Below are 72,089 nucleotides of genomic sequence, written 5' to 3' on the forward strand. Positions count from 1 at the left end.
ATTTTTTAATTGAGTTCTAGAGAAGTGTAGAGGTGTACGAGTCAGTGTAGATGCAAAATGGTGTTTATTTAAATAAATAAATATAAGGAGGGGAGGGTCAAGTTAGGTGTTCGTTAAGTGTAACGTTTGCAACAACACCTGTCTGACTTCGCTAAACAGGTTTGTCAAAGCTAATAATAACAGCCATCTGACACACTGACGGTATGGGGCGATGTATGGTCACGTGATTAAATAGTGCCTCGCCATTTGCTGAATTTCTGAGCCTCTAAACGACTACACAGGCTGCAGAAGTACATGTAAATACTATAGCCCACTTATATAGGGAGTGTTCTACTTTTTGGAACGCACCCAAAGCCATTAGGATCGTCAAACTAGCTCTTAATGAATGTATTTAGTAAACAAGAGTTTACATCGGTTACGTGTTAATCAACGTTTCCCAGTTGTTTAAATACACTTTAAAATGGCGCCACAAGCTGTGACGAGCAGACGTAATTAAAAACACGATGCACCTACCCTGGTCTTCACCTTCCAGGTGACTTATGTCCACTTCGACAGCGTCTTGATTCGGCACAGCGCTAAACCCTCGAACAAAGCATTTATTCCTGTGAAGTACACCCATGTTGTCAGGTAGTGAGCACTGACGAGCAGAAAGCACCCCGTTTAGTTTAGTGAGACTTTGGCTAAACGAGGAAACTCCTGCAGCAAGCCTCCGAAACACGGTCATGTTCTGTCTGTTAGTCTGTGGTCTTAATCTGTGACTGAAATCTGTTTCTCAGAAATTTATAAATCACATTTCGAGTTTGCAAAACTCTGAAACTCTGTGTATGAGTTGGCTGCCTAACCCACATGTACAGCACACTTCCTTACATCACCATGGACACGTCCCACGTCATTCAAACAGTGACCAAGCAGAAAGTTTTTCACACGTGCACATATGTGTTGTATTTTTCACATTATTTTCACTGAAATGATAAGTTATTTCGATAGTTCGTGTTTTACTCACGCTTAACGTTTAAAAAAAAACATAAAAGGTTTATTCTGGTACAGTGGTGTGCACTACCAGCAGAGGGCGATAGTGTTGTAGTGGGAACAGCAGAGCTAAATCATTCAGTACTGCACAGTAAAGCATCATTATACTGTACACATGTTCAGCTTTGGTACAGGAAAGGTGTACATTAAAGGACTTGTGTCTGACAGAGGACAAATATAATGATAGGGTTATGTTTGTTTATATATATATATATATATATATATATGTGTGTGTGTGTGTGTGTGTGTGTGTATATACAAAATACATTTGGGTTTGAGATCAAAAGATGGATATGGGACAAGACTATGTTTTTGGCAAACTCAGATCTGGCCTTCCTGTTTTTGAGGCGTACCAATGGTTTACATCATATGGTAAACCCTCTGTGTTTACTCTGGCAAAGTTTGAGGTAAACGTATACTGTACATAGCTCATGCCAGAGCATAAATATAATGTATGCTCCCCAAAACCCACAAAAATATTGTCAATAGACTATAATATGTTGAACTGAAAATGTAGGTCATGTTGCAATACCAGTTGCATACATAAGTTACAGAGTTTACAAAAGGCTTTAAATTGACCTAACCCAATAGTGTAGTCCATTATATGAATGATGTTAAAATTTAAATAATGCATTTACTAGAGCATGTTTAGGAATACATGACTGTTTTGACCTTGGGGGACATTTGGCTGGTCTCCATAAGGAAAATTTATTTATTTTCTTTCTTTCAAAAATGCACCTTGTATAGATTAAAAGTGTGTTTGTGTGCTCACAGGTCTCAACATAAGTATGTTTGAGTGTGAAGCAGACTAGCAGATACTACTGTGTTAGTGAGTGTTATTTGTGTCTTTGGAGTTGCTTGAGAATATTTCTCTGATGCTCAGCTCTCTCTCACACAAAGGATGTCCTCTGTATCGTATGTATCGGGCTTTGCGTGCCTCTGCCAGTGCTTGCACAAAATTAGGCAGTGTGTGAACCATCCTCAACTGGCCATCAGAAGCGTGGGTGTCAGAGAGGGGAGAAAGAGGAGTAGAGTAGGGTATTGTTACTGTCATCTCCTCTTCTTTTTCTGTATAACTTGCTACTATTTGATCATTTTCTCTTTGACTGTCTTTTGAACTAAATCCACGTGTTTCCAGTGCTGACCTCAATCCCTCCCTCCCTCTAGCCCTGTGTTTCTTATTCTGTCCATCCCTATCTCCAGCCTTGTTCTCTCTCTCTGGGTTGGCTGGAGGAAGCATGCTGCTTGGGGGCCGTGGTTTGAGGTCTGGCAGACATACAGGCATTGTAGCGTTATCAGCCCTGTTTTCACCACTGCTGAGAAAGTCCTGAACGCGAGCCTGCAGGGAGCAGATGGACTGTGGCTTCCCAGACCTACAGAGATAAAGGAATAAAAGCAGGATTGGAGCTAGTTCTTTGTCATTACTGAAACAGTAACTACTCAACTGTACAGAAAAACTTTCTGAAGTAAAGCCAGTAGAAACATTAAATAATTGCCTCTAGGAAGTGAGTTCTTGAATTGCATCATCCTGTATGCAAAACTGTAAAAGGAGAACTTCTGTAATAAACTGATGAAATCCATGATTGACACTTATAATCGCTGCAAGTACGTGTATTTGTCCTTGGTGCTTTTCAAGCATCTGGAGCTGCTGATCCTCTTTCACTGTTACACTCATTCCTTTCAGCCTCAACGCCACTTTTCGTTGCCATTTTGAGAACATGATGGTTAGGTTTTGGGAGTCGTCTAGCTAAAGATTTCTAAACCATTCATCTGTCGGCCTACTTATAATTGAGTGCCAATCAAACTTGGCATCATGTATGAGTAGAATCTGAAATGAAGAAATATTAGATAACAGGTGCTTCCAAAAGACTTACAGGGTTCTTTCAGAAGTCTGCCTCAGCTGTCTTTAGCTAACTCGAACCCAACCACAAGAGTCTCTACAGCTGGCAATCTACCGCCTCAAACACTGTTACTCATGAACCTTGAGTAGAAATATTCTCTAGCTCTGGAGGCGATTTGGCAAAGATAGCATGTTCCAGAAATGTTGATGTTCGAGTAGCATCCTTGGAGTTCTGAGTATTGGCAGGCAGATTTCAGAGCTTGTAGAGCTTATTTTATTTCATTTCTGTTGATCCATTGGCCATGAAATATTTGCGCAATGTAAAGGCCAAACGGTGTTTTCAGATAGCAGAAAAAGGGTGCAATTTGTGGGTACAACAACACACACAAAAGTCAAACTTTCTATTATTAAAGATTTGCAGAGAGGAATGAACAGAAAAACATGAAAATATGTACTGTATTTTTTCAAGCATCGTGAATTTAGGTCCAGGATATCGTGAAACTGAAGTATCTAGAAGAAAAAAAAAAACTAATTTGAAAAAACATGCTGAAATTTGCAGCATGGTTTATAACAAACACTGAAAGGAAATGGTCTGCATTGGTACTGTACATGTTCCTGATAGGAAGGTTGTGCACCAGTGCTGCGCCTACAGTATAATACAACTGAAAAATGAAAATATTCCACTTAAAATGTAGCAGCCTGATTCTGTGCTACCTGATTCGATCGCAATGACTCCAGGCTGCACTTCTGCTCCCTCTGCAGCATCCACAGGCCTGCAGTCATCAGATCAATGAGCCTGACACAGTTAGCAGATCAGGATCATTGTTGGAACAAGTCCTCAATGTCATCATCATTAGCTACAGCAAGTCAAGTACCAAACGAGTGAGTTAACAACATGCTCATTATGCTGCCACTAAACTGGTTTCACTCTGACCCTGTTTGCATCTTACATTTACATTTATTCATTTAGCAGACCCTTTTATCCAAAGCGACTTACAAATGAGGAAATACAAGCAAAGCGATATGTCAAGCGGAAAACAATACAAGTAGTGCTATCAAACAAGATTTATACTTGAGTTCTAGTGAAGCAAAGTGCACAGAGTAGAGGTGTAAGAGCCAGAGTAAGGGGTTTTTTGTTTGTTTGTTTGTTTGTTTTTTAAATAATGTGGGGTTGGCATTTTAGGGGTTAGTTACATGCTCATGGAAGAGGTGGGTCTTTAGCTGTTTTTTGAAGATAGTGACAGATTCTGCGGTCCGGCTTGAGGTTGGAAGTTCATTCCACCACTGAGGGACAGTTAGTGTGAAGGTTCTGGAAAGCGACCTTGAGCCACGCTGAGTAGGTAGTACTAAGCGTCGGTCGTTAACTGATCGCAGATTGCATGAGGGAACGTAAGCCTTTAGGAGAGGAATATCTTGATTTCCAACCACAAAAATAAATCGTGTGCAAGTTACTGAAACAGTACAAGATGAATGGAAATATCTTTTCGCTTCTGCTTTTTTTAAACTGATCATTTAACTGACACAGCATGGAATAAACATTAGGACTAATCATTTAGTCAGCCTGGTTCTTTTTTGCATCCTGCTTAAAGCCTGCAACACGCTATACTGTACTATAGCTGGCTGTAATTCCGCAGGAGTTTGCTTATGACTGCGTAGTCATGAAAGAACGCTTGTTTGGATTAAGGGGTGCGCATGATTATTGGAATACCTGGTTAGCCTTTTGAGGCACCGTTATTTGAATACTGAAATCACTATACATGTACACATTGTGCCCTACATCCACATGAGAAAATACGAAAAAGAAAAGGGACGTCTCCGTCAGTGAACAGTTGATCATTTCAACAACATAAACATTTTGTTAAGTATAATGAATTTCCTGGTTATGCAATCAGCACTTTTTGACTATGTAGTACAAAGTTATAGAAGAGAAATGATTTATAATCTCACTCTTCGGTGTCACCCAGATGAATATGGGTTCCGGTTTGAGTCTGGTTCCTCTCAAGGTTTCTTCTTCATATCGTCTCAGGGAGTTTTAACTTTTCACCATCGCCTCTGGCTTGCTCATTAGGGATAACGAGTCTTTATTTATCACATATACATATGCACAGTGAAATTATTTTCTTCGTATACCCCAGCATGTCAGGAAGTTGGGGTCAGAGTGCAGGGTCAGCCATGATACATTGCCCCTGGAGCAGAGAGGGTTAAGGGTCTTGTTCAAAGGCCCAACAGTGGCAGCTTGGCAGTGCTGGGGGTTGAACCCCCGACCTTCTGATCAGTAACCCAGATCCTTAACCGCCAAGCCACCACTGCCCCAGGATAATTTTTAAATAAAAAATTATTTTTTAAAATAAATTGAATAGTCTGAATTTATATAGCTCTGTAAAGCTGCTGTGTGACAATGTCCATTGTTAAAAGCGCTATACAAATCAAATCAAATTGAATTTTAAAACACTATCAAAGTGTGTATCAGGACTAAAAAAAAAGTCTGCATGTCCCACATTAAAGATTTACATTTACATTTATGGCATTTAGCAGATGCTTTTATTCAGAGCACCTTTCCCACTCTAAGCAGTTAAACGAATATCCGTTCATTTACTCTTACGTAAGGCACATATCTATGTGGAATAAGTGTGTAAAAGAGGACGAGTGAATTGCGGATGAAAAGATGTGAGAGAATATGAAGGAAAGGACAGACCAAGGAAAATAAAGGGGGAGGAAATGATGAGAGAATGATGAATGATAAGAGCTAAAGAGGAGTAGAGTTGACAGATAGAGAACCTGATGTGTTTTGTGTTTTGCTAGCAAAGGAGGGCAGGGAAGGGAGGGAGGAAGCTGAAATGATGTGAGATGCAGAAACATAACTTGGGAAGAGGTGCTGAGATGGTCCCATAAGCCCTCTGATTAATTGGCATAGAGAGGAGAAACTGCCAGGATGGCCTCAAGTCCACAAAGAGAGAGAGAGAGAGAGAGAGAGAGAGAGAGAGAGAGAGTGAGTGAAAGTAAGTTAGAGATAGAGAAATAAGTAGAAAAAGGAGGTAATTTAGGTTGTATTACAATTACAAGAAGGTGCAGAATGATCTGGTGTGCAAAGGTGAACGTATTCTGAAATTCCTTGACCTTTCTTTTCTTTTTGTTTGTCTCTCCATGGCTTTGCATGCGTTCACCTTGTAATGTTTTCCTCTCAGTGATTGTTTCCTTCTGTGTGTGTGTGTGTGTGTGTGTGTGTGTGTGTGCGTGGTGTCTCATTATTAAATTCAGCAGTGCAAATATCCAAGGAAATCCCAGCAATTGCAATGAACACATTTGTACGTTTATACTCCCACACACTCAGACACACACACACAACTCTCATCTTAATAACTAGAGCAGGAGATATAATTTAACCACGACACACAGCCACATAGCACAAAGCAAATCACACACACCTTACACACAAAGGTGCTTGCATCCTCCCACTCATAACACAGCACACCATCACCTGCCTGTACTGCCTGCAATTGCCTAAAAGTGGCATTATACTGTAGCTATTAGGGTCTTCTTATTCCCCACACACACACACACACACACACACACACACACACACACATACACACACACAAAGCCAGCAACCTTTCAAACCACTTCAAACCAACTGTATTTTTATATAACAGTACGCCAAATAGTGCTTCTATCTGCGGGTGCTCTTAGTACTCCACAATAAGCACGTTGTAGCTGTGAACTATCAGTGGAATAAATGCATGTGCATCGTATCTACTTATTTTTACTAAACAGTTTAGTCTTTTTAGCTTATCTGTTGCTTGACCTCGTTTGTTCTTAATAAGATTTGTGGTTATGTTACAGGATAAATCTGTAATATGTAGTCATGAATATGTTACACATCCATCTTCCATAACGCTTATCCTACACAGGGTCACGGGGTAGTCTGGAGCCTATCCCAGGGAACTCGGGGCACAAGGTGGGGGACGCCCTGAACGAGGTGCTAACCCATTGCAGGGCACAATCACACACACATTACGAACAATTTGGAAATACCACTCAGCCTACAACACATGTGTTTAGACTGGGGAAGGAAACCAGAGTACCTGGAGAAAACCCCTGAAGCACAGAAGAACATGCAAGCTCCGGACACACAGGGTGGAGGCAGGATTCGAACCCCAACCCCAGAGGTGTGAGACAAATGCGCTACTCACTAAGCCACTGAATAATTAATTAATTGAGTGGGAGAAAACCCACTCAAATGTGAGGAGAGCATGTGAAACTCTACACAGACAGCAACCTGAGCTCAGGATTGAACTGGGGACTCTGAAGGCCGCAACACTCCCTGCTGCACCACTGTTATATGTAAATGTGTGTTTTAATATATAAAGATAGTTTTACCTAATCATACATGAAGCGTATGCTTTATGATTTGATGGATTCTTGAATTCTTTCTAGTACTTAGGGTGTATAAGTAATGGATATACTGATGATGAAATGTCCTGTTTCTCTGGAAAGTTTGTGTACTGCACATAACTTTCACTACATCCACTATCTGTACTAAAGTACACTGCAGTATCCTATATTATATTATACATCCATCCATCCATTTTCTGTACCGCTTATCCTACACAGGGTTGCGGGGGAGACTGGAGCCTATCCCAGGGTATTGGGATACATACACGAGGCATGGGAAACCCTGGACATGGTGCCGACTCATCGCAGGGCACAATCACACACATTCACACACTACAGACAATTTGGAAATGCCAATCATTATATTGAGTCATTTTTAGACTGGAGAAATCCTTATAAGTTGCATTTTCAGTTGAATTTGAGGACACACCAAGCATTCGTTGTGTCAAACTATTTCAATAGCTTTTGTCTGATTTGTTCATTGCAAACAGCTGAAAGTGTGTCAATTTTGACAATAAACCTGATTTGCAATGGGGGTTAAATCATTCTGATTGCAACTGTATATTATATCTGAAACATGTAGAATTTTATGATGTCTGTAGCAAAGCAATGAATTTTTTCTTAAATGTGAGATACAGCTGAATTTAACGGAATAGATCTCTCCATAGATTTGTATTAGCCTACAACTGAATCCTGGCCCCACAGTAACTAAATATATCTAGTTTGTGGTTTGTATTATTCTATGTGCATGGTGTTAACCATATGTACCGACCATACAATCACACAAATACAGCTTTCCAGCTATATCTACAATCTACATAACCTAAATTTCTCTGTAGTTTTACAGAGTAAAAATAATTTTACCTATACCATTTTACTTAATGTTCTGATCAGGCTTTGATCATTTTTTCATTAGTTTGTTATATAACCAGCTGGAGTTTGATGAATACAAAGTGGGCAGCCAACATCACACCAAGCACAGGATACATCTCATTTTGATTTTGAAGTTGTAGTCAAAACTGCTACTGCTTCATTTTCAACATTCCCTTTGAAGAAGTTTTGCATCAAGAGTGACCGTAGGAGTTAACATTCTTCCCTACCTCTCTGGAAATGAACACTTCTAAACCATGGTAACCTCAGCTCTTCCTGACATTATGTACCCTGACTTCATTATGGGCACAAATTACAACTGACCTTACAAACATGTCAAGCACAGCTTGCAAAAATGAATGTTCAAACAGCTTTTTGGGAACTTGTTTAATTTAAACGATCTATAAGAACTTTTACTTTTTTACATCATACTAAATCAATCTTCAATATTTCTGGAGAGGTAGGAGACCATGAGAGGGAACACAAGGAATGTCATAAGGATTTGAGGACAAATGACACTTTTTGTCACCTTTCACCTATTTGAAATGCAATAAATCTGACAGCGTTGCTCACTTAGGTCTGAATGTTATCCTAAAAGTGAGATATTCTGATCTTTTTTAAGGACAATATACAAGTCTCAATGAAGATGAAGACAAATTCTATTTTGGATTACAGAAAATGTAACATATGTCATATTTTTAAGTATTATTAGGTGACCAATAGGTAAAACTTTATTTCACTACATGTTTTATATTTGAAAATATATTTTCAATCATACCATATACACTATATTGCCAAAAGTATGGACACCTGTCCATCACATCCATATGAGGTTCTTCCCCAAACAGTTGCCACAAAGTTGGACGCAAATAGTTGTATATGATGTCTTTGTATAGTACTGTAGTATTACAATTTCACTTCACTGGAACTAAGAGGCCCAAACCTGTTCCAGCATGACAATGCCCCTGTGCACAAAGCGAGGTTCATGAAGACATGGTTTGAAGACAAGGTTGGACTGGAAGAACTCGGGTGTCCTCCACAGAGCCCTTGACCTCAACCCCACTGAACACCTTTGGGATGAACTGTACCCCAGACCTCCTCACCCCAGACCCCAGACCAACATCAGTGCCTGATTTCACTAACGCTCTTGTAGCTGAATGATCAAAAATCCCCACAGCCACGTCCCAAAATCTAGTGGAAAGCCTTCCCAGAAGAGTGGAGGATATTATAACAGCAAAGGGGAATAAATCTGGAATCTTATATTCAAAAAGCACATATGGGCATGTTGGTCAGGCGTCCACAAACTTTTAGCCACTTCGTGTATATTTTATATGTGCTATTAAATAGATGCCATTCCTATGGCATTGCTAATCTTAAAGGTTTCAAAGCAGCAATGTGTTACCATGTGTGCACACATTTAAAGTCTTACAGGGGAAAAATAGGAAATTAAAACTGCTGTCCTCACCTATGCCTGTTTGTCTCCCTGTCTGCAGGTGGGATTATGGGTAAACGAGTCTTGCTATAGGACACAGCAGGGTGGGTGAGATCATGATTGGAGGGTCGTGATCCCACAGAGTTTAAGCCTCTCCACCGGTTACCTGAATCCAAGTTAAAAAATGGACATGTGAGATTTAGAGAATTGCTGCCCTCAAAACACAATATAGAAAACACTCTAAACATTCACTTACACACCTGTGTTAAGGGCGATGAGATGGCGGTGTAGTCCGTGTTGCTCTCGGGTCAGCGTGTTCAGGTGGTAGCGTTTGGCCTCATCGAGCCGTTGTATCCCATGAGCCAGCCTGGCTTCAGCCCTCCTCTCCTCTCTCTTCAGGGCCTCGCTTGGCCACACTAACCAGTCTGTACGACGCATGCTTTACCAACACAGACACACACACACATACACACACACACACACACACACACACACACACACACACACACTTATCATAGCTACAAGAATATGACTATAAAGTGAACCTGAACCAGAGTGACCTATTCAACAATAATTGTCTTTATTGTTTAACCTTTTGATCTTTTGTTCAAAAAATTAACTATAATATTTGTAGGTGGTAAAGTATGTGTGCTCACAGCTTTGTTAATATTTGTTGATAGAAACATGACGAGAAGGACTGGCATGTTTCAGCTTGTAGTGTTTCCAAGCTCTCGAACCTTTGTCTTGTCTATGACCAGGGCTATGAACTCAGCTGTTGCACTAAGACCTGCTTCTTTCTCTACACATCAGTTCATCTTGTTCTCATGTGTGGTTCTTCTGAGTTCTTCTCCTGAGAGCTAATGGTTTGGCTACCTAGTATTTGTGTGTAATAAGTGCTTCAGACCCCAATAGCCATTATGGTTTTTTCTTTATTCTCAGATTTATGCTACATTATGAAAATGTCCATGAAATGCTCATTCTCTTTCACTACTAATGGTTTTTTATATCAGCAACATCCATTCATCTATTCATCAACCCATTCAGTCAATCCAATCAATTTATCCCTACAACTCAATGGGCTTTCTCTTGTTATGATGAAGTCAGTTCACTATATTACATTAGATTACATTAGATTACATTAAAAACCATCATGATTTCTTTGTCTAGCTCTCTACATTTGGCCTACGATAAAAGTCGCATTTGCATTAAAAGTCTTGATGGTTATAACGCAGTCCATGTTTTGTCAACAACGCAAAATCCCTAATTAACATAACGAAAAGATTAGCACCTTAAATTATGCCTGAGATATCCATTATGACAAGCAATTAATCTGAAACATAAATGAGGATCAGCAGGAGAGAAGGCCACCTTAATTTCCCTGCCTTAACTGGTGACAATTATCTGATATCAAATTATCACAAGTCATTAAGTCGTAATAATAATATGGCACATGATGTGTCTCATGTGCATTTGTATCAGAGAGACTCTTCTTCCCCAAAATGAAGAAATGACACTTGAATCTTTCACACAGCATCAAAATACAGCCGTAAAACACTGCAAACAGGAACATTTTGAACATACTCTGTTTAAACTATACTCTATAATGTTACGTTTTATTTGAGACATTTAGCTCTTTTTGATCTCCAACATCACATATATTTATTATGCTATGTAGGTAATAACTCACGGCATGGAGTGCTGTTATATGGGGGGGGGGGGGGGGGATCCTTGACAGGGTGATACGATGTCACCCCAAAGTGAATTAATTTCCTGTAGCAGAACATCCCGAAGAGTTTTATCCCTCTTATATCACAGCGTTGTGCCAGTCATAGAATATTTCAATTTATTAATAAATCATGCTTTTTAACATGCATTTACAGTTACATTTAATGTCGTGGAACGTCCACCAGACAAGTTATGTCCTGTTCTCACTTAACTTATAGAAGCTATAAACAGTTGTTTCCTCAACAGCTTCTTTTTTTTCTCTCTTGAGGCTAATAAGACAAAAATGCAGCTTGTTATATTATATAGCAAGAAACCAGAAAGCACAAAATCCTCTGTCCTGGAGATTTTCCTGTGGCAGAAAACTTACTGACCGTTACAAAGTCTTGTCACCCTGGACTCCTTCCATAAATGTTAAATAAATAAATGTCGACTGACAGAAAACTTATCAGATCAATGATTATGTATTATTCTTTGTTAAATAACAACACGTTTATTAACATGTCTATTATTAGCTTTATATTATGTGGAACATCCACTATACAAGTCCCTGAAACAATAACTTATTAGAAAAAGCTCAGCTGGAACTACTGTGAGAGACACTCTTGTAGATATACATCATGTTATAGTTATAGATATAATTATATCTATAATAATATAATCATATATAATATTTATTTTCTAACTTGGGAATACTGTTTTGTTGTAGCATGCATGGCTATAGAACCATAAGGTACTAGAACATTGCATGTGTTCAAAACCATTAACTTTATTAGTATGAACCTAATATTCTGTACCTAATTCTGTCTGCATTATAACATGTCGATATTTACAGTGTTAAGTATCTGTGGCTCTATCTTTCAATTCCACTGTTTAAATTGTTGCATTTAATTGTTCCCCCATGTTTAAGAAGACCGTAGTTTAGTGAGCTTTCATTAAAGATGGTAATTTTGAATTTTAAAAAATCCATAATTAGAGCTTCTGAAATATTACCATGTTTGGAACTTACCGTCAAGTGGGATATGATCCTGAAATACTGGTTTACGCAAGACATATATTTGTCCGAGAAAAAAATTTAATAAGTTTGCTTGCCTCTGTAGCCATCTGTATAGAAAGATGGAAATAACTTTAAATCTCTGAAATTTTCAAATGTCCATTGCTATGTAGGCTGTGAGATAAGGAGTCCTATCCATCAGAATGTCCATAAAATCTGGAGAACGGCACAGAATTTGAACAACGCAGATGAAAATTGGTTCATTCCTGGTCAGTTGTACAAGTGGCATACTTTACGATGATTGAATGTTTGCTCTTGTAGTCCCCTATGTCCCCTACCACCCAGTGGGTTACCAAGGGCAACTATGGCACTGGGCAAAGAAATGTGACCAGTCCCACTGGCAGGATCTCCATAGCTACCAAAAAACTTTCCTAGTGATTATGTGTTTCGTTGGTTAAAGCAAGCTTCTATGCTTTTTAAAAAATCTTTTTAATATTTTTATTGGCTAAAATGCTTCAACCAGGATAAGCTTGCAGATAATGGATGTATTATGTTAACTTTAAAAGGCCTTTCACATAATTACACCCTTTTGTTTGGCAAAGTTACAGTGTGACCTTAACAAGGCAAACACATGCAGGAGCTGATTGTGGGCATGAGACATAGCTACCTCTTAAGTGATAAAGACAGTAATCACAGGACTCACTTGGACCTGCTGGTATATCAGATATTCAGAAAGCTGTTTTATTATAATTATTATAACAATAATAATAATAATAATGATGATTATTATTATTATTATTATTATTATTATTATTTGCATGCTGAGCATTGATGATAATCAATGAAGTGGGACAAGGGTAACATGTTTTCAAGCTCCATCTGAAACATGTACATCTATAGTTTATGTCTTTCCTAACTTACTGTTCAGAGCAATAATAATTTTATGCTATGGCACACTCAGTCTCACCAACTCTGTGTACTGTATAGCTTAACCGCTGCACACACTTATATGCAATATGATGTGATCTTCTATGGTGGAAAATGGTGTCATCCTATGGGCCTAAGCAAATAGTTACTGGTTTTAATTTAGATTCATTATGATCATAGTGTAGTGAAGTATTATATATTACAATGCCTAATAAGACAGGACTTCCTTTGTATTGAAAGTTTATCACAATCCCTAACAACTCACTGAGGAAAACACACAGAAATGCCACAGGCTCGTTTATAATAACATCTGAACGATTTAGGTCAGCTTTGTAAATGGAAAATTTCCAGTCCCAGCTGACTTTATGGAGAAACAGACCCAAAGACATTTATCTCTGAGCCGCAGTGTTCAGCTGTCATGCCAAGCTTGGATTAAGAATTAACCTGAGAATCATGGAGCACAGAGACAGGCCTGAACAGGGAAAACAATGAAAATCAACTTTGTGTCTGTTGATGCAGAACGTAGAAGCAAGAACTTTGTACTGAAATGTGAACAAGACCCTATTTTATAATTTTTTTATTATTTATTTTTACATATCACGAAGGGGATTTTGTTGTGTTGTTTATTTGTTTTATTAGTACTGTTCCAACATTTGTAGCGGTACCGTGAGATAGTACTACGTTACGATCCAGTCACATTTTCTTAATGTGCTGTTTTGTGGTACGAAAAATACAGAACATATTTCATGATGATCCAGCTTTTGGATTGCTTCTCTCTCCCTCATGCATATGAACACTGGCCAATTTAAAACACTGTTTTAATCTCAGACTGGAAAGAGAGTAGTTCATCTGCATCTCCAAGAGGAAGTGTGCACTTGCATTTAAATTTCTGTGTGTAGTGTCTCAGTGTACGTCTCTCTTTTTTTTCTTTTCTTTTTTTTTATCGATTTGAAGAGCAGAAACTGTTTTTAGCACATGCCTACAGCAAAAGATTCGTAACCTCTTTCTATCCCTTTTCTCTCTCACTTTCTCTAACTCAATCTTTTCCTCTTTTTTCAGTCTTTTCCCCCCTGCTCTTTCCCTCTCTCATTCCCTCCCCCAGTAAGCCTCGGTTGCTTTCATTTAGATGCGAACACTTACTCAGCTCTGCATGGCCTTTCTGTGCTTACAGCTGAAAACAAACTCTGAGGGGTTGCATATTTGAAATCAGAGGGTCTGAAGTGAACCTTTGCTAATGTGTGTACACTATAGAATGATTTTAAACTTGGTAGTTTTCTACACATTTTGATACCTAATGGAGCAGCCAGTTTTTTGGGGTTTTTTTTTTGTTGTTGTTGTTGTTGGTGAAAGGCATTAAACTCACACAATCACACACCGGTGGCCTCAACATCAAACATGGACCCTGAGAGAATACAAGAGAAATTGGGCCAGATGGGTCTGCATATTGCTTATGGTTCTTCTTACACTAAATCAGCTAAATCAGCTTTTAGAGAAATGTGAAGACGAGATGGAAAAAAATAATAGTACACAATTTTTTAATGTACGTATACTTACACTCAATGTTCCCTCTAGGATTTTTTTCTAGTTAGGTCCTAGCTGACTAGTATGGGAAGGCAATTCTCAGTACCACCACTATGCTACTGGGATTTAACAAGTGATTGTCAATGCTGTTTTAACAGTTTCCTTCTGTTATTTGTGGCTGGGACTGAATTTGGGTCTCAGTAGGACAGTCTCTGTTTTGGGACTGGCTTTCAGAAAATAAGAAAATGCAAAGCTCCTATGAGATTCAAGTGTACCTGTCAGTACTCCAATTGACAATGAACTTTTTATACATATTTTTCTGTCAGTATTCTGCATGGTATTTTATTTTCTTCTGCATGGGAGCATCATCAGAAGTGCGTGACTGTGTACACGCTCTGTAATGCACTGCTGGAAAGGCACAGCAACATCTCATTGGCCACTGCACCTTTTCTGTGTATCGACCTCCATGCACTTATTTTTCAGAAGTTCAAGAAAGAGACAAACCCTTGAACAGTGACAACAACAAATTTTTGGGAGAAAAATATAGTCACTGAATCAAAAAAAAAAAATAGTAAAAAATTGCGAGGTTTGTTGCATTCTACTATGGTTTACCAAATCACTCTGTTTCCAAGTTATTCCACATGGGTATGTTTTTGTTGTGTTACTATTTTCACAATTTTGTCCCACTACATGTAATGAAAACACAACAGTCTGTAGTTTGACATTTGCACTGTCAGTCAAATGGACTCTTCTTAAAAAAAAGTATTAAGTCCGCTAGGCCACTTTGATTGACATTGTAAGACTAGTCCAGAGAAGCTACACTGTTCCATCCAACTCACATTTTAAGATTTATTGTATGAGTTAATTTCAGTTCACTTTAGTGTTTTTACGCATTACTTCTATATTAGTCTAGCAATAAATAGCTATTACAGTTCAGTAGACACAGGTTGTAAAAGAAATAAATAAAGAAGCTGCACCGCTAACTTTTTTTTGCTGTTAGAAATACAACTTATGACCTGAACAATAACAATAAATGGACAAGTAAAAAAAAAAAAAAAAAACAGGTTAAAACTCATGATAGACATCTAAAGACAGTTCTGGAGCGCAGGCCTATCAGTGCTACTATTTGAGTCCACTATTTGAATTCCCTTTCAAATTGAAAATGATCTTCCACTGTCAGAAAAATAACATGTATTTAAAACGTTAATTTTTTGGATTTAAAACGTCTACACACATCGATTAACTCTGTTAACCAATCACATTCAACCTCATGTTCAAATGTTATTTTACACCTGTCAGCAGTGAACTGATTCTGATTAAGTGCAAATAAAGATGGGGGATTTTCTTGACGTATTCTTGGTTTCATCCACGTGACGTCCATGTGACACGTTTTAAAGGTACACCAAATGCATTTTATCATCTAAATGAGGGTAAACATGACAGTACAAATGGTATAAATGACATACCATTGAGGGTCCTACTCTACTGATTGTACCTTTATAAATACAGGTTGATATTTGATATATGATATTTGATATTATTTTGAGTTCATAAAAACCCAACTACCAGTACATATGCAATGTATTTGACCTTGTTTGTGGATAGAGACAAGCAACCTACAAAGAACTACGCATAAGAATCGCACCTACGTGTATTTATCAGAACATGTGTGTCTCAGGACATGTCTAATATTTAACTCTTTTCCATATTTTACAAATTTAGCCCCAAGCCTCAGTTAATGAAAAGATAAATAATTAATCAAGTGCGTGTGTGTGTGTGTGTGTGTGTGTGTGTGTGTGCTTGTCTTTTGGAGCAGGCATGAGTGACAGGCATGAGTAAAGCCCATTAAGTTCTAATTTTAGGCCATCAGTTTAAATCTCTCATTGAAGGCAAAGACTGCCCCTCCCTCCATCTGCTCTCTGTACATCCCAGTAACTAATTTAAGCTACTGTGAAGCTCTACGCCATTCTCATAAAGCTTTATAGACATTTCTGTGTTTATTTAGAATAAAAGTAACAACTGAGAACATATCATATATGTCCTCTCGCCAGTTATACACAGAATCACCCGTACACTGACATACACACACACACATACACACACACACACACACACACACACACACAAATACACAGTGTACTGTAGACAGTTGCAAAAAGGCTAAATCAGTTCTCTGTTTGTTAAAGATGTCAGGACAACAGTACTGAATCTGTGCCAATTCTCCAGTTAGTTATTCCCAGCTGCACTGCATCTGAGGCCCTCACTCACAGCTCAAACAGCATAAAGTTTATCTCTGTAGCAAGAAGCACCAGTGCATGAACAGGACTCTCAGTATGTGTCTAAAGTATTTATATAAACTTCCATTCAAAATCAATAATTTACTATGCTAGTCCTTATGAAGTCAATTTAGAAAGTTTAGCAGACATTACCTAGTTTTGCTGTAGCTGGAAGAAGTCAACGAAAACTTGCTTGGAGTTTGCTTGTTCTCCCCATGTTTCGAGGGTTTCCTTCAGGTTTCCTCCCCCAGTCCAAAGACATTTCCAAATTGTCTGTAGTGTGTAAATGAATGTGTATACGATGGGTTGGCACCCCATCCAGGGTGTCCCCCACCTTGTGCCCTGAGTCCCTGGGGAAAGGTTTCAGGTTCCCCTGTGACTCTGTGTAGGATAAGAGGTACAGATAATAGATGGATGGATATTCCTAATGAATAAAATCTCTTTCTGAAGTTTCTATTTTATTTCACCTCTCAGATAAATCATTTGAATTAGGCAGGCATTTACTTCCCTATCCCATATTTATTTTTACTCCTAGCTTCTTTCAGGTCTTGGGTAAATTCTCTCTGATGGTCTCCGTGCTCATGATTTTGTTTAAAAACATATCCTAAGTGGTTTTACAAATCCATGCAAAAACAAGAAATCCGTCAGTGACGTTCACTTGGCAATGCTGGCTATAATGAGAACGATATCACTTAGGGATAGTGTGTGAGAGAGACTCATTATCAAACCTCATTACACTCCAGTGATGCACAAAGCATCATTCTCTCTCCCTCTGTCCTGGGGGTGGTTAAGTTTGGAAAGAGATGAGATTGAGGTGAAGAATTCTTTTGCCGAAGACGTCCAAATCAGGAAAAGGTGTCAGCAGAGTCTGACCTGCAGAGCAAGAATCCCAAATGAAGCCATCAGCACCCAGATGAGCTGCAGCTCTATAATGAGCTTCATGCTCTCCAGAGAGGCCTTTCCCTATTAATGAATACAGCCCACTATAAAAAAAGATCCAGGTACACAGGGGAGAAGGCTGGGAGGCCAAATCAAGCAGAATGACGCTCATTTAGGATGAGAGAATGGTGGCATCAGACTGTGCTACATGGAGGAAAGGTTGAAGGAAAGGGACATACCAAGTTTAGGGTCATGGGAAAATGGAAAAAAGGAAAGTCACAGTCACATTTTGGTCTTACAGAAACCCTAAAATGCCACTGTTTCACACAGTTTATTGACATAAGTTATTCAGATAATGAGTTCGTTTTATTTGATATTGTCACAGTTTGAGGCAGAGACGGATGCAAGTGTAGATAATAAGTTTAATAAAGACCAAAACAAAACACAAAAAGACACTATGACCTTGTGGCAAAACAGTAAGGCAAAGACTAAACATAAACCAAAGACCTAAACACAGCAACAAAGACAATGCCAAAGAAAAACAAATGTAAGACAAGGAGTACAGTGCAAACTGTGGCTATATATACGTTAACAAGGGTGCAGGTGGTCATGTGACTGTGATGCAGTGAGGTGCAGTGGCTGCTGGGAACTGTAGATCAGAGTTCCTTCTCCAAAATACATGACATAAATTTGTCCGTTGAATATTATAGGTGGTAAACTGAATATTTTTAAACAAACTTTGGAAGGTGAATATTGATTATTGAATTTTTGATAATGAATTTGTGTGTGCAATGTTTCCAATTGAAATATTCAGAACTGTTAATACAATGCTTTTTTTTTTTTTTACTAGTGCAATTCAACATGATTTTTTTATTTAAAAAAATCATGATTACTTTGTCATTATTTTACTTCCATACTCATATAAAACATTCCACTATCTCAACAGCTTGAGCGAATGATCTGGATATCTCTCTGGCCTGTGATCTTCGCAAGATTAGAAATGGGGGAAAATAATAATAAATCCATTCATTCTGGTAAAAAACATTTTAAAGTTGAGATGTCAAAGTATATTATTCATCGAAAATGTTGATTAAACCTTGAGTTATTCATCAATTTTGGTTGTTGTCCAGAATTCAGCCACAACAAACATCTGACAAGTTTTCTCAGACTGTTCCACATTATGCAATAACTACATACAGTAAATAATGTAAATCCGTGGATTTTTAGAGCTTCCACAAGACCTCTCTCCCTTTCCCTCTCTCAGATCTTACAGCTTTTTATTTTTTGTCCTCTCAGTTCAGGTCCTTCTCCTGAGCAATAGTGTAGAGATAAAAGTCTGCAGGTTTATATGACTATGTTGTTTGTCTTTTTTTCCTGATGAGCCACATAATAGCATGCAACAATTCTTTCCAAAGATCTGGCACATAGAGACCATAAGACACACACACTACAGGACCCTGTGTGTATTCTCCCATTAACCTCTTCATGATATTATGACATGTTGTGATCCCATTACACACTCATCAGCCTATAATATTTACTAGTATATTCTCTGTATAATCCATAATACCAAACCACTGAATCCAAATCACAGCAATCTACCTTAATTATTTAGGAAATATGTAAAAGTAATGTTTTCTTCAGTAAATGTTTAAATATATTTGGGATTTGTTAGCCCTTTTACTGCATAGTGTTGCCATATGGCATCAATTAATTTATCTCCTTTTTTTTAATAGGAAAATAGTAGTTTTGTATTATTGCCTATGTAACTGGAAAAGGGGGGCTTTAACGTTGACATAACAAACAAAAATGAGTTACTATCCATCCACATATTTTTTAAAACCTTTCTAGAAGATATAACTTGCACATGCTTACTAGATGGCAAAAAAACTCTGCAATTTATAGTCTGGAAAATGCAGTAATTGGAATTGTAATCTCATACATTTTGTATAATTTTTGACTATATGATACTTTCCACCATTGCACATTGTTGCCAGATGGCAACAATTTACCAACTACCCCCTGAAAATAAAAATAAAAAACACATATATATATATATATATATATATATATATATATATATATATATATATATATATATATATATATATAATTCAAGTAATAAAAATCCATAAAAAATATTCTTTGGTGTAAATGTAATAATTCATGCAGTTAATAGTTAGTCCAAGATAGTAACTAATCCAGGTATACATTATGTCTAGCATCATAACTTTATTAGTATCTCAGTACCTATGTTTTCTTTAGACAGACAGACAGACAGACACACAGACTTCCTGTATAAATTAAGCTTTGTAGATTTAGAAGCTGGGAAGTTGAGAAGCTTCTCACTTGTCTTGGTTGTCAGAATTCTGGTATTTGGGTCACAGACACGTCTTCTTTCATCGTCCACGCCACAGGAGAGTGCTGGTGAGAAACGTTGGTCTTATACGCAACAGAAACACAAGACACAGGACACTTTACTCTGATGAGTTTTATTATAGGGAATGAGAACAAAGTTGGCACTTTGCTGTGCTGGATGTGTGGACAAGTGAGCACCACACGCAGCCACAAACACACTCAAATTTGCTGAGATGACACAATTCAAACTTGTTCATTTGCCCGTTCCCTCGGATGGCGCAGCCTGGAGAGAACATTCAGCTTTTCCTCACCTCACAGTCGTTTAGTGCTGCCATGGTTGAGCTTCCATATCAGAGTAATTCAAATTAAATTCAAAATGAACCCCCCTCAATTAATCCATAAATATTATACAGTACTTCTATCATAGTAAAATATATATATATATGGTACTTAATATAAGTTACTAGGTTTTCTTTAGATACACAGAGCTCCCTGTATAAAAGAAGCATTGAAGATTGATCAGTTGACGAGTGTCCTGCTTGTCAGAATCCTGGCATTTGGGTCACAGGCATCCTCTCTTTACTCGCTCATACAGAAAGAAAGGATTTTGTGTGAGAGACAGAGTACAGTGCACATGGGTCTACTTTTGTACTAATTCAGAATGAGAGCTATCGTTTTGTATTTGTGTGTCCAACAGGTGCATTTAAGATGACTAAAATGTGCAAGGCCTTATCAGAGGCTGGTGCGTGACTGTACAACCATCTTAAGGATATTATTTGGAGAGAAACGGTACTACAGTTAAGTTTAAACACACCTACTCCAAGCTTTTTTCATTACTAGCACTATTTCACACATCGATAATAGTCCTAACCATGTCCCCTCCAGGATTTCGCGATTTTGCGATCACAGAAATGAACACAAAATGAAGCAAACTCCGCAATGTTCGTAGGAGTTTGAAATTTTTCTAAATTACCACAGATTTTCCACAGATTCGGGCTGAGACGCGTCACGTGACATCATCACGACGCGCGTTTAGCCAAAGCCGAACTCTTCGATTCACATGCGTCGAACACGAGTACAGCTAAAATGTCTCATTTACCAACAAACAACACATCGAAAGAGCATGCGAAACAATTTTGTGCGATTGCGATTTCGCCAATTCAAGTAGTTTGAAAAATCTGCAAGATCAAACATTTTTGGCCGCAACAATCAACAAAAATGACCCTCAGCGAAATCCTGTACGGATGTTTGGAATTATGCAGTGCCAAAAATGTGTTAACGAAGCCAAATATCGTTCATATTTTATGGACTTCAAAGTAGCTTTAAAGAGAGATTTACACACTCGTGGTATTTTGGCAACACAGCTTCATGAGAGAGCTACCTGCGATGCTTTTCCAGTAGCCCTCATGAAGTACCTATGCACTTGCAACTGAAAAAACAAACAAACAAAAACAAAAACCAAACACCATCTACATTTGGGGGCAGATTAAATAGTCCAAATATTTTAAAAGAATTGTTAGATTTGTAGATTCATTCAAGTAAATTCAAACATAGGCAACTTCTCATTAATATTTACCTCAGAAACAGATAAAACCTCTGGATTAAAATGGCTATAAAATGATGAAAAGCCCTATTTGGACAATATTAGTTTCCCTGTGATAAATACCCTTGTATCCATATGACTATTAACATTAGCTAACATTGGACAAGTGGGTTTCTAGCAGGTTTATTTTCCAGTGAACCCTGATGTTTGTGTCACATATATGATTTGGTTACACTACTCGACCATGAATTTGTTTGCAATCTACAATCATTATATTGTGACATGAATATGAAGTAAGGCTTTAAACCGTGACTGAAAGCTGCAGCTTTTATTATATCAATTATTGTATTAATCAGTCCCTCCAGGATTTCACGAGTTTGCGATCGCAGAAAATAATGCAAAATCGAGCAAATGCCGCAATATTCAGAAGAGCTTGCAATTTTTCAATTTTCTGCAGATTTGGGCCACAACTCGGAATGTAACATCATCCAAACGCACATTCAGCCGAAGACCTCTTCGATTCACGTGCGTCGAACGTGAGTACAGCTGAAAGATCTCATTTACCAATAATCATCATTGTCAAAGACCGTGCAAAACAATTTCATGCAATTGTAATTTCACCAATTCAAGAACTTTTCTGCAAAAAAAAGAAAAAGCACAAAAAGCCACAGCAAAATCAAGCGTTTTTGGCCGCAACAATGACCAAAAAACTCAGCGAAAAATCCTGTACAAACTGGTTAATATTTTAGTGACTTTTCCCTTTTAATTAGCTCTCAGTCAAAACAATATGGAGCTGAAGTCCAACGTACCCAGTTAACAACTGCCTGAAGTAATTAAATGATGATGATCAAAAAACATTTTCCAATGGAAACCCCAAAATCTGAAAGGTCTCCAAGTTGTGGAAGCTATCCAACTAACCTTTAAAGGATGTGCAAATAAAATAAAATAAAATAAAATAAAATACCACAGTAGCATCTCTAATAGATCGAATTAGCTGATGTCTGTGAATAAACTTAAAAACATACATTCAGTCAAGTGTGTCCAAACTTAAGACTGGTACTATATATGTGTCGGTCCAGTGATTCTACACAAATTGTTGTGTAGTAAAACACAAACGCACATCTGACCCTTACCAAACGCTCTCATACAAATCTCCTAATCAAACAGAGGTGATACACATCATCACATATCCCTTTCAAAAAAAAAAAAAAAGCTCAGGCTAATGAACACTGCAATTACTGCTATCATTTATTGTATAGCCATAGTCAATACCAAGCTGGTGTACATATGCATTTGTGTGTTCGTGTGCGTGTGTGAGCAGCATTGCTACAGGGTTGGGGCCCATAAATAGGTCAGGGCCCCTGTGTGATTGTGTGTGTCACCTCTTACGTAATGAGCATACAGCTGTCTTAGAGACACACACGAAATTCCTACAGAGCAGCGGCACACAGCCAGATCCATGCGAACGCACACTGGAGCAGAAAGTGCTGTCGATTCCGGAGGACTGATTTCATCCTGTACCCCAGTAAAGAGGAAACTAACTACCCCTTGATTTGTATTATTCTATGCTGACTGTCTCTCTCTCTCTCTCTCTCTCTCTCTCTCTCTCTGATTTTCTGTGTGTGGAGATAACAATTCTATCAGCATGTCTGAAAAAAATTCCCACTTAACTATATAGTGCACTAGTTAAAGAGGCTTACTACTACGTATATGATATTTTTTTGTCCAGCTGAAACCCCACAATGCACTGCAATGCACCTCCGGGATTGGGGGTTCAAATCGCACCTCTGCCCTGCGTGCGTGGCGTTTATATTCTCCCCACGCTTCAAGGGTTTCCTCCGGGCACTCCGGTATCCTCCCCCAGTCCAAAGACATGTGTTGTAGGCTGACTGGCATTTCCAAATTGTCGTAGTGTGTGAATGTGTGTGTGATTGTGCCCCATATTGTACATTGCAGTTTATAGGGAATAAGGAGGGGGAGTGTGTGTGTGTGTGTGTGTGTGTGTGTGTACTACAGACTACTGTAAGGTGCATTGCAGTCATGGACCATGTTATAGATCTGTGCACGTTAGCCTCCTGCTCTATTTTGGTCATCAGTAAGTAGAAACACGGCTCATAAAGACACACACACACATGCTCTCATATATACACAGTACTTCCTGCATACACACACTCTTCATGTCATGTCCAGGTCAACCCAAGGTCAATTCCACTTTTTCACAGCTGGACAGTTTTCCTTTATTTTTTCAAATGAAATTCTAATTGTATATTGCTTATTCTATGTTGAAAGTATATTATGTTGGTTAAAAGCCTGAAGTGTGGAGAGGCTCTCAGTTATTCTCAGTGAGCAGCAAGCTGAATCTGTAGCTTTGGCATGTCAAAGTCTTTCGATTTTTTTTTTTAGATTCAGACTCAAGACTCCATCCTACTGCAGCATTCTGAACGGATGCGAGAGAGTAACAGAGAGCGAGCGGAAGGTATGAGGGAAACCAGTAATCGATAATTAAAGTATGAGAAGAACGTGCCATTATGTAGCTTTGTGTGTGTGTGTGTGTGTGTGTGTGTGTGTGTGTGTGTATGCACATGTGTGTGTGTGTGTGTGTGTGTGTGTGTGTGTGTGTGTTGGTCTAAATGTCTACATCTGTCGGATTTCTTTCTGAGCTTTGTGCTTTCTCTCTGCAGCACCCCTCTCCTCTCCTCGCAGCCCCATCAGCTGCTGACAGGCAGAGCAAAGAGACTCTTACACAAGTGTGTGTGTGTGTGTGTGTGTGTGTGTGTGTGTGTGCATTTGCAGGCACTTGTGTTTGTGTGAAAGGGAGGCAACTAACTTTTCGAAATGTCCCTCCAATCCTCAGGTCTTGGGTTACAGAGACTCAAACCTAACCCGTCCTGTCTCTGTAGCCGTTGGTTTTCTGTGCAGGAATGACAGAACAGTAAGAGTGTCTTGAATGAGTTCTCACATCCAAGCGTGTGAAAGATTTGGGATCTAAATCATTCAAAAGCTTTTGCACTTGGCCTGTATTCATGCACAATAACAATACAGTGTATTGCAATGTAATGCATCATGCCAGTGCCTTATCCTTCCTCGCAAACAATGCAGAAAGAAAGAAGCAAAAAGAGGAAATAGCAAGAAAGGGAGGGTTACAGAGAACAGCATAATAGTATGAGAATGAGTGTGAGAGAAAGGGAGGGATGGGGGAGGGGCTGAGAGAAGGTAGACAGCAAACATCCCTGTACACTCTTACTTTGTTTATTTGTAACCAGCTGTAGATGTCAATTTAATACTTTCACTGTTAATTCAGTACCATAGACTGGGAAATTTGCAATGCAGCGAGAAGAGAGGAAAGGAGAGGAGAGGAGAGGAGAGGAGAGGAGAAGAGGAGAGAAGAAGAAAGCAGAAGAGAAGAGAAGAAGAAAGGAGAAGAGAAGAGAAGAGAAAAGCAGAAGAGAAGAAGAAAGGAGGACAGGAGAGAAGAAGAGAAGAGAAGAGAAAAGAAGAGAAGAAGAAAGGGGAAGAGAAGAGAAAAAGAGGAGAAGAAGAGAAATGGAGAGATGATGAGTAGAAAAGAAGAAAGGAGAAGAGATGAGATGAGATGAGAGGAGTAGAGAAGAGAGGAAAGTAGAAGATAAGAGAAGAAGAAAGGTGGAGAGAAGAGAAGAGAGGAAGAAAGGGGAAGAGAAGAGAGGAAGAAAGGGGAAAAGAAGAGATGAAGAAAGGGGAAGAGAAGAGAGGAAGAAAGGGGAAAGAAGAGATTAAGAAAGGGGAAAAGAAGAGATTAAGAAAGGGGAAGAGAAGAGATTAAGAAAGGGGAAGAGAAGAGAAGAAGAAAGTGGAAGAGAAGAGGAGAAGAAAGTGGAAGAGAAGAGAAGAACAAAGGGGAAGAGAAGAGAAGAAGAAAGGGGAAGAGAAGAGATGAAGAAAATAGAAGAGAAGAGGAGAGGAAATCCTCAGTACTGAAGTTTAATGCCGCACTACTGCATGAATGGTATAATGGGCAGTGATGAACACCACGCCACAGACAGATCCTGTCAGCGTACTAACTCCGAGTTATCTCCATCCTGTCCTTGAGCAACCCCCATCTAGACCACATGTTCATTCAGTTTCAGCTCCAAACACACTCACACCAGATAATGAAGTCTGCACAATGTCAGTTATGTGGCTCAGGATGTGGGACACCAAAAATTATGGACTGGCTGGAGCTCCCTGAGGAGTAAACTGAAAGACCGTGTTTAGTTATCTCCTGCTCGCTGCAGAGTGTGTGTGTGTGTGTGTGTGAGAGAGAGAGAGAGAGAGAGAGAGAGTGAGAGAGAGAGAGAGAGAGAGAGAGAGAGATTTCTCTGACACAGGCCACCCTTTCTGCATTATCAGTCATGGTTTAAGTCTTCCAACTGCATTCACAATCATACTCTCTTTCTCTCACACACACCTGTGCAGTTGGCAAGCATTTGGCATCTTGTTGTTGCCGTTGGCATTAGATGCCGTCTAGTCTATAGCCTAGACAACTACACATTCATATTCATAGAAGAGTAGAACTGTCCTAACTCCCTCCCTCTGTGTGCGTTTGAAAGAGCAATTAGATGGACATGGATGCTGAATTTTAGAGGTCAAAGTAGAGAGCTGGATGATATGATGACAAGTCTGCATCAGTGACAAAAAGAGATATGTCTGTGCTTCACAAAGCACTCAATCATGTACACGTTCACTGTTTGACCCCACCCACGCTAAGATTTGCAAAGAAAAGAGGCTGGATATGAGGTAACAGGTGGGAACTAGGGGGTGGAGGACAGTCGGGATAAAAGGTCTAAGAGGTATGTTATGGAAAGAAGGGATCATGAAAGTATGCCTAATCAGATACATGTTAAAGAGAAGCTCAGGGCCTAAAATGGCACATGGAGCTAAGCTCTTAAAACCGACGGACAGATTTAGCAGCTCGCAAACAAACAGGGCCTCACAATGACAACCCAGCTCTCATACTTTCTTTCCAAGCAGGAAGGAGAGAGGATCAAAGGACAGAAAGAGGTGGACATAGAGTACATGGTTGAGCTCTGTGTTCAAATGACATGCGTTTTACCCTCAACCACTAGTATGTATTCTACATTTAAACGTGTCTTTGCGTTCACACAAGCAAGAAACAAGCTCTCACGTTGCTCCCAGTGTGCATAGTGACCACAAGTGTTCATTTCTGATCTGAGATGGTACTAGCCACATGTCTTAACTAGTCTGATGTATAACTTCTATGCATAATAACTATATTACTCGTGTTTAATAAGTATTTTAATGTTGTAGGAAAACCCAGGAAAGTAGGTTTTCCTTCCATTTCTGCGTACCAAACACCACTGAGTGAGACATAAATTCAGTTTGGAATTGAAGTTGAGAGAAAAAAGACATTAGAGACATTGGGGACATTGGGGACATTGGAGACATTGGGGACATTGGGAACATTGGGGTCATTGGGGACACTGGAGACATTGGGGACACTGGGGTCATTGGGGTCATTGGGGACATCTGAGACATTGGGGACATTGGGGACATGGTACAGATGAGAACACCCATGGATTTTGAATGTGAATATGAAAAATGTACATCTATTTTACAATTGGTCTATAAGTTAACAGAATTCCAAAATGTTAACAAAATGAAACTCATCCATCCATCCATTCATTCCTGTATAATGCAGCAGTCTAACACAGGGCAAAATGCACACACACACACACACACACACACACACACACACACACACACACACTAATACATTCATTCATACCTGGATAATTTATGCTGCATGAAACATACCTCAGAAGTGGGAAGTAGGAACTTGTAATTATTTTTGACCTCATGTGCTTTCGAGTTACAAAGACCACATGGATGCCTCCATGTTTGGCTTCTCTCTCTCTCTGTCTCTCTCTCTCTCTTGCTCTCTTTTAGCAACAAGCTAGTCAGCTAACTATGAGGAATTATGTATATTTTCCTCCTCAAAACAGCAAATTGGACAGATTTAAGAAGCAAATATGTCTGGATGCTGATCTAAAGCAATTAATTGTATATACAGAATATGTCATTTAAATATGAGGTGCTACTCTATTTTTACTGTTCAGGCTGTTCTTGTTCATGTCGATTTGCTCAGGATTGAGGAAACTGTCCAGAGTTCCTGAGTTGAGCGGGGAATTTTTCTTTGGTTTTTCCTAGTCGGAGATCGGAAACAACTTGTTACAACCTTGGTCCCAGAATGAGAAACTCCGCACAGACCGTAACCTGAGCTGAGGATCGAACTAGGAGCTGTGAGGCAGCAACTCTACCCACTGCTGTGCCACCGGGAACATTCATGAAGATTGAGTTTCTTTTTTCTTGTTTATTTTCTTATTTATTAACATAGCTTAAGGCTGAGTCTTGCTAAAGCCACAGCATGCTGATTTAGTTTCGCAATTCCCTCATTTTACACACACGCAAACGCACACATACACCCACACACACACACACACACACACACACACACACACACACTATTGCCATCAGGGTCACCTATGCAGGTATGTTCATGCTGCACTGGTTTCACTGTGTGTAAGGCCTAGGGGTATAGTGCATACAAACTTACTGGCTTAGTGTGTCCTGACTGATCCAGTCAATCAAACAATCAACTGAATGATCAAACCACCCCCTGGGTAAACTCTAGCCCCCCCCCCCCCCCTCCCCCTTCACTAGCAGGTTAGTTTTACAGATTATCTAGTGCACTACTCCTTTTTTGTCCCTTTCTGGATGAATCATTCATATCAGCCCTCATTCCCTCCCTCATCTCATTGACCTGACACAGGGACAGTCTGCCTGCCCTGTGATTCACTCCATCCCATCTCATTAAATCACTCCCTAAGCAAGAAGTGTGGAGGAGAGAGTGAATGTATATGAGCATTATTAACGTGTCATTAACTCAGTCCAGTCTTTCTCAGGCCTAGTTCACACGAACACTGCTAAATTTGACAATGCATCTTTTCTTATTCATTTTTGCCTTTCCTGCCAGACTAAAAACCAAAGCATTTTTGACCACCGGGAATGCACTGATGTGTGATTGCAACATGATGTCTACAACTCCAAGGTGGTGGATGCTGGGTTTTTTTTGTGCTTGTGTGTTAGGTAATTTAATTTCATGTTTGACTGCTTTGTATCGTATACAAGCGATGCTGGGGCGTTCATGTCAAAACAAATGAAAATCTTGGAAATGATGTAAAGGTCATTGGGCAGAAATCCAGTGTGCATGCCCATCATGTCATTTTCATTATCATTTTCACATTTCATTCTGGAATGATAAGCTTTTTGGAAATGAAAAAAAATAAACAAACAAACAAAAATCAATATTAGTGGGGACTAGGTTTCATTCTCTGTCTCACTCTGCCTGAGTTTTTCCCTATTCAGCCAGGTTGGGACATGTTCAAGCCCCTTACCGCTCTGTGATCATGTTTATATGCACACAGTGTCCGGGTTTAGGTCTATTATTACTAGTTATAAGCCCCAAAATACTCTTTAAAACTATTTGGAATGGGTAATGAACCCCAAGCAAAATACACTCTTTGTCACTTTTTCCCTTTCTTTATCATTAAAGACGCCATACTCCATCTGGTAAATATGTGGTCAGTATCCTTTACACCATCTCACTTATTAATCCTCCTGTTATGTGTCATCAGGGGTTACGGTAATCACTGTCGTCCTCGTCCAACACCCCCCCATCACACCTGCATGCTGGGCTTGCTCAGGTCCCCGTTACCATGGCTACTCCCAGCGTTGCGGATGGGCACGTTCTCATCATCCCCGCTGTCCAGCTCCTCGCTCTTCCTCTTGCTGTAGCGTTCATAGAGCACCATGAGCACACCCATCACCCAGGCTGAAACGGTGCCTGCTGAGAAGATGACGAAGCCAATGGCAATGAAGAACAGGTAGTCCCAGTAGCCTAGGCCCTGGTGGCATTCAGAGCGCAGCTGCATGCCCACCTCAGCCAGGCGACGGCCGCGCATCTCCGCCGGACTCTGGCACACCGTTTGACCTTCATCTACAGGAGAGGTCATAAACAAAGGATCAATATTTTGAGCTTGCAAAAAGATACATGTACTAAAATGTGCACTTAAATAAATTAAATAGGTGCAAATGTAACACATGTGCGAATTAACTTGTGACAATATATTAAATACATTGAAATAATTTTTTGAAAATGAAATTGTAGAACTTTGCACAAATGATTTTCAATGATTTTCAATTTAAAACATAATTTTACAACATTTTTATAAAAAAAATAATAATATAACAATTTTATAACATTCGCTAAGTGCTTTTCAGTTCAGGTGTGAACATTCTTTTTTTTACAAGGTAAATTGCTTGACCTTCCCAGGAAGAATGATGGGAAAGCAGGTCTGAAGGCAGGGATTTCTGTCTTGGTGTGACTAATTTCTTAATATCTGCTTTTTAGACTGAAATCTCTTAAGTGCTTTCCACTTAACAGATAAGAGACAAGAGAGACAACTTGCACAACTGTGTTTTTCTTCATCCTGCCAGACATTGCTTATATTGCTACTAAACAGATTACTGCATGTATTTGCCTCTTAATGCATTTCTGCCTTCTTTTTCTCCTTTTTTCTTTCCTACACCCACCCACACATGTACACACACACACACACACACACACATGCACACACACACACACGCACACACAAACACAAACGCATATACACACACTAAAGCCCTGTGCCCCTGCCCCAGAGGAGTATACAGGTCAGTAACCATCATCCCTATCTCAGAGCCAGAGTGCAGCCCAGCAGTAGCCTGTCAACTCTACATTGCGCTTTGACAGAGAGATCCAGCGTGCACACACACACACACACACACACACACATTAATATGCACTTTTCTTTTTTTCTATTTTTCACATAGACGTTAATGGATGATCTGCTCTGGTGATGACAGGGCCATCTCCTTGATGCATTACTATAATAAATTGTGCTAATCAAATGACGCTCACTTTGCAATAAAGCATAAAGAAATGAGAAAAAAAGAGAGAGGGACATTGCCAGTGTGACAGAGAGATATGGCTGATGAATAATCTATGGGTCACACTGTCTGGCCAGCCTTGAGGCTGAGGTAAGACTGTTATGTTATATGGGAATCATGTCTGAGGCTTTCTGCACCCTGCCACTGCAGCAGAATGAAACACAGTTTCTAAATACTGTTCTGATATTGAATTTTAATGTAATCTAAAAATAGATTAGACAACGCCTCAGCACTGAGGGCTAGTCAAGCCCCGTGAATGCTCAGGTTGCATTACAGAATAAAGTGGATGTATACTTTGAGTATATTTATTACACTTAAAATGTTTTATATAGCAGAGTAAAATGTGTGAAGATGTCATTTTAATTTGGCTCCAGTTTAATGTGGGATTCACGATGAAGTGCATGATAGTGTGTTAGTTAAGAGCAAATGCCAGGGTCTTTATTTACAGAACACTCTGAAAGTATTGGAAGAGCAAGGCCAGTTCTGTTTTTTGTGCTATACACTGAAGACATTCGGGTTTGAGATCAGACATTGAATATGAGACGATAGATCAGAATTTCATCTTTCATTTCCTGTCATTTACATCTAGATGTGTTAAACAACTTAGAACATGGCACCTTTGGAGGCAGACCACTCAACTTTTAGGTGAGCAAAAGTATAGGAACAGATAGTCTTAAAGTACATGTAAGTAAATTACACTTAATGCATATCCAGTGCTTACAATAATTGTTTATTCATTGTTTGTTCATTGTTTCTCCACACTTCAGGCCTTTCCATCACTTTGGTAGAGGTTAATCTTGGTTCCAGGACTTTTGTGGCTCGTCTCTGTATTTCTTTGCAAATTTCAGTCTGGCTTTCTGATGATGACTGGTTTCCATCTTGTGGTTTTGGCCTATATAATTTTGCTCTCAAAGTCTTCTTCAAACAGTGGATTGTGAGACCTTCACCCCTGCCCTGTGGAGGTTGTTGGTGATGTCACTGACTGTTGTTTCTGGGTTTTTCTTCACAGCTCTCACAATGTTTCTGTCATCAACTGTTGTTGTTTTCCTTGGCTGACTTGTTCCATGTCTGGTTTTCAGGACATTCCAAATTATTGTATTGGTTATGCCCAGTGTTTGTGCAATGCCTCTGATAGATTTTCCCTCTTTTCTCAGCTTCACAATGGCTTACTTTTCTCCCATAGACAGCTCTCTGGTCTTCATGTTGGTTTATCCTTTTTAACAACAAATGCTGTCTTCACAGGCAAAGCCCAGGGCTCAAACCAAGAATAGACATTCAGTGCTATTAATTGTTTAAACAATTTAACAGGACACACCTGGGTAACAAGAAACACCTGTCAGTCACATTCCAATAGTTTTCATGACTTGAACAATGAGTGGGATCAAACAAATTTGCCATGTTCTAAGTTGTTTAACACACAAATAAATATCAGGAAATGAAAGCTGAAATGCTGAGCTATTTTTTCATATTCAACTTTTGATCTCAAACTGAAATGTCTTCAGTGTATAGCAAAAACAATAGAATTTTCCTTGTCATTCCAATACTTTTGGAGGAGACTGTATATATCTATTTATTGATTGATTTTACACTTCTTTAGTCTATTAAGATCTATACTCACCCTCCACTTTATTAGAAACACCTGTACATCTGCACATTTATGCAGTTATCTAATCAGCCAATCATGTGGTGGCAGCACAATGCATAAAATCATGCCGATCAAGAGCTTCAGTTAATGTTCACATCAAACATCAGAATGAAAAACAAATGTGATCTCTGTGACTTTAACTGTGGCATGGGTGTTGGTACCAGATAGGTTGGGTTTGAGTATTTCAGAAACTGCTGATCTCCTGGGAATTTCATACACAACAGTCTCTAGAGTTTACACAGAATGATGTGAAAAACAAAAAACAATGAGCAAGCGACAGTTCTGTGGGTGGAAATGCCTCGTTGATAAGAAAGGTCAAAGGAAAATGACCAGATTGGTTCGAGCTGCCAGGAAGGATATAATAACTCAAATAATCACTCTTTACAACCATGGTGAGCAGAAACTCATCCACCTAGAGGTGGATGAGCTACAACAGCAGAAGACCAAATTGAACTCTACTCCTGTCAGCCAAGAACAAGGAACAAGGAACAAGGACAGGACAGCTGTAGCTCAGGTGGTAGGGTTGTCGGTTTGATTCCTGGCCCACATGACATCACATGCTGAAGTGACCTAGGGCAAGACACTGAACACTGAATACCTTGCGTGAGTGTGTGTGTGAATGAGAACCAGCGTAAAGCGCTTAGGAACCGCTAAGGTTAATAAAGCGCTATAGAAGTGCAGACCATTTACCATGCAGACCAAGAATAAGAATCTGACGCTATCATGGGCATCTGCACTCACCCAAACTGGACAGTTGAAGATTAGATTAGAAGAAGAATGCCGGTTATTAACATAGACCATTCATTCATAGAGACCACAACATGTTTTTTTACAGCCAGCTTTAAGAGCAGGCTGGCTTTTAGGGGCTTGGTAGAGTATTTAATATTACATTAATATGCCAAAGGTTCAAGCCCAAGGCTTATGTGAACTCCCTTCCCAATATATAAAAGGGGAGAAATTCATTTCCTCTCTTTCAGACTGCTCCACTTGTTCTGTGCCAGCATCAGTGCAATGATTTGGATGCACATTTTGCAATGGCAGGGTTTCAGATTATAAGTCTGCATGCATAGATGAGGTAAGGTTTAGGGCTGAATCGTCTATGTGGGGTAACAGCACTGGCAGTGAGGATGGCTCTCAGTAGCAGGAGGTTCAACATCACTGAGCTCAGAAATACAGGAGGAAGCAGACACAAAGAGATTAGGAGATCACTGAAGGTGACCCTCAACAGTTAGGCTCTGAGAAAGAACACACACACACACACACAAACACACACACACACACATACACACACGCACACACACACACAAATTTACCTGGGGTTGGTATTATCAGAATTATAATTAAAGTCCAAATGCAGTGTTACATATTGTAAAATTGTCACTCAGGTAATTTGCATAATCTGAATGGTGCACCCAAAAAATTTACTTAAGCAGGCATGTAACCCATTTGTGAATACGTGTAACTTCCCTAGCATAAATATTGATGTATGTCTTGGACTTAAGTCTGAATATGACCCATAATGTGCACTATACTTTCCTACTCAAACTTTAGTAGTTAAGTAGTACGCATAGTACGCCATTTGGAACACAGATATGAACATCCCACAGTTTAAATAAACAATTGATTTTATGCTTTTAAGAGAATAATTATTCACGAAACCTCTCTAATGTTAAAGCTCAGCATTACAGTAACTGTATGCAATTAAATGAGAAATATACTGAAAGATTTGTCAAACAATTTAACCAAAAGGAGTTCAAATTGAACTGAGGATTTGAAGGTTAAGGTCCTAACCTGCCAATAAGCTGCCCAGTGCCTTACCCACCAAATGACTATTGCCCATACACATTATTAGGAATGTTTAGTTTTGAAACTAAATACTTAATTAATTATTTCATTCATTCATTCACTCAATAACCACCTTATCCCGGTATGTTTATGGGAGGTGGGAGGAAACTAGAGAATCTGGAGGAAACCCATGCACACAGAGGGTGAACATAGTGTCTTTAAAATAAATAAATAAATAAAAACGACTCTTACAAGGTTTATCTCCCACATTTTACTACATTAACATCATCAAACCTGATCTCAAAACTAAGGTACAATGTAAAGTGCTTTTCAGTGCACTACACACACAAATACAGGATTCAACAAGCTTCAAGTGTTTCATCTGTATCTCTCTCTCTCTCTCTCTCTCTCGCTCTCACACACACACACACACACCACTCAACAACCCACACACCATCTACTTCCCGAGGACACAGTATAACCAAAAGAAACATGGCCACTATAATGTGATGTTGCATATCACATTATTACAAAGCAGCCTACATCACATGCGCCAATAAAGTAACTCAGACAATACTCGAAATTAAATTTATGCTCGAGCTCCCACCAAGCAGTCTGACTACCACAGCTGCAATATTATTTGCCAATACCATGTCATCTGAGGAGGTATCTTGTAAGAAATCTATGTAACAGAAAGTGCTGATGAAAGACATGTTTTTAACCATTGTGCGTCATTATGGACATTTCTGTCTTTTTCATTCTAATGCACACGGCATAAATTTTGCAAAAAGGTGTGTATTTTTATTGGAATTTTAATATTTCACCGTCATTTGCTTTCAAAAATTTATTTTAAACTAGATACACAAAATAGTTATACTCAGGACCATAAGGACAAAAATGTCTCCCTTGACACCCATTCAAACTGCAATATTTTATTCATGTGACATTTAAGCATAACATCATGCATTCTGTGTTAATAAGCTTGTATTTTGTTGAAAAGGTTTCAAAACATTGAATTTATTTTTTTTTATTCTGAAATGTGTATTATTTTCCTCAGGTTTAGCCTCTGAGGAAAATCCACACTTTTCCTTTTTCTGATTCTGCTGTATTATAGAGTACTGCAGACCAACTGAATAAATGACACAGTTATAATTGTGTGGGTGTGTTTGTATGGATATCAGAGTTGTGGTTTGTATGTGTGTACTGAAATGTGTGTGTGTGTGTGTGTGTGTGTGCATGTGTGTGTATGAGAACACTATGTCACAATTTCAAGGTGGAGACGGATGCAAGCGCAGATTTACTTTAAATAAAGTTCAAAAGAAAACAAGATCTATGGAACTTGCTGCAAGGTACAAGGATAAAGAAACCAAAAACAAGCAAGAGCATAACATGACAAAGAAAGACAAACGTAAGCCAAAGAGTAAACTGCAAACTGTGGCTATGTACACATGAGTGCTCGTTAACAAGAACATGATTCAGGTGCAGGTGGTCATGTGACTGTGATGCAGTGAGCTGCAGTGTCTGCTGGGAACTGTAGTTCAGAGTTCCTTCTCCGATATACATGGACATTGAAAGAAAGAAATGATATTGTACTGGAAATCACAAAATCCCACTCCATGTATACGAGTCAAAGAAGGTTACTGAGCTTTGAAGATTTTTGCATTAATGTAAAGAAACCAGCGTTTAAAGGGTTACAATTCTGAAAATAAATGAATGTTTGATAATTATGATCAGAACTGATGCTGGTGAAAAACTGAAGTCAGTGAAAATGGAAAAACTATTAATATATAAAAAATTTTGGGACATGGACATTTTTGTCCTCTATGGACCTATGTGTAACATTTTTAATTGACACACAAGGGATTAAACTGACAGTGGAAATTAATCATGCACAAAACTTTGTGGAGGAGTCAGCACCATGTCAGCTTCATTTGGACAGATGTTTCAGGTACAAAACCAAAAACGGACAGGGGGGTCAAAACGTAACGTTCCAACTATTATGGTTAGGGATTCAAAATCTGTGTGGACCCTGGATGGAGATTCTTTTACACACTGTCCATGTTCTGATGCAAACAGATGAACCTGGATAGAAGGTGAACCGAGTTTAGCATGATGTCCTGCTTGGATTTTTTAACTACTGAAATTAAGAATTCACAGTGTGGGGTTGCTTCAGGCTACGCTGGCATTAACTTCAACATTAATGCCAACACTCCTGTGGGGTATGCCACCTTAAAATGTCCAGTCAGCTTACCTCAGCTTACCTGTGCACTGCCTCAGCCAGCAGAGTCGCGAAAACCATATGAGAGAACTATCACCATGTGAGAAACCCCCTGCTCGTATATTTTCCCTTATGCACACATGAAATTCTTATTTTGGCTCATATTTTCAGGTAAACAGCATATTTTTGCAACAACCTTCACAGTGTTGCAATGTTGAATTGAAGCCTTTTATTTAAAGCTACAGAGTGTAGGATTGAAAAAATAAGACGGTACAATAAGATATTCCTGCGGTGCTGAGTCGTCCTAACAATCATATAATAATAAGTCCCGTTGGGTTTGTGATGAGGTGTTTGGGTGTTCCTCTCCTTTCTTCCTCGTGTCATCTCAAGTGGTTTTTCCTTTCCATTGTCGCTTGTTCATTAGGGAGCTGAATATATCTGTACATCAGAATTCCTTTAAAGCTGCTTTGTGGTAATACCTATACTATTAATACTATTTGTGCTACACAAATAAAAGTAATGTCGTTTGGGACACAATGTTGAAATTACTGTGCGCACTGGAGGAAGAATGCAGCACATTATGAGTAGCTTGCAGTTGCATTTGTTGCATTTGTTTTTACCTGAGAGAAATGATCATTACAATTTAACATACCAAATCAATTGCAATTTTGTTTTCTTAATGCTTCAGTACTTTCCAGCATTTTCTTTATTGTATTGATAAAATAAAATTCAGTCTGCCTCACAGTTGCCTAAGTTTTCTTAAGAAGTAGTTCAGTCTGTACTTAGAGTAGGTCAATGTCTACTGCTATATTAATAGCATGAACTTTTAAAGTACAGTGTAACAACAGCACCAGGGTTGGATTTAGGGGGGTTGCTAGGTTGGGTTACACGCCCTGAAATTCTCCCTAACACTCACCTGAGGACTTTTTTTCACCCCATTATCAAGTACGTTAATTATTCACATGTCAAGCTCAAGGCCTACGATCCAAATACGTCATTCGTTAATGAATAAATGCACTCAAAAAATTATTTTTAAAAACCCAACTTTAATCAGTATAATAATCATCATCACGATTCCCACCGTGGCCATGTGTGTGCGGAGTTTGCATGTTCTCCCCGTGCTGCGGGGGTTTCCTCCGGGTACTCCGGTTTCCTCCCCGAGTCCAAAGACATACATGGTAGGCTGATTGGCGTGTCTAAAGTGTCTGTAGTGTATGAATGGGTGTGTGAATGTGTATGTGTTTGTGCTCTGCGATGGATTGGCACCCTGTCCATGGTGTACCCCGCCTCGTGCCCGATGCTCCCTGGGATAGGCTCCAGGTTTCCCCGTGACCCTGAAAAGGATTAAGTGGTATAGAAGATGGATGGATGGATGGATAATCATCATCATCTAATAGTGAATATACAGTGAATAGAATTCTTTTAGTTCTTCTTTTCAGAGCCTAAGTTACTGATGTTAATTGATAGAACTTTAATAAGTTTTTTTTATTTATTTTAAATCAACAAACAGCCTTAGATTATGGTACTTTGGAGTCTCACAAAAATACTGATGTTGCTCAGGCAGAATTTGAGTTTGACACACATGGTCGAAAATAAATAAATAAATAAATACATACATATATACATACATTTTCCATAGCGCTTATCCACAACAGGATCACGGGGAGTACCAGCGACCCCAGGGCACAATTCAGGGAAACCCTGGACAGGGTACCAACCCATCGCAGGGAAAAATTGCACACACATTCACACACTATGCACAATTTGGAAATGCCATGTACAACTTACAATGCATGTCTTTGGACTAGGGGAGGAAACCTCCCAAGTACAGGAAGAACATGCAAACTCTCACAGGGCAGATGCGGGAATCAACCCCCCGAACCCCAGAGGTGTCTGTAAGATAGCATTGAGCTACAGGAACATTATCCCTCCGTCACTGTGGATAGCTGTGCAGAAACAAAAAGTCAAATCAAATTTAAATAAAACAAAGGCAGAGAGTCTGCACTTCTCCATTATAATACAAATATATTTCATTGGAAAGCATGATTGTAAAAGATGCCCAGTGGATATTCTGACTGCAACCCCAATCAACATAGGATAAATCCGGACCTGAACACCACGATTATTAACATTTCTAACACGCACCGTGCTTGTTGTCAGTAAAATTATAGCTAATCCAGCTGGAATAGGGTTGGGGGCTGCAATACTCACTGCTGGCATGAATCGTACTCTGTAGCCTAATTAGAATGATGAGGAGTTGTAAATGGCTCATATTCTTCATGTTCTAAACAGAGCCGTGCATATCTCCCTATCAGAAACCCATGCACACACAGACAGACAGTCACAACAAGCGATAAACAAAGCAAGTGTAGTCTACTTCATCCATCCTCCTTCATCCAAAGAACACAGTCCACAGATGGCTCACTGTCTAAGAAAGGCTCAGGTCTGACAGATTTCTCTCTTTTTTCTATTTTTCCTGTTTTCTTTCCTACACCACAACACCTGCTCCTAGAATAATCTAACATCTGACATCAAATCCTAATTATCCCGCAAACCATGTGCTGCTGTAGTTTCTCAATGACCTTATTTGAATCTTCTGTTACTACTATATCTCGGCAGTTTCATATTACAAAGAAGCTTGTCACAATATGGGTTTTGTAGCACTGACAGGTTTATATAATCCCACCTGGGCAGTTTAGTGGATTTCCACATGACTCAGGAGTAAAAGCCGTGTCTAATAGTGCTGTTGGGCAACATTGACCCTTGCTTCCATTTAAACACACTTCTCAAACTAAAACATTACGACAGGGAATATAAAGGAACACAAAAAGCACTGCGGTCTCCTTGCTTTTTTTGATTACTTGGAACAATAAATTCTCTTTATAAATTAAACTACTCCTTTGTGCTTTGAAGCTGTTAAAAACAACTGTGCAAGCAGAAAATGTTAAATTACTCTTGGGGTAAATAGGGTAACCAACCCTGTAAACGAGTCTTTCCCAATTCAGCTTAAGTTCTGTAAACTCCGGGGTGAATAAGTGCCAGATGATTTAGAAAGCTGTTGTGTTTTCAGAATAGTATACACACACACACACACCCACCCACCCACCCACACACACACACACACACACACACACACATACATACACATACACACACACACACATACAGAGTGAAGTAGCCTAGGGGCTTGTATCAGTACTGCTGAGTTGGCAGTAGAGTGACTGCTCCATCACACTGTTAATGAACACAAATGCAGCTTTGCAGCAACCAACCTAAAGAATTTACGTTTAGGCCTTGCCTAGTCTTGTTTTTCATTTCTCTGGTTTTAATCTAAGGATCCTAAAGTTAAAAATGTCCCGTGTTATCTATGTCTGCTTGTGTTTGAACCCATTCCATGAACAGATGCTCAGGGAAGCTTAAATAAGCAGAATATGCATGTGAAATGCATACATTCTTTACAACAACTCCTTCTAAATGTTAGACATCAGTGTGCGTGGAGCCTGGAACCTAGCCCATGGAACTCGGGGCACAAGCCGGGGGACACACTAGATGGGGTGCCAACCCATCGCAGGGCACAATCAAACACACACACAACGGACAATTTGGAAATGCCAATCAACCTAGAATGCATGTCTTTGGACTGGGGACGAAACTGGAGTACCTGGAGGAAACCTCTGAAGCACGGGGAGAACATGCATACTAAATAAAATAAATAAATAGTGAGTACAGATTAATACCGAATGCCTCCATTTTTGCCTTTCACATCCTAATGAAAAGATGGGGGTGCTGACACTTTTTCCTCATAAGTTATTACCAAGAAAAATACAAGATGTTAAAAATAGCCTAAATATGAAATGCACACACTGCATTGAAGTGAAGTAAGAGAAGGAAGGAGATGAAAGGAGTCTATCGGCAGTTTTGGATGACAGGCTTCCTGTTGCTCCACCCGTAGTCACAAGTTGTTATATAGCTATCCCCGAGCTGCACATGAGGTCTGACGTGTACATGGTGGGAAGAAGAAAGGAGGAACGATGGCCATATGATGACGGGATGCTCATAAGGTCCCTTTGTGACTTCGTCTCGTCCTGCATGTGCATTCATGCCATAAAGTAAGGACGAGTGAAATAAAACTCCTATTACAGCATCCTGCCAATTTTCTGCTGCATTATTTGTCATAAACAGCCCCATCTATCCATCCATCTTATTCCTATAAACCCAAATCTCTCTCTCTCTCTGTCTCTCTGTCTCTCTGTGTGTGAAGCAATGTGTCTCATTTTCTTGCATTGTCTCTAATTTTAGTTGTTAACCCTCAGGGCTGAGACGAAACAGCAGGGCTACCAGCCTCCCTCTGAAGACTCTAATTATGTCATTTCTTATGTTCATTTTTAAGAAGATAAAAAGGTAAGAGTTGGGAGATTTCAGCTCTACTTCATCTCTGCATAACAATGAGGATGAAATGGGAGACAGACAGCAGCGCATTGGAGAGAATTACTGCACAGGGCTTTTACGCTGAGCTCAGCTTGTATGGTGAACTCTTCTATGCAGTGTCTCCCTTTCTGCAATCCATTTCAGTGGTTTACTGTACTCTCTGTACTTTCTGGCAGATCTACTGGAGGGGAGGCATGTAGCAGCTGCCACCTCCTCCATGGTGCTTACCACCCTAACTACCAGCCCACTTCCATAGCCCCTAAAATATGTGGCATATTTTATTAAAAACAAAATGATTATACTGCCAAAAATCCTCAAACGGAGATAAGAACTGTAAGAAAAATCCATTATTCATGTGCAGATTTAGCTTTCTGTCTAGTTAATGCTTTAGTTAGAATGTTTAAGACGGATGACTGATGATACTGAAGCGAAAAGGTACGAACTAAAAGCATGCTTCAACTCTTTCACATTCTTCTACCAGAGAGTGAACACAGACTCAATTATTGTCTGTCCTCCAAGCACGAATAATTCCATTTCAGTGCTGCAAGAGCTACATTGAAGCTGCATTGATCCAATTGAAAAAAGTAACCTGCGACAACCCAAAATACAGTCCAGAGATCATTTTATTTATTAAAGGAGAAAAGTTATCCAAACCTAACCTACCCTATGTGAAAATGTAACTGCCCCCTCAGTGATTCAATCACCCATTAGGGTCTTAGACTAGACACTCCCAGGCTTGATTACTGCCAGCCCTGTTGGATCTAAACACCACTTAAATAGAACCTTTCCAGCAATGTAAAGTAAGCTAAAAGGTCTCAACATGCAGCACACTATGATGCAACCAAAGGGAAATCTGTAAGAGATGAGAAAGAACATAGAGAAAACTTAGAACAGTGGTGAATCTTCCCAGAAATGGTTGGTCTACCAAAATTCCTCCAAGAGCATGTTGTCTTCACAGTCACCAAAAAAAGTCATAAAAGAACCCAGACAAACAGGAACTGCAAACCTCACTGGTCTAAGATAATCTCAGCGTTCATGATTCCACCATCCATCAGAAAGAGACTGCGTATAAAAATAGTATGCACGGGAGATTTGCAAGGTGATTGAGACCACTGCTAAAGGTTATAAAGGTTCGTCTTGCCCCCACCAGAAACACCTTGATGACGCCTAAACCTCTTGGGATAATGTTCCGTGGACTGATGGGTCAAAAGTGGAATTTCAGGGCCTGGGCAACTTGCCATAATTGAAAACCATAAACCATGTATTCTTCTCTCTTCCAGAAAATCCTGAAGGAGAATATCCGGTCATCAGTCTATAATCTGAAGCTAAAGTGCATTTGGGTTACGCAGCAAGACAATGATCCAAAGCACAAGAGCAAGAGTAAGTCCACTTCTGAATTAAGGTTCTGGAGTGGCCTGACTCGTACCCCATTGCAATGCTGTAGCAGGACCTTAAACAGGAAATTCATGCTCAAAATCCCTCTAACATGACTGAAATAAAGTAATTTTGTAAATTAAATGACCTGTGTTTTGTGTTTCCCCGTATTCTCCTTGCTCTATATGACATTTTGTATGAAGATTGGAAACCATTTAGTGTGACAAATGTGCAAAAGTAGACAAAATCAGGATGGGGAAAACACTTTTTCATGGCACTGTATCTAATCAGCCAATCACGTGGCAGCAGTGGGGGGGGGCATCCAGTGAGCAGCAGATCTGCAGGCAGAAATGCCTCGTTGGTGTGTGAAGCCAGCGGAGAATGGCTAGTCTGGTTTAAGCTAAGAGGAAGTCTACAGTAATTCAAATAACCACTCTTTACAACCGTGAGCATAAAAGCATCTCAGAATGTAAAACAGATCGAACCTTAAAGTGGATGGGCTTCAACAGCAGAAAATGTTTCAATCCTGTCAGCCAAGAACCGGACTCTGATGCTACAGTGGGCACAAACAAAACTGACTGGACAGGTGAAGATTGGAAAAATGTTACCTGGTCTTTAAACCAGATGTCCTTAAACCAGCCTGTCCGGCACCAGCAACCATACCACATATAAACTAGCTGAGATCACATTTTCCCCCGTTCTGATGTTTGATGTGAACATCTTGATCTGTATCCGCATGATTTTATGCACTGCGCTGTTGCCACATGATTGGCTTATTGGATAACTAAATGAATGTACAGGTAATCCTAATAAACTGGCCAGTAAAGGTAAATTCTTGATTAAAGTTTTTGTATACTGCTTTTTAGCAATGTGACTGGACTGCCGGACTGTGCCAGTGTATGTTATTGTATGCTATGTCATTAGCTGTGTCCTAATGTGTTGTACATACAAATATTTGAATATTTGAATAGCAGCACATTCTTCTATTCAAATGGCCTGTGAGAAAGTGACCTTGCTCGGACCGCTTATTTCCTCTTGTGTCCAGCGCCTACTAAATAATGAATTGCCACCAACAAAGCTCCAAAGAGAACGTTCGATCCCAAGGTTACGGAATAAAACCAGAGGTCAACATGCAACTAAATAAAGAAACATCAAAAAGCAACCCAAAATGTGTCAGCAAGTTAAAGAACTTTTTATTATATTGGAGGCAAAAACATGCTACATCTTAATGTTCTGGGCTGGTGACAAGTGAAGTTATTACTACACAGATTACGGTTCCTCTGTGTCTGGTGACCTTCGTCTGGGTCTGCAGGCCATGAGCTGTTGCAGATTACACTCGGGTCATTACCAAACAGCATCTGAGACGCCCCAGACTGCAGTGATGAATGACTCTGTAGTGTTGAACCAAACTCTATTTGGTTTAACAAATAACTAGGCTCTGATGTGAACGCACATCTCAGATAGAGACTTCTTATTGGAAAACAGTCTGCGTCTAAGATATCTGTTTAGATTTTTTTCATTCTTACACAATCATGCTTTCTTTGTCCAACTACCAATTATGGATTCCTGGGCTGGCTGGAAACTAAACATGCTCTGAGGCTCTCCCTCTCTTCATGAATATTCAACCACAGCCCTGTGTCCACCCGCTATTTGGCTCTATGCCTAGAAGCTCCATGCCATACCACTGCCTACCCATAGTGAGACATACAGTACAGTTACAGAACAAGAGCAATGTCATAGTTTGGCTGTAACACTGTTTTCATCTATTTCAGTCCCTCACTCTTACTCACTTTTGCTTTATTTTTTTAAACAGTGCTTTGCTGGAGGGCACAACACTCAACACTTTAGATTCTATCTTCTATTCTATCGCTACTTCTGCCACACAACAGTTGCATACACACATTCTCACACACAGAGTCACACATACACACATCATTTGCTGCATCCCTTGGGAAGACAGTAACACTGAGTCAGTGACTGTTTCCCCACAGCTGACCCATAGATCCAAATAAACAGGGATGACCTGTAGGTCACAACATGATGTCCTCTACATATAGATCAAGATGTCTGACCAGATCACTGTCTTTCAATATTAACCGATTGACCCATATTCCTCACATAAATGACATTTTGGTAATAGACAATCAGTGTAGGTAAGACAACCATCAATCATAGGAAACCTGACCATCACACCGACTATCACACCCATTCCAGGTTTAGTCCAGTTTGCTAATATAATAACCGCCACTCTTCTTTAGATTTTGGGGTGTGGCTGTGGGGATTTGTGTTCATTCATCTACAAGAGCATTAGTGAGGACAGGTACTGATGTGTGAGGAGATCTGGGGTACAGCCAGTGTTCCAGTTCATCCCAAAGGTGTTCAGTGTGGTTGAGGTCAGGACTCTGTGCAGGACACTCAAGATCTTCCACTTCATTGACCTCATTGTGTTCAGGAACTATGTCTTGTGAACTAAGAGGTATTATGCAGAAAACCTGCACAAAACCAGGAGAGAATTTGTTTTTGCATTGCTATCTAAATGCCTTAGAGAGCCGAAGCCAGAGCAGATCTCATTCTGACAGCTGGATGAAAACAGCTTCTTCTGGTGTTCGAGGCAGATGGACGTACCGGTGTCTCTGTCTTTCTAGGTCTCAGACTTTCTCTCTCTCGAGTCTCTTTGCAACAGGCCAAAGCAATAAAGCAGGACAACGGTGCAGCTCTGGACTGCCAGTCTACATTTTATTTTAAGTGCTGACAGAACCTGCAAGGAGTCATCCGAACACCTCCAAACTAACCATGGCCAGACAGACAGCTAATGAAGTTAGAGAATTCATCAATGTTTGCAAATGTATACCAATCAGTGATAAAGTCAATTTATATGAAGATTAATATTAGGGTTAGGTGCTAGATTTGTGTTCACACCTTTCTTTTATGAAACAGATACTGAATAAAATCATCCCCCTTGCTTGCTTGAGCTTGTTCTAATTGTTCCATGAAGTTCAGATAATTATAATTACTGTGGAACATGATAATCGATTTTTAAGGCGTAATTAGGACAAGCTGATCAATTCTCCAACCAAGCCTTTTGTTAAAAATAATTTCAAATCAGTGCTGGTATTCCAAATGTATTTGTTCTAATGAATGTTTTATTAATGTCCTGCAGTAATTCTACTGCTGTAATGAGTTATGTGACCTGCTGACTCTATCCACGTTAACTGATAAGCTGTTGATTCAAGCTGACAGACGACGTGCTTTTTATACTTGAGTGCCTGTCATTTGGGCTGATGATGTGTACCGGGCAATAAATAGACTTGACGGATGAAAAGTATTCCCTCTCAGCTTAGGAATCAAATGGAGTGGAATCTGATTGGTGCAACTCCATTCTGTGTCTGTCAGTTTGATTTGAATCCAAAGGACTAAAGCCAGTTTGGTGCAGGACTAACATTTATTTGGTGATGCAACATTTCCAGCCAATACCTTAGAAACAACTTGACAATAAAGCATTCAGGAGCAACCTATCACTACATCTTTGTGATTCAGTGTCCTAAATTTGCAATCACACCTCACCCTTACAGGTAATGACTCATCCGAAAGAACATGAGGGGAAAAGACAAGATGGGAACTCTCGACTCCACTACCGCAGCCGCAATTCAACAGGATATCTGGAGTGCTACATACAGTGGGCATAAAATTATTGTCCAAAGAGCAATTGATTTTTCTCTCTCATCTGACTCCTTGGATTTGCTTTCATCCTCTCAATATCCAAGGTTTTAAAGATAGGGGTCCTTAAATGAAAGCCATAAATATGAGACAAATCTACAAAAATGTCTACAAAAAACATATATGACGAATCCAAATATTATGTCATCCTTTCATGGATCCTGTAGCTTTAAAAAAAAAAAAGAAGAAGAAAAAAAAAGAGAAGAAGATGAACAAGTCGTTATTTCCAAATATTCCACAAGGAGACTGAAGGTTGTTCTCAATGCCCTCGTCATGAGGCAGAGGCTGTCTAAATCAAACTCCATTAACCAGAGCATCTGGACCGTCCACATGACTCCCCCCTCCGCTCTGTATGCTCCAGCAAGGCTCTGCTATGTAGCATTCACCGCACCAGAGGTCATGAGATACATCATGCTTGCATTAAAATGCATAGCTGCACCTCGACAAGCAGTAAAAAAAAAAAAAAAAAAAAACAACCGAAAAAAAAAAACCTTGAGGCATTTGTCATTGGGTGGATTACTGGTTTAACTATGTATGTAGATTATGTAGCATAGGTGACAATTTTAAAGGACACCTACCCCAGAATATTCTATTATATATATATATATATATATATATATATATATATATATATATATATATATTATAGTGTATTTGCCTGTGCTCAGTTTAGTTTTGAAATTTGTAAGTAAGAAAGAGATTTTCTTATGTGCCTGCCTTCATACATGAGACAAGCAAAGCTATGAAGAGGAATAAGAAGAAACCTTTAAAGCTCACATAAACATTACAGCACAGTGAAATTCTGAAAAAGAAAAATTATGAAAAGAGGCCTCTGTGTTTATGATCACGTGCACACACATACCTTGAACACATTCGGGATAGTCAATCTGTGTGCAAATCTGAAGGCATAGCATCCTAATTCCAAGATGCTAAGAAAAGAAATGTGGGTGTATCCAGCAAAAAAAGGCAAAATCACCCCAAAGCAAGAAGTTTTTCCATGACTCTCATGGCATAACTGACAGGTCATACAGAATAAGCTTGGCTAAGCAACTACAACTGATAAAGACTATTTATATCACATTCAGAGATGCAACCTATTAAACTGAGATCATTTTTTGACTATAAATATCTTGGAATACACTATTTGACACCATCTGGTTTATTCAAGGTCATGAACAAAGAACTGTAAAAACCTAATACACCAAGTGCCATGTTACTGTAAATTATTTTTGTCTTTTTCATATTCTTCATATATGCAAACTTTTGTGCTGAACTGTACAGATTGGCAGACAGACTGATGCAGGAAAAAAACACATCAGTATTTACCATACACACACTGATCAGCCATAACATTAAACCCACTGACAGGTGACGTGAATAACGTTGATTATCTCGTTACACTGGCACCTGTCAAGAATTGGGATAGATTAGGTTGGGATATAACAGTCAGTTCTCAAAGTTGATGTGTTGGAAGCAGGAAAAAAATGGGCAAGCATAAGGATCTGAGTGACTTTGACAAGGACCAAATTGTGATGGCTAGACGACTGGGTCAGAGCATCTCCAAAACAGCAGGTGTTGTGGGGTGTTCCTGGTATGTAGTGGTTAGTACCTACCAAAAGTAGTCCAAGGAAGGAGAACTGGTGAACCGGCGACAGGGTCATTGACTGTCGCTTGTGGATGCTACTTTGGCATGTACCACCTACCTAATCATTATTGCATACCAAGTACACCCCTTCATGGCAGCGGTATTCCCTAATATCAGTGTCCTCTTTCAGCAGGATAATGCTCCCTGTCACACTGCAAAAATTGTTCAGGAACGGTTTGAGGAACATGACCAAGAGTTCAAGGTGTTGACTTGACTCCAAATTCCCCAGATCTCAATCCGATCGAGCATCCGTGGGATGTGCTGGACAAACAAGTCTGATCCTAAAAAAAATCTTTCCACTTAACAATCGGCCAAGATGTTTTTGGTGCCTGACGTTGGTTGCTTCAGTTTTGCACTGGAGCTATAAAAAGAATGAAGCTAAAAAGTGAGGAAGTCTGTCTCACCCCTACAAGGTTTCCATAAATTACCCCCTTGTCATCAATTCACATTTAGTAATATCACAGAAGCATGCTGATGCGTTTAAGACAGCAGCTTTAGGGTAACCTTAAAGTAAGCTATTAAAACAAGTCATTATGTAGTGGACAACCAGAACGCTTTTTTTCCTCTAGTGCAGTTGGAAGAAATTAATTTCAATTCACAACACTCACACAGAAGTGCTAGACATGCTAGATCAATAAAGCAGAGCAAGTGCAATATTATGTAGAAAGTCGATAACATGTCTCTCCAGGAATTTGAGGTTGTTCTGTAAACTGTTTTACTGCAGGTAAGCATGACAGTACACAAACACACACACATGTGAGGCTTTAGTGGGATGGTGTAGCAGATGAGGTCTGATTGGATTACATAATAGAATAGAAATTACACTCTTCATATCCACTTAAAAATGATATAATTAGACCACAGCTCCCCGCAGACACAGCAACACCAAAACGTCACAGCAGTTAATCATGGGAGAGACAGAGAGAGAGAGAGGGAGAGAGAGAGAGAGAATGATGAGCTGAGGAATAGACAAAAATGGACTGTTCTATGGTTTGCTTTCCAGCAATGACAGAATAGTCTGAAATGGTGCTAAATTTATGTCTAAAAACTACACATCACACAATCCAGATCTGGAGGTGCACAGCATTGTACAGCCTATTATTCTACTTAAGAGATATTAATTGTCATCTAATTACCACGGTCTTTGTGAGCTTAATTCAGTGTACATATGTGCAAGGCTGTCACCTTGTTCTGCAGCAGATCTGTAAATGTTCACTAAACATTGGCATAAGGAGTAAAAATTGGCATGAGGTTTCTGCAAGATCATGGATGATGAGAAGTGAATATCCTCAGCCCTTGGGACTCCAGCTCCACTGAGAGTGATACTTGAGATCAAATTAGCCATCTGAATAATGTGATAAAGTGATCTGGGTGTGATAAGTCTGATAAACAGCCAGAGCCTCTCTCAACCCTAATGAGAATTCATTAGCTGATCTCACTTTCCTTGCAGGTATAAACACACACACACACACACACACAGAGGAAAATGACTTAACTGCTTGAGAATTCCATGGCTGACTCAGAGAAACTGGATATACAGGAAAAACTCCCAGTGTTACAGGAACACCTACAGTGTTAATGTATCTGTGTTCAACTGTACTTACATACATACAAACGCATTGCTGATAATTATGTATTCGTACACCACAGTAGACGCAAGACTATTCATTTGTGGGATGCCTGGTTAGAGTGGTAGAAAGGTAGACACAGTGTATCATTTCAGAGTCGCAGTATGCAGTTTGGGAGGTAGCCCAAGCATAATACCCTACAAAGAGCATGTGCATTTGGGCTTAAATTATAAAGACCTGTGGATGTTATCAAATGAATTATGTCATGATATACTTTGAGTATGGTGAATATTGTCAGTACTTTTATAAGTACTGAACAGGCTGACATTTAACAAGCTGATTCCACTGAACATTTTTTTGTTTACCAGCTGCTTGATTTATGCTTGATATATTAGTGATTATTATACAGTATATTTGCCCTATCCTGCATCATTTAGTGTAATGTGCAGTTTGGGACAGATCCTAAGTGTAATATTTACAAAACATAGCATGCTGGTCTGGACATCGCTCTAGTAATGTAGGGTAATAGGCTACTGTTTTTTTTTTTTTTTTTTTTTTTTTTTTTACTATTAGTGCTTAATAAGTGTCCTGCTGAAACCAAATAATAACTATCATAGAATTTGTAATGGTTTTAATGGTTATAATGGGAATAGTATTGGTTTTAATGGAAACTGTAATGGTGCCTGTGGGTCTCTATATACTGGTAATTTGTTGTCTTCTGTTGGTGGCATGTTATGTCTATTGGATTCCATTAAGGACCGATAATGGTAGTGGTTTAATGGTTAACAGCTGGTTTGTAATGGTATTGTAATTTGTAAAGCAGTACTATATAGTGCAAAACACAGAACGCATGTTTGAGCACATGTACACTGTAAAAGAAATGTGAATTTAGTATTAGAAAAGTACTTTTGTATTATTTTTACTAGTAGTAGTTAGAAGAGTGGAGTGAAGTGAGGCAGAAGTGTATGAGTCTATCAGACTGCGCGCATCACTCACCTTGAAACTTGAAGCCCTCGATGTGCACCCACAGGCAGAGGTCCTCAGTGTCGCAGTCGCAGCGCCACGGGTTTCCGCTGAGGCCGAGAGCGCGCAAAGCGGGAAGCGCCACCAGCGTGCTCACGTTGAGCGTCGTCAAGTTGTTGCGGCTCACGTCGAGCACCTGCAGCGCACTGTTTTCAGCGAATGCGTCCGCGTGGATCTCGGACAGGCCCGGGTTGTCCGTGAGGCGCAACATGACGAGGCTGGCGAGCGCGCCGAACGTGCGGTCCTCGATGCGCGCCAGCGCGTTGAACGACAGGTCCAAGTAGGCGAGCTTGCGCAGGTTGCCGAACGTCGACTCTGAGATCTCGGTCAGAGAGTTGTTGCTGCAGTCCAAGTACACCAGGTCGGACAGGTAGTTGAGTTGCAGCGGCGGCAGCTCGCCGATGCGGTTGTCGCTCAGGATGAGCTGGCGTGTAGCAAGCGGCAGGTCCACGGGGAAGACGCTCAGCCTCTGCCCGGCGCACTGCACCACCAGCTGCTCGTCGCACACGCAACGATCCGGGCAGCCGGCGCTCAGAGCCGGTGAGGGCGCCGCGCCCGCCGCCACCATCAGCAGGAAGGCGAGCCGCAGGCACTGAACGCTGGCCTCGGCCAACACACGCATGATAGCGCCGGCCGCCTCATCAAGCGCGTGTGCCCGAGCGCACGCGCATCCTTCATGGAGCCCGCCGGCACGAACGAGGGCACTTTGGGGATTTCACAAGATCAGGCGGGTTACTTTGTGTATTTCGCTACCAGTCCGAGTTCACACGAGCACCTTGTGTGCAGCATCAGCTGCTTAACTGTTGTGGTGTCGCGCGCGCACGCACAAGTCCGCCCTTAATTCCTGAAGTGACCGTGATCCCGAGTAATGTAGTCCGTTTTGCTCAGTCGGATTCACTTGAAAGTCAGATGGCGTCCGCCCTCGCTGCGATGCAATGAGAGGTTTCCCCGAATTATCTTCTGCGTCCTCGGCGATGTCTTCTGTTTCAGGGTCGGATATCCTCAGAGCAGCTCGTGTAGACCGCCACAGGTCAATTGCTCTGAAGTTGCGACTTACCTCTTGTCTCTCTGTATCTGTGTGTGTGTGTGTTTGTGTACTATCCGTGTGTGTGTACTACCCATGCACTGTCAGTGTCAATGTCATGTCCCTTTTATCCGAGTGTATAAAGACCGAACTGGCGCTCTTTGGACACAGCGGACACCGATAGTCCTCCAGACTGTACAACCAGGTCGTTCCCGATTATGACGCATTCAGGTGTTTGTGGCACGCGCTTCCTCATTCCAGACAAAAGTCCGTGACACGAGCGCCCCAGAAAGACCAGATCCAGTGCCAGATTCGAGTTTTCATTCACTTTTACCATTCAAAAATTAAAGACAGAGTCCGTCTGTGGAGGAGCAGGAACCCATAGGCGGCTTTACCGTTTATCTACGCTGCATCGGCTGCTCTCGGTTATTTCATTCAGCAGCACGTGTGTCTGTCTGTCATCGCGCTACAGAGTGTGTGTCCCGTCATCTCAGTCACTGACGCTGCAAGAGAGAACAGAATAGAGAAAGGGAGACAGAAAACGGGAGAAAGGCAGAGAGAGAGAGAGAGAGAGAGAGAGAGAGAGAGAAAGGCTATTATCTCTTTAGCAATCTAATGTATGATTCTAATTCATGCCTCCCCTCCTTCAAACCTCCACACAAAAGCGTTGTATCACTGGTTGGTGCCATTACATAACACAAAATAGTGCAATCATAATCATATTCATACGTAGTCATAATTAGCCTATGACAAGTCGCCAAGTCACAGCAAAGTTGCATGGGAAATCCACAGAGAGACTCTAAGTGGCAGGTGATACTTAGCTCATCTGTAATGGAAAAAATTATATTCAGGACCAGAGCAAAGTCCTATAATAACCATACCCTCATGCAGCTTTTTTGGTTGAAAGTCGAGTATAACTTTCAACCAAAAAGGATGTGGTGGTCTTCGAAATGTACAGTGGTGTCCAAAATTCTGAGACTACACAGAAAATTTTGGAGTTTTGTTTTTCCATTTAAAATTGGAAATAAACAGAAGGTTTTTTAGAGTTTTTAAATATTGAAAACAAAGAAAGTAAATATCCAATACATTTAATGTAATTCTAGGTCCCTGTTAGTGGTATTGATCATGTTAACTACTTTGTACAAAAGGTCAGATTTTCCTCATGCCTAATGTCTTCTACTGTAGCACGTGCTCAGACGATACTGAGGATTTGATCTAAAATGGATCATCGGGTTTTGCACAAACTTGTGAAGTCTATGCCAGCTCAAGTACACGCTGTCACCAAAGCTAAAAGGGACATATTAAATATTAAGAAACTCATGTAAATATTTCAAAGATTCTACTTTTCACTCAAGTTGTTGTCAGTAATATAATTTGTCATGAAAACTGTTGTATTAAATTAGAAAGATAAAACGCAAAATAGAAGCATTTTCACTAGTGCTCTCAGACTTTTGGACCTCATTGTAACTATGCAAGATGTGTGAGATTCATCAAGTAATCAACAATACAAACCCTCAGTGTAACTCAAAATCCATGCTGAGATGTTCAGTTGGTTCAAAATATTCAACAAAACGTATATTCTAACAATCAATGAAAACCATTTCCAATTTGTCCTTAAGGTTCATTTAAAACGTCAAATATGACAAGTAGATATTGCACAATTAATAGACTTCTAAAGCCAGAAAAGCAGAAATTAATGGCACCATTAAATTAATTAATGCCTGCAATTAAACAGTGCTTGGGGTCAGTGGTTTTAAACAGTCTGTACAGTGGTATTAGCCGGCATTCGTAGCAGCCATGGCAGCAGGTGGGTGGAATTCTCTGATCAATGTCAGTATACACTGTACGATTGAGCTCATTAGTGTAACTTTCATCCTTGGGTAGGTGCCAGGGGCTCAGCTTGCAGATGGAAGGGTGTCAGGTGAGGTGAGGAGAGAATCTTCATTATTATTTAATACAGGGGTCACCTGTCAGAGGACTTGTTGCACTGCCTGGAACAGGGAGTCCATCCACAGAACGAGACAAGGGGGTGGTTTCTGAGTGGAAAGACTTACACGATCTACCTCAATTTACTCATAGGCAAAGCTTACAAATTACACAATATAAATGATTGGAGAGCTGAATCGTAATATATTCCTACTCTGCCAGAGAATAAGGTAATAAATGATCATATTGCCAGTCTTTTACAACACAGTGTGGTGTCAGAGCAGTCTGAGAGCAACCTGGATTTATGTCTAACATTACAAATAGAAAGCTAGTGCCTACTCAGAAGTGTTTTCGTGAGGACTCTGCTGCATTACTGAGATCAATGGTCCACAATTCTGCATAAGCAGCTCACAAATAATTTGTGAACATGACAGAAAATTCTTCCCCTTGTGCTTTAAAGTGCATCCTCCATCACTCAGACACATCAGACTGGCTCAGGAATGGAGCTTACAGTTTACAGCCTGCTCCTTCACTGCTGTGCTCTGGTTGGGGTTTTATGATTTCAAGATTTTCTGTCAATTTTGTAATCTTGCAAGCCAGAACTCTGGCTTTATAGATACCGATAAACATGCCTACTTTCACTGCAAACATCCAACCACCCATCCATTATTTTCTATACCACTTATCCTACACAGGGTTGTCAAACTACAGCACATATCTTTGGACTGGGGAAGAAAACCAGCGTACCCAGATTAAACCCCTGAAGCATGGGGTGAAAACACAGGCTCTGTGCACGCAGGGCAGGGGCAGAATTCAAACCCGCAACCCCGGAGGTTCTAGGCAAACGTGCTAACCACTAAGCCACCATGCCCCCCTACAGCCAACCACCATTTCAAGCAAAACAAACAAACAAACACACAAACAAACAGTGGACTTCTTTCAGTCCAGTGGATATGTCTTACTATGAAAATCTCATCAAGATGTTCACATTCTTTATTTTTACACCCCGCCCCCCCTTCCCAACACATTTTAGAAGAATAAGAAAGTCATCAAAACTCTGGAATAACACAAATTGAACTATGGGAATTATGTTGTGATAACAAAAAATCTGAAATAAATCAAAATAATTTAATATTTTAGCATCTTCAAAGTAGACCCCCTTTTTCCTAGAATTTCCAGAAATGTATTCTTGGCATTTTCTCAACCAATTTCTTGAGGAATTCCCCTGAGATGCTTTTTAAACAGTATTAAAGGAGTTCCCACCTATGCTGGACACTTATTGGCTGCTTTTCTGAATATTTCACCAGTCATCCAGTTAAAAAAATGTTTTTTTTTCTAAATAAAATGTTAGCTTTCTAATGAAAGAAATGAATATGTTGGCACAATCATATTTTTGTCTACAACACCAATTTCAAACATTTAATCATACACCTTCAGATCAAAAGCTTTTTAAGATCATGAGTAACATTTCAGTCAAGTGTCCCCAAACTTTTGACAGGTAGTGTACATGCAGAGGAATAAACAGAGAGCTATGTAGATTACAGCCGTCAAGATTCAGAACCTTGTGGCCAGATAAGTGAACAAAAGATTGTAGTGTCTCCTTGAGTCTCTGACTCAGAGTATAATTTTTGTACTAAGGTCAGTGTAGCATTTGTTCTTGGATAGTTGATGGTTTTTCAATTCCTAAAGGGGTTTTACTTGAAACACACACTGACAGAGAAACACTCTATTCCCCAAGATGGATTGAAGAAACCTTATGGGTTATAGCTTTAATAACTGTTGCAGAACTACAGAGCTGCAAGATACTGTCCTGCTGGAAATGGTCATAAGTCACACCGTCCTCATTCTGTCTGAAATAATGTTCCAGCCATAAGTTGCAACTTGAATATACAATAGTGATTACATTTAACATATAAAATTTACACATTGCCCTCAAATGTTATGTACAGCTCATTTTCACTGTGTTACAACAATAGAGTACTGAGTGCAACAAAAACAAAAAAAACCCTAATGATTCCTGTTTAACAGTGTTTTCTTTGTGCGTCCATTTTTGACAGACACTGCTAGTTAGTTTCTTTTTTTTTTTTTAAAGAAACATGCAATATCATCAGGATACACATCAAGTATTGTTCAATCACCTTTATAGGATTATGATATTTTGAGACCCCTTAGGTTTTAGTCCCTACTTGGATAAACTGGTTACACTGTTAAGTCCAATAATCAGCCAACACTTATTCATTCCTAATGAGATGACAATGGAATAGTGTAAAGAGGTTCATGTTGACAGCGCTCTCTCTCTCTCTCTCTCTCTCTCTCTCTCTCTCTCTCTCTCTCTCTCTTTCTTTCTTTCTCTCCTCAAAATAAAACTTTTTGGGAGAAAAGAAAAAAACATTTAATTTGTTCACTGCCCTGGTCTGATTATCACAAGCTTCAAGCTCTAAAACATGTTAAGAGATGATTTATTCTCACACTGCAAATCTACCAAGACAACATAATAAACACATGATTAACAGTTATCCAAGTAATTCAAACAGGTTTTGCCTTTCAATCATTCATGTACAGTAAACACTTCATCCTCGTCAAGGTTACGGTGCATCCTGAACCTATCCCAGGAGTGCAAGGTAGGTTTGCTCACTGCATGGGGCAATGGTCCATCATAATAATTCACGCATAGGGGCAATTCAGAGGAGCTTTTCTATCTACTAGTGGATAATTAGAAAAGAAAAAAAAAAAAACATGGGGAAAGCATATGAAACTCTGCACAGTAATCATACAGTAATAAAAGCTCAGGATTGAACCCTAGACCCTTTCCAGGTTTCCACCCCTTACCCTGGTTTGTAATTTAATGGCACAATGGAAATAATAATGCAAAAAATATTGCTGAATTACTAAAAGTCTAAATAAAGTCTATAAGGGCAAAAATAAAAAATTGGCTTTTTTGAAGGGTTATATAAATGGGGGGGGGGGGGGAAGGGGTCTTTCCAAATTCATCTAAATGTAAGTACAGGCCATTCATATTTGTTTTTATCCAGACAGCATGCAGAAAGGACAAATGCTGAGGCGGAAGAGAAATATGTGCCTATGGAAGAAAAAAAAAACATTACAAAAAAAATTTTTAGATGAGTTGATTAGGATGGTTGCCCGAGGTAGACACTGCCAAATTGCTACCTTAACTGAATCCGGAGTGCACTATATACTGTAGGTTATTAAATTATCAGGCCTGTCTATCTGTTGGCATCAGTGTCCCTTTTAACACTTGAAAAGCCATGTGAAGCTAAAGATTTTCCAGCTTTTGATCATGACAATGTCATAACATCATTATAAGTTGCCTTTAGTTGGATTATTTAAAAAAATACTCCTGATAAAACGATCCTCACATAAAACTTAATAAAAGTTTCAAATAAACTCAACACAAAAACTCGAAACCCATCCAACTTGCTTTGATATTTGGGATGCATTCTAACTTTGGAAATAAATAGCTTTAATTTTATATACAAGTTCCTTCGACCTTCACATTGATAAACGGGGATTTATAATTTATTGATGTGTCATTACCTACAAAACAAAAAAAAATCCCATCAAATTCTCTGATGAATAATGCTGTCAAGCATTAATCCTTTCAATATACATTTAGCAGGATCCCTGGTTTGAGCCTGAGCTCGGTTTATTGTCTGTTTAGAGTTTTGCACATTCTCCCTGTCTTTGCGTGGGTTTCCTCAAGGTTCTAGGATTTCCTCCCACTGTCCAAAACTCTTAGGTGGATGAATTGCCTATGCTAAATTGTTCCTAGGTGTGAATGTGTGTGTGCATGATGCCCTGAGATGGACTGGCATCCCATGTGGTGTGAGTGAATGAGTGAGTGGATGAGAGGTTCCTTACCTTTAAGTCTCTCAGCTTAGACAGTGAACCACAAGCTTCTGCATCCCATAACAACACAAACTTTAAAACAAAACAAAACAAAACAAAAAAAACAATTACAGCTCTACCTCACTCCCTTGTCCTCAGTAGCTACGACTACAAGTGCTATTTTTGAGCTGTTAGAACGTATTTAATCACACAGAGACAAAACTATATGAGTATACAGTGTTTTAAAAATATATTTTTTTTCATAGAGTGCGCACTAATGGTTGTAATGGTTATAATAGGATTTGTATTGGTTTTAATGGAAACTGTAATGGTCCCTGTGGGTCTCTACTGGTAATCTGTTGTCTTCTATTGGTGGCATGTTATGTCTAATTGATACCATTAAGGACCAATAATGCTAATGGTTTTAATGGTTAACAGCTGGTTTGTAAAGGCATTTGTAGTGGAAACTTATTATTATATATTATATATTATTATTATAGCTTTTTTTATAAATCAGGGGGAAATGTTTTGACTGATAGCCCCTGGAATCCCATCATTTAATAATCATTTAATAATACATAAATACACAGTAACAAGAAAAATGTACACAGAAATCAGTCACGTGAGAAATACAAAGACAAACATAAAGACAAATAAAATTGAATTAGACTAATAAATAATATCTTATGTGTTTGAAATTTTTATTTCGACAAATCTGTTTTCCCCCTTTCTTTTTAAGCCCGAGAACCGCAGAAACACACAGCACCGCCAGCTGAAACCCGGAAGTAAATGTTGCCACCGAACGGGCTTCCCGTGATGCTTTGTGTGCACTAAACGCAAATAATTCGTTTTCTTTTACGTATTTTTTGTTTTTGTGTAAACGCAATTTGCGAGCATAGACTGAGATAATATGTAAATATTGTCATATTTTATTGTTTGTAAGTGTAATCCGTCATAATGATGCATCTACCATCGGGTGGAAATATATTGCTTGTGAGGTTGTGCTCCTCCCACAGAACCTCCCGGTATTGAATTTCCCAGGATAAAGCGGGAAGATGAATGAATGAATAATTTTTGGAAGCCCCACTGCGTGGTGGGGCTGAGCATATAGTCTAAAAGCAATGTACGGACACGGTTGTGAAAAATTATTCCTAAATAAGTTTCCAGATTTAGTTTCAAATATAGAGATAATACGAATTATTACAGAAAACGAAAATCTTCATTATCTATTTTCTGTTGTCTAATAATGTTTATTTTAATTTCTGTCAGTGAAATGTAAGTATATATGCTATCTGTAACTCTTCAGAATTTGGAGTAGTGAAAACTGAATTGCAGTTAAGAGAAATTTGAGTTGATATTATAGTCGATATCGGATATTATATCCTATCTATTATTATTATTATCCATCCATCTTCTATACCGCTTATCCTACTGGGTCGAGGGGAGCCTGGAGCCTATCCCAGGGAGCATGGGGCACAAGGTGGGGTACACCCTGGACGGGGTGCCAATCCATTACAGGGCACAATCACTTACACACTCACACACCCATTCATACACTACGGACACCTTTTATTTATTACATTATATTATATTATATTATGCTTTCTTTATTTATTTGATTATCTGCAAATGCACGGAAACTTGAATAAAGAGGAAAAACAAGGCTGATCTTCATTGAGTCTCCTGTGCTTCTAAACCAACCAACAAGAATTACATGATTAATCAAACATAGATAGATAGAGTAGCACGAGTCTGTCGCTCGGTAAATTGTGTAGTTTTATTAATTGATGTCTTTAGTCGTTTATTTGTTATTTTTATTTTATTTAGTGTTACATACTATAGTGGATAAAATATCCAAATAAACAATAAACAAATAGTAAAACAAATAAACAATTTCCGTTAAAGATTTTGAAACGCCCTCTTTAAAATGTTCTTGGGCACTCTTGGACATTTCGTACAGTAAGTTAATATATACTTTCTTTCTTTTTTAGCACCTTTATAGGCTACAGTGAAAGATCCATAACCTATTTTTACTGCTCTAATAACGCAGAAACCCGCCCACTGCACGCGGAAACCCGGAAGTAAATGTTGCCGCTGAACGTTTTCCCCATGATGCTTTGCGCGGTGTAAATCTCATATCATTTGGGTTATTTCACGCTTTTGTTTTGATTTTATAACATGACTTATCACTTAAGATTGCTGGAATACATACTTTTTGTCATGTTATACGGTTTGTAACTATAAACCGTCATAATTGTTCACTTACCATCGAGTGGAAATATATTTCCTGTGAGGCTCTGCTCTTCCCACCGTAAAGTTCGGCATTGAATTACGTAGGATAAGCGGTATAATGTATGGATGAACAATTTTTGGAAGCTCCGCCGCGAGGTGGGGCTGTTATTAATGTTCGAAAAGAGAGTGATTCCAATGTATTGTGCTTCGTGTTATAGGGAGGGTACTCCACTGGCTGTTTTGTTTTCTTTGACAGGTGGGTGTAGTTTATATCACCTTTTCATCGGCAGTGTTTAGTAGCTCCAAAATAGAGTTCTGGTTCCTTAACAATTTTATTTTCTGTTGAATTCTGATCCCACTGATGTGAATATAGTCACTGGGACTAAACGGCTTCAGCTGTGCAAATGAAACTCAACCGAACATCATATTAACGAGTACTTCACTGTTGGTCATTTATTTTAATTGATCACATAAACGCACTATAAGTAGAGTATCATTTCAAAAGTCGCTACTGCGTTATTTTCCCGGTGGTTCCCAGTTAGTATAGTGGACAGTAGCGCCACCAGTTTTCCCGCGCAGAAGACCGGGGTTCGAGTCCCAGACCAAAAGACTCAATTATTTTTTTTTTCACATCTTACTCTGTTAAAGATTTATTCATCAGCAGGATCATACTCCATCCATCCATCTTCTATACCGCTTATCCTTTTCAGGGTCGCGGGGAACCTGGAGTCTATCCCAGGGAGCATGGGGCACAAGGTGGGGTACACCCTGGATGGGGTGCCAATCCATCACAGGGCACAATCACTTACACACTCTCACACACATTCATACACTACGGACACCTTATATTATATTATATTACATTATATTATATTATGCTTTCTTTCTTTATTTATTTAATTATCTGCAACTGCACGGAAACTTGAATAAAGAGGAAAAACAAGGCTGATCTTCATTGAGTCTCCTGTGCCCCAAAACCAACCAACAAGAATTACATGGTTAATCAAAAATAGATAGATAGATAGAGTAGCACGAGTCTGTTGCTCGATAAATTGTGTAGTTTTATTAATTGACGTCTTTAGTCGTTTATTTGTTATTTTTATTTTATTTAGTGTTACATACTATAGTGGATAAAATACTGCCAAACATTGCTGTGTTCTTGGCAGTTGCTTTTCTATTTAAAAGGACACGTAAAACAAAATAAACAATTTCCGTTAAATATTTTGAAACGCCCTCTTTAAAATGTTCTTGGGCACTCTTGGACATTTCGTACAGTAAGTTAATATATACTTTTTTCTTTTTAGCACCTTTATAGGCTACAGTGAAAGATCCATAACCTATTTTTCTGCTCTAATAACGCAGAAACCCGCCCACTGCACGCGGAAACCCGGAAGTAAATGTTGCCGCTGAACGTTTTCCCCATGATGCTTTTCGCGGTGTAAAGCTCATATCATTTGGGTTATTTCACGCTTTTGTTTTGATTTTATAACATGACTTATCACTAAAGATTGCTACAATAGATACTTTTTGTTATGTTATACTGTTTGTAACTATAAACCGTCATAATTGTTCACTTACCGTCGAGTGGAAATATATTTCTTGTGAGGCTCTGCTCTTCCCACCGTAATGTTCGGCATTGAATAACAAAGGATAAGCGGTAAAATGTATGGATGAACAATTTTTGGAAGCCCCACTGCGAGGTGGGGCTGTTACTTACGTTCAAAAAGAGAACAATTCCAATATATTGTGTGTTTGGATTTATACTCTACTATCTGTTTCGTTTTGTTCTCTTTCATATGTGTGTGTAGTTTATATCACCTTTTCATCGGCAGTGTTCAGTAGCTCCAGAACAGAGTTCTGGTTCCTTAACGATTTTATTTCCTGTAGAATTCTCACCTCACTGATGTGAATATAGTCACTGGGACTAAACGGCTTCAGCTGTGCAAATGAAACTCAACCGACCATCATATTCACGCGTACTTCACTGTCGGCGTTGTATTTGCCGGTGGTTCCTTGTTAGTGTAGTAGACAGTACCTCTGCCTGTTTTCCCGCGCAGAAGACGGGGGTTCGATTCCCAGACCGCGAGACTCAATTATTTTTTTGCACATCTTACTCTGTTAAAAATTTATTCATCGGCAGGATCATACTCCAAATAAACAATATATGACTAAATATAGTGCAGACACCTGACCTGGAAGCACAATGTTTTTCTTAAAAAAAAAAAGATAAAGACCCACCTCTTCCATGAACACTTAACTAACTTTGCTTGTATTTCCTCATTTGTAAGTTGCTTTGGATTAAAGCGTTTGTTGAATAAATGTAAATGTAAGCACACAGTTGTATAGAATGTCTTTGTTTGCTGTAGTTTTACAATTTCCCTTCACTGGAACTAAGAGGCTCAAACCTGGTCCAGCAAAACAGAAGGTTAGTTTGGAAGAACTCGAGTGACCTCAACCCCACTGAACACCTTTGGGAAGATCTGGAACTCCGCTGCATCTCAGGCCTCCTCACCCAGAGCCTGACCTCACTAATGCTCTTGTGGCTGAATGAACACAAATCCCACACTCCAAAATCTACTGGGAAGCCTTCCCAGAAGAGTGGATGTTATAACTTTTGGCCAAATAGTGTATATTATACTATTGTATGAGCCTAGTCCTACATGTGCAATATAGTATGTGCTATCAGGTGACAAAGTGATGTCAACAAAAGAATAGGGAAACCCATCACAGAAATAAAGAACAAGAGCTTCAGTATGTGCATTTACATGCTTGGCAGCAATAAGTGCATGTATATGCATACTAATCATTTTATCATTATCAGATTTTAGCCGTTCTCTGATTTTTCAAGAGGTTTTTGCTTGTTTTTAGCTGTTTTAGACATACCTTTTTCAACTTCTTCAACCTTTCCAGCCAAATTGCATCTCAAAATCTTAAATCAAAATAATGTGGTTATGATATTTCATGGAATTTGATAGTTACCTGGACTTTAGACTAGTAATTGAATTACTCAGCACATATACAGCTTGTTGTTGATTTTGTAAAACAAGAAAGACATAATGGATTAAAATACGGATTGTGCATGTTACGAAAATGAAAGGATGTAGTGTTTACCAATACAGCACAGCTACCCAGTCAATATATGTTTCATGCTTTACAATCTTGGCTGAATCCTAAATGTCATTCATTGGAGCTTGGTTTCCTGTCCTCTTCACCCAGTTTGGCTTGTCTATAAACTCATTGTTTGAATCAAGAGAGTTGGGAACTTCATACACTAGCATTGATGTTGCTGAAAGAGATTGAGTGAGTTATGTGTCTGATTTCCCTTTATCAATATAATGAAGACAAATTATCACAATCAGCCAAAATATCACAACCAGTGCAGTCAAAGGTGCTGGTAATAAATCACTATTCAAGTTTTGTAACTGCTACTCAACAGGAATGGAAGTGCTGCAGCAGAAAATGAGGAAAGGTTGATGGTTTGTTTTCAGGAGTTCCTGGATTTTGCAGCATGTACTCAGCATGTGCATTATTTTTGCACTGTGAATTCTTCACTGTGTTTATCTGTTGAAATACATGTCCATCCTGTAATCTGAGAGATGATGCACCTCTCTGTCTTGACTGTAGCATAGGTCGGCCTTTGTAATCTGATAAAAAAAGGTATTTGAAGTCGCCTCATGCTCCAGTTGTCCTATTTGAAAGACCCAAATGTGGCTTGCTGTACTCTTCACAGTACGTCCTGTACACCAGACATAATAAGGGCTTGTTTGCTGCACATTTAGCTCACCATAGACCAATTTTTCAAAACATTAGATAATTCAACCCAATTCTAAGTCTTATATAACTGAGACATACAGCTCTCTTTATGCTTCATTGGTAGAAAGTCTGTTCTATGTCATGTTTTCTTAGGGCAGACTGTGTGTGTGGCCAGCACATCTTGACTATTTCTCCGATTCCAGGTTACAGAATGTCACAGGTTACAGAGGTATCAATGCATCACATTCTCACTGATCCTGCGGTGTCACTTGGGGTGTTTGGTATCACACGCTCCCCATTTCATCTCTTTGAACTGGAGCAGGTAGTGTGCGTCAGTCCCTGTCCTTGAGGATCAGTGTCGGTTCTGTTTGCACTTCACCTTAGCCCTCTTACCCCAGCTGCCCTGCCATCACCTCAGCTGTCGCTCACCTTACCCATGTGCGACAGGATAACATAGGGGGTGAGAGATAGCCTCAACATACCCAAAGTAACGGACCTGTGTCAAGTGATATAAAGCTCTTTTTCCACCCCTTGTGTCTTCAGTGTCATCTGAACTTGAGTAATCCAAAGTGATGAGTATGGTTCTGCTTGCCCCAGGCCAGACATATGAGTTTAGTTAGTAGAGTATGTGGAACAGAAATGAGGATTAAGATTAGACACTGAGCACAACATTTTTGAAGGAAGCAACCCTAATCTATTATTATCTACCTTTTTACTTTTTTGATGCTCCATTTAAATCTATCCATAGAGTAATTCTAGCGGTGGCCCATTCACAGGGGCAAGTGGGGCATTTACACACACAGAGCACTTTATTAGGAACACTAAACTAAAACTGGGCCTCTCTTTGTTCTCTATACAGCCTCAATTCAACAGAAATCAAGATTCATCAGACCAGGCTACATTTTTCCAATCTGAAAAATGTCCAATTTTCGAGAGTCTGTGCCCACTGCCCACTCAGCTTTCTGTTCTTGACTTACAGAATTGAAACCTGACGTGGTTTTCTGCTGTTGTAGCCCATCTGCCTCAAGGTTCAATGTGTTGTGTATTCTGAGATGCTTTTCTCCCTCCAGCCATCCATCTTCTATACCGCTTATCCTTTCTTCAGGGTGAGATGCTTTTCTGCTCACCACAATTGTACAGAGGGGTTATCTGAGTTACTGTAGCCTTTCTATCAGCTCAAACCAGTCTGGCCATTCTCCATTGACCTCTCTCATCAACAATAAGGCATTTCTGTGTGCAGAACTGCCACTCACTGAATGTTTTTTCTTTATTGCACCATTCTGAGTAAATCAGACTTGTGTGTGAAAATCCCAGATCATCAGCTGTTAGAGAAATACTCAAACCAGCCAATCTGGCACCAACAATCATACCACAGTCAAGATCACCGAGATCACATTTTATCCCCATTCTGATGGTTGATGTAAACATTACCCGAAGCCACTGGCCCATATCTGCTTGATTTTATGCATTGCACTGCTGCCACAGGATTGGCTGATTAGATAATTGCATGAATCGGTAGGTGTACAGGTGTTCCTAATAAAATGCTCAGGGAGTGTATCTTTTCTGTTGATTTGCTCTCCTCTCTAGATACTGCACACTTGCTTCCATAGAGTTCTTGTTACACCTAGTGGTCAAAAACAGGAACTGTAAGAAGTGCTAATAGAGTCCTGTTTGGGTTGGAATCGCACTGCCTCATACTTGGGGGAGGACAGAACAGTTAATGATAGGGTTAACAAATTGGGCTGATTTTAAATTAGTCCAGAGCAAACAATCGGAATTAAATCTAATAAACTGCAGACAGTGTGTCCAAATCCAGATTCACCAAACAATTTTTATTTTAAGATATATTAGAAAGTCTGGGGTACTCCCTTCTTTCAGCGGGAGCTGGAGGCCTCTAAGCAGAAGGGGGCAGAGAGGAAGAGGGTGATTGAAGAGAGAGGCAAGAGGAAATCATTAGTGGACCATCCTCTGGTCGTCTGTGCAGGTTCTGCCACCAGCCACTAAAACAAGGACCCAATAGCCCTCATATCCATACTGGTCTCCCCTGGAGTGGCAGCCAAATACATTTACTGTCCTGCTAAAGTGCTCTTCCTGTATCAGGCACAGGGAATGAATGCAGAGACGACAGAGTTTCAGCAGTCCCCATTCTATGAGGCTGAGAGGCAGAGGTGGATTGTTGAAAAGAGAAAATAACTTTGTTGTGAAACACATCATTTAAGGTCTTTTTTGTTAGGTTCGTCTGACCCACCTCCAGGATTTTCCTCGCTTTCTATTGGCTAGCCAGGGCTCTACACCTACGTGACAGGCGGAGATACTGTCCACTATACTAATGAGGAACTTATAAAGTTTTCAAAATTACCGCAGATTTTCATGTGAAATCATCGCAGTGGGCCCACGTCATCAGAACGCGCATTCAGTCAACGCCCCTTTTGATTCACGTGCATCGAACATGAGTACAGCTAAAAGTTCTCATTTACCAACAAACACCATTGTGAAAGAGCATGGGAAAAAATTTAGTGCAATTGTGATTTCACCTATTCAATTAGTTTTCTGCAAAAAAAAAAAAAAGCACAAAAAGTTCTGCAAATTTAATTGCAAATTTTGAAAAAAGCCACAGCAAAATCAAGCATTTTTTGCCACAACAATCACAAAAAAAACCTCAGCGAAATCCTGTGTGGACTGCTTTTACCTGACTGTTTCAGCAGGACAATGATGGCAATCGACGATGGCAGTGATGGCAGTTGACTGCAGTTGTCTGGGGGTGGGGAATGGTGGAATTCAAATAAAAATACACCAATTACAACAGAATTGCAAGTTTCACCAAATTAAAAAACACAAACAACACATGATAATGTTAAAGGGGAAGCTAACACAAGATTAGAGGGACTGCTAATCAAATTTAGCTGGACTGTTAATCATCCGGGGCTGAGCCCAGGTTCTTCTCCATCAAAAATGTACTTCTAAATAAACCTTTTCCATGCATTTTTGTTTCTCCCATGTGTGACGGTGTCGCTTTGGTTGTCTGTGGTGAGTATTGGGTATTGTGGGGTAGAAAATAAATCGGTCCCACAGCATGTCCCATTAAATCTGCTGTCTTTAATAAAGTCCATTTTCCTTTCAATCTTTTGGTCATGTGATCACATTTTAAATAGAAGCTTTTGACAGAAAAGGCTTCCTGCATATTTGATGCTGAATAACATTTGGAATTAGACATCAGTTTGTACTATAAAATATAACATCAGCTGTGAAATATGAGCTTACAAGAGTTTAAGGTTCTTTTCCTTTTAGATCAGTTCAAACAAAGCCAAATCTAGTGGAAATATCCCCAACTAGCGGTGAACTGGGCAATAGCACCCATCACATACTTGTTTGTATGTTAATTAAACAAGCATATGGTAATTAAACATCAAAACACATGAAAACAATATAAATTTGTAACATTACCTGCACAATGGAGAACGAGTGGTGAGTATTGGGTATTGTCGAGGGAATCAGGGTGATGCTAACTTCTGGGGTGGCCTAAAAAAAAAAAACCGTCATCCCTGCAGGACTGACGACTTCCACATTAATGTCCTGAGAAGGGGGACACCCCTCTCTCTTAATGCCGAGATAACGTCCATCTCTACAGCGAGAAAATATTACATTTATGATGGCGAAGATGCCAACGTGCATGTAACACCAGTCCCATTCACAAAGTGCGAGATTTTCTCACAGTAAAATTACATCGTGAGAAAAAGATGTCAAGATCACGAGAAAACAACAGAAAAAAAAGGAATAATGCATGGCTGTTCAGGGCTTCTGTGACTATAGGATCAATTTCCCGTCAAAAGTATTGCAGTCACGGATCGAAAAATAAGCGTGAATCAAACATTTAAAAACACACGCAGAATTATATTGCACAAAACTGAAACATGAATTAAAAGTTTTTTGAATCGCGCACAAAATCGTTTTCCTTGGTTATATTACTGTTTTTTGTGCTCTCTGACATTTTCTGCTCATGTTTTCCTTGTTTGAACCCTTACGCTGTTTTTCCCTTCGCGTTTGTTCCCACATTCTCAGCTTACTTTTCCAAAAGCTGCAGATCGAGTTTCATGTAAATGAGGGCGGGCTTTAGTGTCACCATTGGTCCACTATAGCTCCTCCCCTAGCCAATCAATCGAATATGGGAGTTGACGTCACTCCACTGCGACTAGTGCATCGAAATCAGTATCAAGGGAATCAGTCACCACATCGATGAAGCTTTTCTGGTTCACCCTCACCAATCTATGCTCAGTGCCCTATTTATGATGAAGCGATAATAGTTTTGAACATTTAAAGGACAAATAGGATGTTCTTGAGTTAAAGTGTAATAGCAGAGGGCCTGCCTTAAATACTTATATAGATGTGGTATTTCAGTTTTTATTTTTAATGTGTACAAGAATGTGTGTTGTCATAGTGGTCTGAGTGTACATTGTGGAATGAAAAAATACATTTTACCATAAGATGACGACATCATAAAAAGTGAATGAATACATTCTGAATGCACAACGGGGTTTTTGTTTCTCAATATACTTGCATGACTCCTAATGTAAAATTTTATTAATCAGACAGAGTACTAATCAATATCATGCTATTTGTGCAGATAACATATAAATAATCCAGGTCTAGAGCCAAGCACTGCATGGCTTCCTATAGTCGTGATAGAAGCCTCTCTAAAAACAGCCTTAGTACTGCCTGTGAATATACACAAAATATTCTGAAATTATCAAAACAGTTTAAAGCCATCATTTAATTCCTTGCACATAAGCCAACATCCACAAAACAGACATGTCTTCTGTCACCCACTAACTATATATTTATGTTAAAATGTTGTAATTGTCCGATATTTGCTGCCTGAAAGTTATTCATCTTTCTTCACCGGTCAACACAACAGCCATGAGTCGCAGTGGAGTGACGTCAACTCCCCTCTTCGATTGATTGGCTAGAGGAGGAGCTGTAGTGGACCAATGGACGGCCCTCGTTTTTTGTGCAATATATTTCTGCATGTTTTTAAATGTTTGATTCATGCTTATTATTTTTCGATCCGTGACCGCAATGCTTTTGACAGGAAATTGATCCAATAGGACTGGCTATTGTAAATTGAGCCTAGGTGTAAATGAGTGTCCAGAGTCTTGTGTCCAGTGTTTTCAGCATAGGCCAACACTGACCAGGAAAAAGCAGTTACTGAAGGTAAATAAATTAATTCATTTATAATGGACGAATGAATGAATGAATGAATCATTTCTTGACTATGAAAAGAGTTGGATATGAACTGTTGGGAGCTGCCATATTACTGCCAGCCTCACGTGCAAACACAATCTCAGTTTACCACGATCCTTAATAAATCCCATCACAACCTGCATTCATTAATAACAAGAGCGCCATTTCCCCAAGTCCATCCCCTGATTACTAATCATACACACCTGTTACCAATCACACTAATCCCTCAAATAATGAAGTCTTGCTATTGTGTTCTGGCAGTGATGAGTCCAAGCCTTTTGTCTTATTGTATAAAGTTTGAGTTTGTCCTAGTACCTACTCTTCACTCTGAGTTGGCTACATGCTTTGGTTTTCTTTTTTAATAAACCTGAATTTGCATTCAAACCCTATGCAAACTTCTGGTTGATGTTTTGGACCACTATTACACAGAGAAGACATTCAATAGCATTTCATTGAGGACCAGATTTATCTAATCAAAAAAGAATTGAAAATGATTATATCTATCAGTCATTGTACCTATACACTCACATGCACCTACCATGTAGGTCATTTTGTAAGTATAAAAAGGTAAAGTAAAACATAACTTTCCTCTTCAGCCCACTTGTTAAATGCTTTTTCACCATATAATGAAATGGCTAATGATGAAACATGGTTATACATGTTACCACAGTACACTTTTAGAGCCTTTGTGACCCAAGGGGTCCTACACAATATTAGGCAGGTAGTTTTAATGTTTTAGCTGATCTATCTATCTATCTATCTATCTATCTATCTATCTAGAGAGTCCTTTAATATTACAATATTATGGGGCCCCCTTTGTATGAAAATGAGCAAAAATGCAGAAAAAGAATAGCACAAGCAATTATTGTCCCATCTGACAGTACTGGAACAGCAAGGCCAATTCTTTACACTTAAGACATTTGGCTAGAAAGGGCTTTTTAAGTGCAAATTTGAGATCACAAATTAACTAAACTGTGCAATTTTTGAAAACTTTGGGTTCTTCTTTGCCTTGCTGTCCATCTTCCTTACTGTGTGTGTTGGAAATATGCTCTTGCACCCTCTTCCCTGCATGGCAAAGTGTTAACTGTTCCAGACTTAAAATGTTTTATTATAGCCATAATCATGTATTTGAGAACTGTATGTTTTTTGCTGTTTGTTTATGTATTTTTTATATCCTATCAGGTCAACAACCATCTGTTCCTTTTAAAAGAGATTTGCCTTTTAAAAAAGAATGCATAAAGACAGGTATTTAATATGGAACCATCTGGAATACTGATTAGTGACGTCTCAATAAATTCAATAAAAAACATGCAAAATAAACTCTTTTTGTGTGGGTGTGTTTATTTCTTGTGTAGAAAACAAAGTTTTAGGTATTCATAGATTATTATAGCCATTATTTCTCTTTATTAAGCCTTATGATTGACAAAAACACTCAGTAATGAAGTATACAACCTTACAAGCCTACCTCTTTTAACATGTTACATAAGTATCTGTATTTAATATTCAAAACAATTATCATATTTCCCAGTAAAGGATAAAAGTCCTATATTCAACATAATAATATTTCAGATAGAAAGCAAATTTGAGATTAAGTCTTTATTTAAGAAACTAAATCATTAAGAATGTAAACTGAACCAAAACAGTGTTTCCCAACCCAGTGTTGAGCGACATGCACAGGTTACATTTTTGCGCTTAACCAGGTGTTTGTGATTGCTGGGAGCAAAATGTGAACCATCTGGGTTGGGGAACACTGGCTAAATATTTTCCAACAAAAACTACTCACCTTTGTACCATACAACCCCAAATTATTCTGACCCTCTGACATACAGTCTTTCTAAATCTATACTGCAGCAACGGATAATTTATTGGTCACGAATGGTTACCATAAATAAATGCCAGTTGGCAAAAAAGAAAGCGATCAGATAAAAGGTCACAGCATTGCACCCTACAATAGGACGATTGGGCTGGGACACCATGGCCATGCGCTGGTGATTTAATCCTGATATCTGATGATTTTGTACATTAAAGCCAGGTAAAATATTCAAGAGGCAAAAAGGTTCTGCATGCAAGAGTCCAATCACAGTCAAATTCTGTATTAAATAAGTTATATTATTACTGATATTAAATTATACAGACAGCTTGTTCTAGTTGATTAAAGACTGGCTGTAGCACCTAGATTTAATTTTTTGTGATTGGTAATTGTTTACTTTTTGTATTCAATTATAAGAAAAGTAGTCATTTTGTAGTAGAAAAAAAAGAGCATTTGGTGTCCAGCACCATATATGCGTTTTTCCTGATGCTTTATCCTCATCGTTCATTGTAGCTGATTTTGTGAACATGCATGGAAGCTGAGAGTTTAATTGAAATGTCAATAAACATGTCTGTATATGTGTCAGGGCAATAGTAGTATTCATACTTGTATATAATAGTACACATTACCTGACTGCATAGAATACTACTGGAAGTTCAGCTTAGCCTTCATCATGCATCCTAAACCCATACCAAGGACGATATCATGATACATCTCTCTCTGAATTTGTCTTTCACAACTGTCATACGACAAAATGTTGATATAATACAGATATCAAACCATTAATACAGCTGTTGCAGCTTGTCTTGTGTAACTAATTGCAAAGGCTGTAGTCTGTAGTGTGCATGATAAATAAGTGTGTAATAGTCTGTAAAACTGAGTTACTGTGCTTGAGTGCATATTATTTTTGTAATGTGTTAAACCCTAGCTCGATTGCTTGAGTGTGTGTGTGTGTATATATATTATATATATTATATACACGCACATACACACATGTATGTACATGTGTGAGGCTCCTAAGTGCTAACGTTCACATTATGGCATGGTTGTCCCTTTATTTAGGAGTTCAAGGTGTTTAAGGTCACTTAAGTGTGCATTTGAGAAAAGGGAAAACTAGGTGTCATGTGGTGTCGAGTCATCACTTGGAGGAGCTGGCAGGCACGTTGATTGACATGGTGCGTCGTGCGTTGGTCACCTGACGTTGCTGGGCCAGGAAGGACTGGCCAGGTGGCACCAGCGAGTTAGAGCACCCACTCAGACGAGACTCAATCGCCAGCTTATGAAAATTCAGGCTCTGTGCAGCAAGTGTGCATGTGTGTTAGAGAGAAAGACATTCATTTACTGAAGAATATGAATATATTTTCCATATTTACATAGACCTTGTACTTAAAGCCTGGAAAAAGGTCCTCTTTACCTTATTGTACCATGCAGTCACAATCAGTTTCTCCTCATACTCTCTCAGCTTAGCCTGCTCACACTCTCTCTGTGGAAGACAAAGGAACAAAAGAGATGTTATACAGGGAGAGAGGAAAATATTTGTTTTGTTTTGTTTTTTAAATTAAGGGATAAAACATGACAGGGTGTACTGTTACAGAGAAATAATCAATGACAACATCCTGCCTTTATTTACTTATTAATTAAAATCATACTTATCCATTTATAGTTACTTCCCTCATCACTTACATTATAGTACCTATAAAGAACTGTTCCCACACTTTCTCTTAAAGTTAAAACAAAAAAAAAAATCCTGCTTTTCCATGGTGAAAAACTTAAAGAAACAGCTTTACCGCTGACTGTGACAAAGTGCTGTCACTGGAGACTCAATCCATAAATTTGAAATAAACACCTTTTTTTACAATTAGCCGTTTTAAATAGTTTTAATATTAGAAATGGATAATGACAAGCATCTGCCCTACAGGTGACTGTGAATTAGTTGTTACTATAGAAATTATGTGCTGTTATAGAAAATTAATCAAAACCTTCTGACTACTCAGAATCGATAATCGATTTTTTTTTAATTAAGCAAGATTTAGACCTCTAGAGCAAT

The 72,089-nt window shown here is 39.3% G+C and overlaps 4 protein-coding genes across 7 annotated transcripts in view; all 4 read right to left on the reverse strand.

Annotated features, from left to right (window-relative positions):
- The window catches only part of echdc2 (enoyl CoA hydratase domain containing 2), a 7,277-nt gene extending 6,394 nt beyond the window's left edge, over window positions 1-883 (reverse strand). Inside the window, exon 1 of the mRNA XM_053614122.1 lies at window positions 514-883. Within this exon, the coding sequence (XP_053470097.1) occupies window positions 514-724 (211 nt within the window). The 5' untranslated portion in view covers window positions 725-883. The remainder of the gene's footprint in view (window positions 1-513) is intronic.
- An 811-nt stretch (window positions 884-1,694) lies between these two features.
- On the reverse strand, window positions 1,695-10,235 carry LOC128601594 (coiled-coil domain-containing protein 190). Its single transcript, XM_053614899.1, has 3 exons — window positions 9,824-10,235; window positions 9,597-9,729; window positions 1,695-2,402 (listed from the first exon to the last, which is right to left on the reverse strand). The coding sequence occupies exons 1-3, from the start codon at window positions 9,999-10,001 to the stop codon at window positions 1,856-1,858; spliced, it is 858 nt and encodes a 285-aa protein (XP_053470874.1). The 5' UTR covers window positions 10,002-10,235; the 3' UTR covers window positions 1,695-1,855.
- Window positions 10,236-28,491: 18,256 nt separating this feature from the next.
- LOC128601385 (leucine-rich repeat-containing protein 52) lies at window positions 28,492-51,409 on the reverse strand. Its single transcript, XM_053614552.1, has 2 exons — window positions 50,187-51,409; window positions 28,492-29,818 (listed from the first exon to the last, which is right to left on the reverse strand). Exons 1-2 carry the CDS (start codon window positions 50,833-50,835, stop codon window positions 29,499-29,501), a joined length of 969 nt encoding a protein of 322 aa, XP_053470527.1. The 5' UTR covers window positions 50,836-51,409; the 3' UTR covers window positions 28,492-29,498.
- Window positions 51,410-69,611: 18,202 nt separating this feature from the next.
- hook1 (hook microtubule-tethering protein 1) overlaps window positions 69,612-72,089 on the reverse strand; it is a 21,386-nt gene continuing 18,908 nt past the window's right edge. For all 4 annotated transcript variants that reach the window (XM_053614364.1, XM_053614363.1, XM_053614362.1 and 1 more), the window contains exons 20-22: window positions 72,078-72,089; window positions 71,457-71,525; window positions 69,612-71,336 (exon numbers count right to left, since the gene is read on the reverse strand). The exon at window positions 72,078-72,089 is cut by the window's right edge and continues 90 nt beyond it. In XM_053614364.1, the coding sequence (XP_053470339.1) occupies window positions 71,181-71,336; window positions 71,457-71,525; window positions 72,078-72,089 (237 nt within the window). In that variant the 3' untranslated portion in view covers window positions 69,612-71,180. The remainder of the gene's footprint in view (window positions 71,337-71,456; window positions 71,526-72,077) is intronic.

The sequence above is a fragment of the Ictalurus furcatus genome, chromosome 25, assembly GCF_023375685.1.
Source record: "Ictalurus furcatus strain D&B chromosome 25, Billie_1.0, whole genome shotgun sequence".
NCBI lineage: Eukaryota > Metazoa > Chordata > Actinopteri > Siluriformes > Ictaluridae > Ictalurus > Ictalurus furcatus.

Coding starts and splice junctions, on each gene's coding strand:
- LOC128601594 (XM_053614899.1), bottom strand. CDS start 10,001: ATGCGTCGTACAGACTGGTTAGTGTGGCCAAGCGAGGCCCTGAAGAGA. Junction 9,730..9,823: donor TCTCATCGCCCTTAACACAG/GTGTGTAAGTGA, acceptor ACTTGGATTCAG/GTAACCGGTGGAGAGGCTTA. Junction 2,403..9,596: donor AGGGAGACAAACAGGCATAG/GTGAGGACAGCA, acceptor TTATCTCTGTAG/GTCTGGGAAGCCACAGTCCA.
- LOC128601385 (XM_053614552.1), bottom strand. CDS start 50,835: ATGCGTGTGTTGGCCGAGGCCAGCGTTCAGTGCCTGCGGCTCGCCTTC. Junction 29,819..50,186: donor CGAGGGCTTCAAGTTTCAAG/GTGAGTGATGCG, acceptor CCTCTCCTGTAG/ATGAAGGTCAAACGGTGTGC.